General features: G+C 44.2%; 9 protein-coding genes and 1 non-coding gene across 12 annotated transcripts in view; 5 read left to right on the top strand and 5 right to left on the bottom strand.

Annotated features, from left to right (window-relative positions):
* LOC127753401 (probable lysophospholipase BODYGUARD 1) overlaps window positions 1–1,878 on the bottom strand; it is a 4,987-nt gene extending 3,109 nt beyond the window's left edge. The window contains exons 1-2 of the mRNA XM_052278891.1: window positions 700–1,878; window positions 425–624 (exon numbers count right to left, since the gene is read on the bottom strand). Of these exons, the coding sequence (XP_052134851.1) occupies window positions 425–624; window positions 700–1,878 (1,379 nt within the window). The remainder of the gene's footprint in view (window positions 1–424; window positions 625–699) is intronic.
* A 5,439-nt stretch (window positions 1,879–7,317) lies between these two features.
* LOC127786017 (heavy metal-associated isoprenylated plant protein 39-like) lies at window positions 7,318–8,804 on the bottom strand. The gene is made up of 3 exons (XM_052313340.1): window positions 8,604–8,804; window positions 8,262–8,337; window positions 7,318–8,127 (listed from the first exon to the last, which is right to left on the bottom strand). Exons 1-3 carry the CDS (start codon window positions 8,610–8,612, stop codon window positions 7,673–7,675), a joined length of 540 nt encoding a protein of 179 aa, XP_052169300.1. The 5' UTR covers window positions 8,613–8,804; the 3' UTR covers window positions 7,318–7,672.
* Window positions 8,805–19,977: 11,173 nt separating this feature from the next.
* LOC127786214 (transcription repressor OFP8-like) lies at window positions 19,978–21,091 on the top strand. Its single transcript, XM_052313555.1, has one exon. The coding sequence runs from the start codon at window positions 20,094–20,096 to the stop codon at window positions 20,862–20,864; it is 771 nt and encodes a 256-aa protein (XP_052169515.1). The 5' UTR covers window positions 19,978–20,093; the 3' UTR covers window positions 20,865–21,091.
* A 1,985-nt stretch (window positions 21,092–23,076) lies between these two features.
* On the bottom strand, window positions 23,077–26,771 carry LOC127753486 (uncharacterized). Of its 2 annotated transcripts, XR_008012569.1 has the most exons (4): window positions 26,315–26,771; window positions 25,181–25,281; window positions 23,823–24,832; window positions 23,077–23,704 (listed from the first exon to the last, which is right to left on the bottom strand). XR_008012569.1 is itself a non-coding variant. In XM_052278969.1 (3 exons), the coding sequence occupies exons 1-3, from the start codon at window positions 26,388–26,390 to the stop codon at window positions 23,438–23,440; spliced, it is 444 nt and encodes a 147-aa protein (XP_052134929.1). In that variant the 5' UTR covers window positions 26,391–26,771; the 3' UTR covers window positions 23,077–23,437. The 2 variants fall into 2 exon arrangements, 1 of the variants encoding a protein (XP_052134929.1); XM_052278969.1 differs by lacking the exon at window positions 23,823–24,832.
* Window positions 26,772–32,278: 5,507 nt separating this feature from the next.
* Window positions 32,279–36,723, top strand: LOC127786378 (C-terminal binding protein AN-like). Its single transcript, XM_052313774.1, has 7 exons — window positions 32,279–32,936; window positions 33,643–33,811; window positions 33,947–34,077; window positions 34,530–35,324; window positions 35,466–35,513; window positions 35,889–36,005; window positions 36,472–36,723. The coding sequence occupies exons 1-7, from the start codon at window positions 32,319–32,321 to the stop codon at window positions 36,544–36,546; spliced, it is 1,953 nt and encodes a 650-aa protein (XP_052169734.1). The 5' UTR covers window positions 32,279–32,318; the 3' UTR covers window positions 36,547–36,723.
* An 85-nt stretch (window positions 36,724–36,808) lies between these two features.
* LOC127786381 (protein PAM68, chloroplastic-like) lies at window positions 36,809–37,841 on the bottom strand. Its single transcript, XM_052313777.1, has one exon. The coding sequence runs from the start codon at window positions 37,599–37,601 to the stop codon at window positions 36,936–36,938; it is 666 nt and encodes a 221-aa protein (XP_052169737.1). The 5' UTR covers window positions 37,602–37,841; the 3' UTR covers window positions 36,809–36,935.
* A 552-nt stretch (window positions 37,842–38,393) lies between these two features.
* Window positions 38,394–41,367, bottom strand: LOC127786380 (probable serine/threonine-protein kinase At1g01540). Of its 2 annotated transcripts, XM_052313776.1 has the most exons (7): window positions 40,513–41,361; window positions 39,904–40,008; window positions 39,698–39,820; window positions 39,304–39,474; window positions 39,075–39,204; window positions 38,772–38,978; window positions 38,394–38,667 (listed from the first exon to the last, which is right to left on the bottom strand). In XM_052313776.1, the coding sequence occupies exons 1-7, from the start codon at window positions 41,331–41,333 to the stop codon at window positions 38,605–38,607; spliced, it is 1,620 nt and encodes a 539-aa protein (XP_052169736.1). In that variant the 5' UTR covers window positions 41,334–41,361; the 3' UTR covers window positions 38,394–38,604. The 2 variants fall into 2 exon arrangements, with proteins under 2 accessions (XP_052169736.1, XP_052169735.1); XM_052313775.1 differs by having other exon boundaries at window positions 39,075–39,474; window positions 40,513–41,367.
* A 2,837-nt stretch (window positions 41,368–44,204) lies between these two features.
* Window positions 44,205–45,528, top strand: LOC127786072 (protein SAR DEFICIENT 4). Its single transcript, XM_052313398.1, has one exon. The coding sequence runs from the start codon at window positions 44,240–44,242 to the stop codon at window positions 45,248–45,250; it is 1,011 nt and encodes a 336-aa protein (XP_052169358.1). The 5' UTR covers window positions 44,205–44,239; the 3' UTR covers window positions 45,251–45,528.
* A 2,748-nt stretch (window positions 45,529–48,276) lies between these two features.
* TRNAH-GUG (transfer RNA histidin (anticodon GUG)) lies at window positions 48,277–48,348 on the top strand. The gene has a single exon. It is a non-coding gene; the product is annotated as a tRNA-His (tRNA).
* A 3,287-nt stretch (window positions 48,349–51,635) lies between these two features.
* On the top strand, window positions 51,636–53,825 carry LOC127786112 (beta-carotene hydroxylase 2, chloroplastic-like). The gene is made up of 5 exons (XM_052313440.1): window positions 51,636–52,064; window positions 52,131–52,403; window positions 52,805–52,930; window positions 53,122–53,178; window positions 53,440–53,825. Exons 1-5 carry the CDS (start codon window positions 51,732–51,734, stop codon window positions 53,527–53,529), a joined length of 879 nt encoding a protein of 292 aa, XP_052169400.1. The 5' UTR covers window positions 51,636–51,731; the 3' UTR covers window positions 53,530–53,825.
* The last annotated feature ends 4,266 nt before the right edge of the window (window positions 53,826–58,091 follow it).

A 58,091-nucleotide genomic window follows, 5' to 3' on the forward strand; every position in this document is an offset into this window, starting at 1 on the left:
TTTTGCTCGCAGCGAACGCAGATGGACCCGACCGGCATCAGTAAATACCACTCGAATCCTGCATCGCCTCGACGGGAAATCATCCCATTCAATTCATGTATTGAAATTGCTTTTTCATTTCAATTTCATTGGTGTTTACCAACTGCTTATGCAGCTAGATAGCTAGCAGCCCAGTGGAAATGGGAAAACAGCCAGTCCCCAAATCCGCTGGCAGATATAAAATCTGTTCGTTGAGCTGAGCCGGTTGCTTACCTAATTTCACCAAAAAATATTTGACGCTAATTTGTGCTGTTATGACTTCTGCAGGCATTAGTCTGCTGATGTTGGTCTTAATTTGCAGATCAAATTATCTAAAAATCAGTACTAATTAAATACTGGGATTAGCAAAACCAGGGGATTTTTTAGGTGGGGGTTTAGGATTTACCTGTACAAGGTGAAGACGCGGAAGGCGAGCTCCCAGAGGCGGTGGTGCTTGCAGAGCACGATGCTGACGGTGCGGCTGAGGTGCTCGTACCAGCACGCCACCGACGCGCCGAACGCGATCGGCGGCCACACCCGCCGCGGCGCCACCGTCCGTAGCACGTACTGCGTCCCGACCTCCCCTCTCGGCACCGGGAAATATGGCTGCACGCACCACCCCCACACAACGTCAAACACCTACGTACACGAGATGTGGCCAGCGAGGTTAGCTTAGCTTACCGGCGCGACGAGCGTGAGGGAGCGGACGGCGGCGGGGTACTTGACGGCGAGGGCGAGCGCGAGGATGGAGCCGAGGGAGTGGGCGACAATGTGGAACGACTTGACGCCGTGCCGCTTGATGACGGAGCGCTCGATCATCTCCACGTGCTCCCGGAGCGTGTACAGCGAGTCGGCCGGCTTGGGGCTCCGGCCGAAGCCGAGGAGGTCGACGGCGAACAGCCGCCGCCGCGCGCGGGCCTCGGGGCTCACGTTCGGGAGCACCGTCTCCGTCCAGAACCCCGACGACGAGATGAACCCGTGGATGAACAGCACGTCCTCCTCCGTCGCCGCGCCGCCGGGCGGCGCCTCGACGTGGACGAAGAGGCGGCCGGCGTCGGCCGGGTTGCAGTTGGTGCAGTGGCAGTCGGACCACCTCGGCGACGGGTACGGCTTGTGCTGCTTGCCGTCGCCGTCGGCGCCGATCTTGCCACGCAGCATCTGCACGATGGCGGAGTGCACCGTGACCGTGGTGGCTGGCGGCGCCCTGACGCCGCCGCCGCCGCGCCGGGAGGAGGGCGACCGTGTCGTCGCCGACGCGGCGCCGGCGAGCACGGACGGGCGCGTGTAGAGCGTGTCGGAGATGTCCTCCAGGTGCAGCTTGGTCGACGACAGCATGCTGACCACCTTGGACCCGCCGCGCTCCGACACGACGATCTTCCCCGACGCCGCCGCCCCCGCCGCCGTCGACGACGACGAGCAGTAGCACGGCCGCCACGCCCCCTCCAGCATGTAGTCCGCCACCTTGTACACCACGCACAATAGCACCTCCACCACGTCGAGCACCATGAACACCACGAAGCTCACCGCCTCGTTCGCCGCACGGCCGGCCGACGCCAATGCCGACCGCGCCGCCGCGGCCATCTGCGTCGAGCTCGCCGCTCGCCGGCCGGAGGGTGGTGGTGGTGGTCGTCGTAGACTGGTGAACTGAGCTGAACTGACGACGGTAAAGTAGAAGCAGCTGCGAGGCCGGTGAGAATAGGAGAGTGACGAGTGAGAGAGTGAATTGATGGCGGGTCGCATTAAAACGTAGGGGTTGGTGGTTGGTGAACCCCTCGCGGCTAACACCACTGACTGACATGACATGGCCGGCCAACTAGTGCTCTCTCCGGTTGGGCTTCGGACCAAGCAGCCCAAAACCATGCATTGAAACCTTTTCAGGGCAGAATCTGCATGCTGTGTTAGAGCAAGGTACGATAACACCCTATAAGCACATATCTAGAAAATAAAAAAAGAGAGAGATAATCAGCAGGCTACATATTTATAATTAGATGTAGCATAAACTCCAAGATATAATATGTGTATGATAAGTGAGATCATATATTAATAGTGTAATACATGTTTATATGTACTATTATATGAATTAGCTATTAAGCTTGACTATAGCTGATTTGAGTTATTTATTGGCTATACTATTAAACTTGCTCTTAATATAGGAGTACTAAATAATCCATTTGATGGCGACAAGAAAGCATCTGTATTTCTACCTGGAGGCGACATGCCATGTGTATCTACACCGTAATTTAGTACTACCTCCGTCCCAAAATAAGTGCAGCCGTGGATATCCGTATCGAGCGTTTGACCGTCCGTTTTATTTGAAAAATTTATAAAAAAATTAAAAATATTTAATCACACATAAAGTACTATTCATGTTTTATCATCTAATAGTAATAGAAATACTAATCATAAAAAAATTTAAATAAGACGAACAGTTTGAACGTGAATAGTATAAAACTACATTTATTTTGGGACGGAGGGAGTATTTGTACTCTCTCTTTTTTAAACCCAGGAATTAGAGAGCTGGTCCAAGATCGACGGGTTGGTGAAAGCTCAAGCACGTTTGCGTCGTCAAGAACACACTGACACTTGTGCTTCCTAAGCGGCGGTCACAAGGTGCAAGTATCGTGTGTGATTACATTGATTCGTTTTTTTTTTTTTGAAACTATTACATTGATTCGTTTATTCCAGCACTTATTTTTTCAGTGATTACATATCCACATTATCACTTATACGCGGGTTAGCTAGAGATTGTTCAGACTTAAATTTTGCGGTCACCGTACATAAATATTTCAGTGCTGTTCGGTTCGCCCAAGTATGGCTGCTGTTTGTTTCACTTCAAACACCTGAACAAGTGTACAAGAGTGCAATCTCTCTGCAATAACAGAAACTACGTTATGGATCATAATAAATACTCCCTCCGTTTCTAAATATTCGATGCCGTTGTCTTTTTTAAATATGTTTGACTGTTCGTCTTATTCAACAAAATTTAACTAATTATTAATTTTTTTCCTATCATTTGATTTATTATTAAATATACTTATATGTATACATATAGTTTTACATATTTCAAAAAAAAAATTGAATAAGACAAGCGGTCAAACATGTGTTAAAAAGTCAACGGTGTCAAATATTTAGAAACGGATGGAATACTACTCTAGTAGGAGTATAAACTTCTCCGTGAGAGATTCTTTTCCTATCATTGTTAAATATACTTATATGTATACATATAGTTTTACATATTTCAAAAAGAAATTGAATAAGACAAATGGTCAAACATGTGCTAAAAAGTCAACGGTGTCAAATATTTAGAAACGGATGGAATACTACTCTTGTAGGAGTATAAACTTCTCTGTGAGAGATCGGTGTATCGGGTTCAAAATTTTCTGAAGTTGCAAAACATCATATTTTAGATTACAAAAAGAAGCTTATGCCACTTCATTTTATACCATAAACTTCATATTCAGCAAGAATCCAATGACTGCCAAAGCAGACTCATAATAAACTCATCCTACCTGCTTGCTGGTACGGTGAATCTCATCTACCTCTTACTATAAAACCACTCCACGTTTTTATCAGTTACAAGTTACAGCAAGAGCACATGTTTTGTAGATAACTAGCACCTTTAAGATATCTAATATGACTTGACCTTTCTGCATGTCTTTACTTATGACGAGGAGCAGTAGTACTTCTGTTTCTTCCATTATCACGGCGCATGTGTGCCTCACCGGACATGAAGGCGATGCCGACGACGCCGCCGGAGCAGCGGTAAATATTTACTCAGGGCCGGCAAGGAAGGGACCGGAAGTAGTACAAGCTAGGGTGTGTTTTGTTCACGTCAAAATTAAAAGTTTAATTAAAATTGAAACGATGTGATGAAAAAGTTAAAAGTTGATGTGTGTAGGAAAGTTGTGATCTTATAAAAAAGTTGAAAGGTCGAAAAAAAACTTCGTAACTAAGCACGGCGCAAGACGCTTCGTGTGGTGGGGCTCTAGCGAGTTCCTCGTTGCACTAGTCAATGCTGCTGCGTGATCCGAAATCCTTCGATCCATAGTGCAGAATCATCAGCACAGATCGAAGCCATTAATTGTTTGTGAATACTACAGTTACCGTATATCTCTCGACAGCATAATCGTTTTTTTGTTAGTACTTAGTACATGATCAGCTCACCAGAAAGATTACTGTATTTACCGTGGAGAGAGTAGATAAGTACTAGTACTGGATTTGATCTTATCTCGCAGTTTTACTTTCATAAACTGCAGTGACAATTCAGGCGTCAAAAGCTGCAGAGGCAAATTTCAACACGGACAGCCGTTGAGAAGCATGTAAAATATATAGTCTCATCTTTTCGCTTATATTTGTATTTATATTTATCAGCTAAAATTTAAATTTTTAACCTTAAATTTAAAGTTGATTTTAAGGTTTTTCTTATCGTTGTTTATTTTTTAGTCTTTGCTTTTAAATCGCTAAGAACACATATATAAAAATTTTATTCACAAATTACTTTCCGTTTGCAAATATTCGCTTTGTGGCTCCGTGCATTTCCTTGTCCAATTCAGTCATGTAGATGCATGCATAAAAATAACTAAAAATGAGGAGACTGATCAGATAATTAATCACATAAAAAGCTTAAGCAGTAATTAACATCAGTTCATGCCGGGTGAGCAGTATGCAGGTTAGAGGTGCCAACTAGTACGGGAAAGTTTTTTGTTAGTTGTAAACAAAAAGTTTTTTTTGTTTCCTTTTCCTTTTTCTTTGGCAGAAAGTACGCCAAGCTCGTTCTCTCTGGTTGATTTGGTCACTGGCTTAGGTGAGCTAAGCCGAGAGTAAAGCTGAGACAAGGGGCTCGTGTAGTTGAGCAGGTGCCAGAATTCAGAGATCTGAACATTGTTTATTCAGTATACCTGGCAATGCAGAGATCAAATTTCGATCAAACAGTTGCTGAATTTAGGTGTTAGTTGCTTCTTTGGCATGCAAAAGTTGGTACCAGAGTCATTAGCTGAATTGCTGATAGTGATTGTACCGGTGACATGACCGTGAATACTAATATACTATCTGTGTATAGCCTTGTGGTAGTGAGCTATAAGATTTTGGAAAATCTGTGGGAGAAACGATCCTGGAGCTTGCATGTGATTCATGCTGTATTTGTTGCGTGCAAGGAAGCAGTTTTTGTGGCAATTTCAATTTGGCCATTGACACAGTGCAAGTCAACACCAAATGACAACTAGATTTTTCCTCCATGGAAAGAAAATGCATGGTCTTACTAGTTAGTAACAACTTAATACCTGCATGTTATCATTGCATGTTTCTGGAATATGTTTAAAGAAATTGAAAATTCATCCATCTGAACCCTGTCCTGTGAAAACAATGTGCTCCAAACATTGCCTAGCTTTCCTCAAACATGAGTACCCAGATTTTACGTACAGGATTGTAGGACACCATGTTTGATACTACCAATAATCAGAATTTGAGACAGCTGAATTTATCACTGTAATGTAAATAAGTCTGAACCTTGCATTGACAGCTTAATTGCTAGTGATTTAGGTAGAGGCCTTTTCCTAGCCGAAGGGCCAGCTCGTATCACATCCCATGGCTGGACAAGCCCAGTACCATTTGCTGGTGTTAGGTCCAAGGCCCAAGCCCATATATCCTTTCCTGCTGTCTGAACAAGAACCAGAACGAGATTGAGCCCATAGAAAATGTGGACCGTGCTGATCCGACAAGTTATAGCAGCTATCTTAAAGTAAACTGGGCCATGGCATATGGCCATCATAACTTTTTTTTTTTTTGTTGAGATAATGGTCATGATAACCTGTGCAGACTAGCAACACTGACTTTTTTTTTAACTGTTGGAAACAGCGAATTGTTTCAACTAGTGTTACATCAAACAGATGCGATGTGCAGTAGACATTCCAACAGAAGACAGTCTTGATTGCCCCAACAGTGAAATGCCTGAATTCAGAAACCATAAAACAGTGCTAGTTATAGGATCTAAAACAAGAACAGTTGCAACTCTGAAAGTTTTCAGATTGTTACTGCTTGCTGCTAAAATGCATGCCAGCTGCTACAGTTAAATCTTGCATGCAGGCTAGGGATAAATCTAGGATGAACAGGGTGGAAACGTCGTGATCATCCTACTCATCGGAGCACAAGATTTCAGGGCAAGAGGACAAGCGATTTTGGTATTAATAAGCGTTCCAAATGACCGTCATTGCCACGCCTGAACTCCGTTCAGTAGATGCAATTAGCCACATCCGAGAAGGCAAAAGCAGATATCATTTTCGCCTCTTTGCTGTTTCCAAGTTGAGCACTATAAAAATTTCACTCTTTTCTTCAGATATATTCTCCCTGACGTATCAATCTGGGCCTGGTGATCTCATACAATTCTGAATTCCTATCGCTTCCTCTGTTTTAGACTCTGCAGCAGTAAGTTTCGAGTTTATCGTTTTGCCGTTTAATATGTGGTTATGGTGCGTATTTTATAAGAAAGAATGTGAAATCAGCTCAAAGTGCGCTTCTCTGGTTGAAAACTTTGAACAAAGCTTTCCATTGGAATGTGAAATCAGCTAAAGTGCGTGTGCTAACTGAATCATTAGCTTATTAGAAGTGATTTTTTTTCTAATGCAACTTGAAATAAGTGGCTAATACTTTCGATTGATCCTGGCCAGAAGATTTTGGCCGGTGTCATGCTGTCCTATTGATTTTATCAGTATATGATATAGTTGTAGTTTGAGTTCAACATTTTTTTTTGAAAGTTAGTTCAACATTAAGATTATCTTTCCTTATACATGATAGAGAGGTGTCAATAATGTCGGTTTGGCAATTTGTTCCTAGTGGGTTTCTTCTACTAACATTTTCTTTGTGTTTTTTTATTGGGTTTTGATTACTAACTGGCATTCTACTTCCCATGTCATAGACTGAGCTGTCATTCATAAATCTTTCCAGGTTAGCATCATTTGACATTTTCATTACGTGAAATTAATTATGCCAAAATTTAAGATTCGCGCTCCAATCGTGGGGTAATTATTAGCGTCATGACCTAACATGAAAGCACGTCAAAACAGAGCATATACTGACTAGTCGCAGTGATCCTAACCCTGAAGAAAGGCACGCACACTAGGCTTCACATAAGATATGTGTACTCCCTCCGTTGAAAAAAAACCAATCTAATACTCAATGTTATACTACGAATCATGTGTATATAACTATATATTGCGGTGTTTGTGTATCTCTGTGTAATGTTAATCAAATAGTGCTGCTTGAAATGATCTGCTAGTTAATGTATTCCTTTCGTCGCGAGAAAAAAAAACAAAACTGCAGCTATAGATGATTACATTATGATTTTCTTGGATGACAAAGTTCCAAACTATCAAGATTTCCTGCCTGTTGACACGTACTATACGGAGAGTAGTATATACAGACATATGGTGCATACATATCTTCCTTATCACCAAAATTACAGCATTAGAACTAGTTACTACCTCGGTAGTAAGATATAACAACTTTTAACCATGTAACTGGACATGTAGTAGCTAGCATGCTTGCATTCATGCATAGTGATTTGCGTCGTAACTCGTGCGTACACGTAGACGTATACAGTACTACACATGCTGTGTACGTACTCGGCTACTACCTCTAGCCATGGCGGCATCAATCGAGTTCAGCAGATGGCGCAGGAGTTGGGGTTTTCCTCCATGCTCTGCACGACGTAGTGTGGTGGCACGGACATGTAAGGGTTGTAGCCGTACGCCGCCGGCCGGTGGTAGTACTGGTTCATGAGCTCGGCGAAGAGCTGCTGCTCCGTCGGCGCCGCCGGCTTCTTGTCGCCGTCCTCCTTCTTGGCCTCGCCGTCCTTGTCGCCGTCCTTCTTGGCCGCATCGCCGTCCTTCTTGTCCCCGGCCTCGCCTTCCTTCTTGCCGTCGCCGCCGCCGTCCTTCTTGCCGTCGCCGCCGCCGTCCTTCTTCTCCTCCTTCTTCTCCGGCTCCTTCGCCGGCCCGACGGACTCGATGGTCGCCGCCCACGACTTGCGCAGCTTGCTCACCACGTTCACCGGGTCCACCATCCCGATCACCGTCATCTTCTGGCTCGCCATGTCCATGGACAGCTCGTCGATGCCTGAACACCAAACAAATTCAGAGTCAGTCTGCAGTGGCTAGCTTCTCGGATTCGAGAGTTCTTGCAGCAAGGTGATCTGAATTCTGAGCAGCAAATCAAGAGAAATTCATTCAATTCAGTGCTCGTTTCTTTACCGATGAGCGCCGAGACGGCCTTCATGGCCTTCTGCTTCTCCGCCTTGTCGTGCACGTTCAGCTTCACCACGATTTTCTGCAGCAAAATGAACAGTGTGATCACTGATCAGTGGACTTACTTTAATTTGGCTGCTGATAATCAGAAATTCAGAACTCTAGTATAATTAACTAACGGCAGATAAGCAAAAAAGCAAAAGCAGAGTAAGGAAGGAATGATTCTCTTGGATTCTAAAGCAAATATATCCTTAGCTAGAAGAACAACTCAACCCCGTGCTCCTGGAAAAGGTGACCACCTTTCTACACGAGCATAGCAAAAAGAAGAAACAAAGATTTGAATATCACCTTCGACATGTCTGATGCCGCCGGAGCGCGAACACCGGCTAGCCGGCGGCGAAGAAAGAGGAGAAGAATCCGGGATGAACTGCGAGTCAGTGGACAGGAAACAACAATGCCAATGACTGGAATGGCAGGGAGAGCTAGCAGATGAAACGCAAGGAGGAGGAGGAGGAGGAGGAGGAGGTGTAAATAAAGGTGCGGTAGCAGCCGGGTGTGTCACGTAACAGAAGGGGAAAGTGAAGATGGGGCAAAGTTGGTGGTCAGTGCCAAATCTTTGTTCTCTTGCTCCCAAACAAGTGTGCTTGGCACTGTTTCAGCTTAAGCTCTTAGGGTTAAGGTTAGGTGCGATAGTTTGTGTTAATCTTATCTGAAATGTAATTTAACTAGTGGGACTGTTCTTTCAGCAAAAGAACTTATAACTTATCTGAAATAATTCATTTAGAAACACCACCTGAGGTAAGCTTTGGATAATTAGTTTTTGTCATCATTCCCACCATTTTTATCGTGTTTTCCCCTCACAAGTCACAATTATATACTTGCTTATAAACTATTCTATTGAAATATTGAGTACTTAGGAGTAGTACTTAGCAACTTAGTGTAAGATCAACGTGTGTTTTGATTAATATTCTGTGATGAACAATTGGCATATGTGATTATTGGTTTTGATATTTGGAGATTATTGTCGAAGTAGTTTTGGATATAATTGGAACATGGTTTGTTGTTTTGTTGGGACCGGTCAGACCGGGCGGTGGTTGCCGGTCAGACCGGCTTTTGTTGAGCGGTCAGACCGGCCGGCCCGCGGTCTGACCGGCTGACGCTGTGTCGGTTTCGGTTTCGAGTTGTTTCTTTGGAAATCCGTGATTGTTTCATGGTTATGACTTCTAGATGGATACTATACGTATGTAATACTGTTGTTTGCTATTAATGAGTCAAGTTGAAGATAGCTTGGTCTCGGAATATGGTTTCTTTGTTTATTTCATGTGTAGGTGACTCAATGCCTCGGGAGAGTATTTGCGGTGATGGACCGGGAGTTGACTTGGTGGTAAGGCGATGTCCGTGGTGGTCAGATATCATGCGGGATACTAAGGCTAGAGTTGATGCACGTGGTTGGTGAAGATTCCATATGGCATACGATGGAGGTATTGTGTGTGTATGAGATGCGGAATCAAATTTGGAAGGAGTCCAAATTTGATATGATTGGTTATGTAAAGTTTGTTTCTTGTACTAGAGGTTTCCTAGGGTGTTTAGGACTTTTAGTATGAGTTTGATTTGTGGCTTTAGGCTGCCTACCTCGGGTATAAATAGAGGGGGAGCATGAGGCTTCCCGGTATCGCTTTTGAGAGCAATTGAGTTGAGTTTTGAGTTAGGGTTTCGAGTTTAGTTGAAATTTTTGTAAGGAGTGCTGTTGGTGCACTTTGTAAACATAGAGAGAATCAATAAAGTTGTCATCCACTTTAAGAGTTCTTCGATTTGTATTTCACCAGGTTTTGGCGGTCTAACCGACGACTCACCAGCGGTCAGACCGGCGGGAGCAAGGCGGTCAGACCGGCGGCGGCAACAGGCGCGGCAGGCGACTTCGGCGGTCTGACCGGTTGATCTATACCGGTCAGACCGACGGCATTCACACGGTTAGACCGGCAGATCATCTCGGTCAAACCGACTTTCGTCGAATTCGAGGGTAACTTTTATTTCCGCTAAAAGTTTGGGTTTTTGGGTATACCAACCATTCAACCTTCTCTGGTTGGCTTAGTTCTTGTGATTCGATCCTATACTTAGGCCATGTTCAACTTAATCATCGGATAATTTACTCCACGCTTAAAAGTATTTTTCTCTTTAAAACCTTTCTTCCAGTGCATTGCTTAGACAGTTTATTTAAACTATTTATAAAATTTATTTTTATTAAATATCTAATTTACCTCTATAACTAAGTAGATAATCGGTGAGACCGTGATAGTAATCTAAATCTGTTAATCCTATATGTTTTTTTTCCACCTCACTTTACTCGGGACTTATTACACAGGGTTACATCACTCCCTAATAACATTGGATTTATCTCTTCCTATTAGTCATGTTTTAATTTGATGTTTTATGAGGTGATGGATGACATCGTATTCCGTATTAAAATATTTTTTAGAAAAATTATATTAGATGCTATAATGCAATAGTTCGTGAGAGTAATATAAATTTTTTTTATAAGAGAAACCACATCCATCTCTTCATTGTCTGTTTCTAAAAATAAAAAAAATCTTTTTGTTCAAATCTTGACATCATCTATCCTACACGTAGGACCTTGATATTGCACCAGAAATAATAGATGGCTGAGGTGGCTTCTTAAAGAAACCCCAAATCGTAAGACAATGTGTGATTATCTTCTGAGTATTCTGTTATGAGATCCTGAAATAAACCTAACCGATTACAATTAGTATGTCACTGTTGGATGTTCATCACCACAAACCATCTAACCTGTGATATATATGATGCCATTTCTCGACACCAGTAATGCTGATGAGACTGATGACCGTGATGCGTTTTCTGCCTGCTTTCCCAACCTCCTAAATTTCAGCTAGCCCCTCCATCAGTCATCACTCATCACCCTTCTATACCGTCTCTCTCCGACCTTTTTTATTCTAACGTGGCATTGATAATATAAAGGTGACGTGGAGATAAAGTTCGTCAGAGAGAAGGTTGGCTCCACTGGGCTTTGTGTTTGCAACTTGGTGTCTTGTTTCGATCGGGGCCGAGCCCGGAGCGGCAGAGCGCTGCCACCAATCGAGTCCACATCGCAACCGCTGTGTGCAAAACGGAATCGTGCACTACACATTCACCGGTTTTTTCGCAGTGCCGTTTGTATTGTATTGCGACCTTTAGATTCTTGCCCAATACCGTTCCTGCGTGTCCAGTGGTTTAGGTGACACAGTGAATATGAATGTTAACCCTTTTTCTTATCTTATCGAAACTTGTTACATACATGACTCTAACGACAACAGAGGATCGATGTAAATTATCTATTATATACTAAAAGTCAATTAAACTTCCTACAAACGCTCTCAAGCCGTCACTTGGGGCTCTAATAAATTAGAGAAATCCAAAAAATTTTAGGAAAAACACAAAACATCTGACACTCGATTTTCACTTAATATAGCGGGCCCATTATTTTACACCATTAGATCTATATTAAATAAAATAAACCAAAATCCCATCCTCATGGGCCTCCACTCCTCCTCACGTAAAAATCACGTAAGAATCACGTACATGTACGTACATATATACGTTCCTCCCTCAACCTCTCTTTTCTTCATTCCATCCATCTTCTAATTTTTTAAGATAATAAATTTATTATGTAAAAAAATAATTAGACAACTAAATAATTATAATTTTTAAAACATATTCTATTTATCTATATTAGCCATGTGTTTTGATATATAAGAAATACATTGTTTGACAAAAACTCCTACAAATAGCAAAAAAATAATAACATGTGGTCGCAAATAATTTCACGTCCTCTCTCCTTGCTCACTTTGGCCTCCTTAATTTCTAGCTGGCAAATAATAAATATCCATTAAATTAAACATCATGTATCACAATATATCTATTATATACTAAAAATCTATTAAACTTCCTACAAATACTCTCAAGTTGTGGCTTTCTGTGAACACTCATACGTAAATCGCCATGTGACACGATAATAAATTAGAGAATTCTAATAAAAAAGTGAAACATCTAACACTTAAACTGTGATCCGTTATTTTTGGACCATTAAATTATTAGATCCAATTAAATATAATCTCTTACTTCTAATATACCGTTTCTATATGAGAGAACATACATCCGAAAAGAAGATCCATCCAAAAGTGATAAAAAAAAGATCAAAATAAAACAGATAAAAACCAAAAAACAATTACAGATTGAAAAGAAAAATTAACAGCTAACATACGAAACGTCCAATCCGGCAATCTGCTCACCGCTCAAGCATGTATATGCACCATCTATTCTTTTTTTTTAAGTTGTTAAGAGCTAAAGCATAATAAATATTAGAAAGCATTTGATTTATATCTCCAATTAAATATAGACTTCCATGGTTACATCTCTCGATGTCCTCTTCATGGAGGGTCACATGCATGCGTGCATCCTTGCATGTTTTAACTTTTAAAAAATATATGTTAGTTTTATGCTCAGCTTAATTCTTTTTATGTCTTACAATCTACCCATCTATCTATCTATTAATTATATACTGAAAGTCCAATAAACTTCGTATAAACGGTACTAAGCCGCCACATAGCATCTCTATAAACGGTTCTAAGCTGTCACATGGCGCTATAATAAATCACATAAATTCTAAGAAAAAAAACATTTAACCGTTGGTTTTCATTTATTTTGGTAGACCATTGTTTTATCCATTGAATCTATCTTAAAAAACTACCAATTTAATTTATCTCTAAAAGTCCCCACTTCTAGGTGCAAATAAGTATGTACCCGCGCAGGTCCCATGTTCCTCTCTTCCGTTTTGTTTTTTTTTTTTTTTTGTGAAATCCAAAAAGCATAGTTGGGATTTAAAATTAAAATTCAAACCTCCTTTGCATTTTAGGAAAAAAAGTGTGTGATTGGGGCTCCTATTAATTGCATCACTATACCGTCCTTTAATTTACACGAATACATTATAGTAAGTCTGATGAAAAAAAATTCATATCCTACTGATACCATGCAAAAATAAACATAGGAAAGTTTAATTCCATTAAACATATTATGAACACTCTTAAACTTGTACATGATACTATAATAAATTAGAGAAAATAATAGAAATTATCATAAAAAGATAAAATATAACACGTTTAGCAGTCCGGGAAACGTTCTCACTATGAACTAGATGGGTACCCCGCGCATTGTTGCGGGAGAATTGTGTGATAAAATAGTAGATATGAGTAGTAGAAAAAAATATCTTACTTACTATATGATTTTCTTTCATGCGCTTGTATATTTTGTACCTTGATCAATTATTCAAAAGTTACAAATGGTTGAGTTGTATTGTGTGGCTTTTGGGGAGAAGAGATGCAATTTGCACCCTTGGTGAATCATCCAAGGGCTAAAAACAATTGAGGTGATGTGGCTTCATGAGAGAAGAGAGAATTAGCATTAGCTACACTTAGTAGGGATGAACTTTATAGATATATAGGATAAGGGAGTAGCCACTCTGATAAGCTCTTTAGAAAGCTACTAAAATGCTTAATATGTAGTATACAATATACTTGATCAATTATAACTTACGAGGTATATCCACACTACCACTATCTACTAATCCCTAAATCATATTGCTTACGAGGTATCCATGCACGGTGCATGCACCTAACGATTAGCTGATATCCAAAAAGTTGTGGTATATCTCTATAGCAATAAAATTAATAAAAAAGAAATAAGATGCATGCACATGTTTTTTTTCCTTCGCATGGGATCGAGAAAATCAAGCTACTAACGCAAAGGTTGTTTGGTTAACTGCAGTTTATGTATGCAATGAAAGATGATGATTTCATCTATGTGGGATAACAAATTTTAAAATTCATGTTATTTATGTACTATGTACAAAATTTGTTTACTGTCCAAAATTTATTTATTTGCTATTTTACACATGCATTTCTAACCTATTTCCGACCTTTATATTTTTTCAATCATGTGTTATAAAGGAACATTCAAATTCTTTCACCGAGAGACAAAGTCATAATATTCAAAATCCTAATAACAAAATTTAAATAAGATGCCCGCGCAACTGCACGGGTTACCTTCCTAGTTTAGTTAAAAGAATGTAACCATTTTTGTTGTTGAAAAATTAATAAAGGACAGCCGGCTTGCTTGTGAATGAATGGACGATCTATTTCTTAGTGAAGATATAGTTACCTACTAAACCAATGTTGAGTTATTGCATTTTTACTTTATCAAACAGCCGCTTTAATTCAGTGAAGTATTTATTTTATTACAGATGTACATGTACACTGGACCTGTTCGGCAAACCAGCTATGGCTGTAGTTGCGCTGCATGCATACGACACTATTGGTGCCGGCTGTGCTGCAGCCATGAACCAGTAGCTGAACAGGCCCACTGTTAAGTACTTCTGACTTTTGGAGCCGATCATTTTTCTTGACAGGTTTTTGGGCTATGTCGATGTGCAATAGCATACGTACCATTCGGTACCATACTCGAGGTTAGTCTCAAAATGTTACGGAGGGCGTAGAAGAACGTGGGTTTACTGTTTCTACTGTACTGATCTTAGTGATCTGTCAGTTCGCCATGGGCGGCAAAAGGAGTGCTTAGTGCTTACCTCTGTGGCTCTGTGACGTACCAATCCACAAATTCAAACACGTTTTGAATGTGCTGCGTGGAATTCGGGCATTCACATTGAAGACTAGAAGGATCATATATATATATATATATATATATATATATATATATATATATATATATATATATATATATATATATATTCCGATTGTTTTTTTAAAAAAAATCATATATTCGGTTTGATTAAGACTGAAAAAAACAACTTCCAATTGTTGCGTTTTCGTGATGATTAATTAATTGCACGAGGACAACGAATAAGAGTCAAATGCTGCAACGTCGTCAGTTTCTTTTTGCAATCATTTGATTATTTTTGCGGCGTTCAGAAAATGAAGACTGCAAGCATCATGTATTCGGTTTTTGAGTTTTGTCTTTCTCTGTTGCAGCTTTGCAGGTGTATTATATCATGTAGGAGCCGGGGAATTTTGTCCTTGGCGCTTGTATTGTACATACACGCGTGCGCTGCTCTTGCGTCAGATATGGGAAAAAAAGAAGAAAGGAACGCCTAAATCCATCAGGAACTGAGCCATGAAATGGACCTGCAGAATACAACAGGCATGCACAAGTGCACAACTTGTTTCTTTCACAACCTCACAATTGTTTGCGATAAGACTCATACGAATAATTTATTAGTAAACTTTTATATATGTATTCTCAGAATTTAAAAGCCAATACGAAAAATAACCTATGATAAAAAAAATTCCTTAAAATTTACTCTAAAATTAAATTTCAAAATTCAAATTGTATCTCGTGTTCATAAACACCCCCAACTCCCAAACCAAAATGTGTTAGCAGCTTATCTATTTTTGTTTTTTTAAGGTGTACAACTTTTAAGTGCAACTACAGATATCAGTTAGATATAGTTCAACACACAGAAGTCTTAATGTCTTGATTTCTAGAATAGCATAGTCAACACACAGAAAAAGGATTCTGAATATCTTAGGCAGCATACCACCATGTAGTCTCCACTCTCCAAAGCCCAAATCATCTACTAACCTTGTCAAACATTCGAAATTAATTCTGTTCTGCATACATGACAGTGAAGAGGAAAAATCAACTAATTAGGTCGTTCGCTGTGAAGAGACTGCGCATATCCACCAGGCGATATTGAGCGACAAAGACGTTTCCAGTACGGGACAAATTTCATCTAACTTTCTGGAATTGTCCTAAGATTCGCGTTTATCAACCGTGCACACATATCTGCCTTTAGAATTGCACTGTGGCCTTTACATTTACATCATTCATCACCTTCGAGATGTGCTCAACTTTTCCCCAATGTTTCACTAAACTTTCCAGAAATTTCGTCATGCTAAATTGCTAGCCAGCCAGCCAGTGAAGCTTCACTGAGAAACAAGCTAAGGCGGCAGAAAAATGAGCAGAGATCTTCACATTTCTGGCCGCCACTTCATCACAAACATGAACCAGTCACCATCTGAAAGATGCAAATGAAGTTTGCTAATAGTTGCTTAAGTAGTACGCGAGCTGCTCACACTCTCGCATCCAGACATTCAGTCGGTGAACATCTCCAAGTGATTGTCTTGATGGAGAATTAAAGAATGCCACCGCGTACTATACTTAGGTTTTGGGAGGGAATGAGAGCATTGACGAGATGGGGACAGCAATTCTCTTCTAATTTTCTTCTACGTTTGTTCGTGCAAGATAGAGACCGGTACAGCAATGTGTGCTCCAAAATCCTTTGGAGGTAAAAGTGGAGCAATCAGAACCTCAAAATGTGACAGTGGGATCAACACAATTCGGGAATCTACTAGAGATTAATTGGGTGAACGAGCTTATGCTCCTCTCGTCGATCGGCTACTTTCAGCCCCATCGTTTGGCCTAAACAGCCAAAGAATAAGCCAAAATTTGAATTTTTGAACTTAATTTTGAAGTTGATTTTGAAATGTTTTTAACGTAATTTTTGTTAATTTTGGCTTTTAAGTCGCTACGAACAAATCTACAAAAGTTTTACTTATAAATTAATTTTAATTTTCTAATAAGCCAAATAAGCCATTTTAGTTAAAATGGCAACCGATGGGAGCCTTTCATTTCTTAAACCCTCTAAAATTTTGAGTAAAATACACTTAAGATCCTTAAACTTTCACGTGGTTTTTATTCGAGTCCATAAACTTTAGAAGTATATCTTTAAAGCCCTAAACATGCTAAATGTACCATCGCTGATAAAAAAAAATGGCATTGCCATACGAATATTCGGATGCTTACATGGCATCACTACCAATTCAATACCGAGTGACAGATGTGGCCCACTCACTTTTTTTTCTTCCTCTCATTCTCTTTTTTCCCTTCTGCCTATTGTATTCATTTTCTTTTGAAGCTCGAGTTGCCGTTGTCGAGCTTGCCATGTCCACTACCATGCGCTCACGCTAAGGAGCCACCATCAAGCACCCGATGTCCACGGCGCTCCATATCCCCCCACCGTTACCATCGGGTTCGACCCTACTCATTAGCTCTCACCCCCATTCTCGACGGCATGACAATAGTGCATGGATCGTAAAGCTGTGGGCTAGGGTGGTGGGGAGCAGCATTGAGGGTTTGAGGCAAAAGACATGTCCGGGTTAGGGCATCCGCGCTGTAAAGATTGGTGGTAATACCATGTTAGCTTTCATGTGGTATGCCACGTCGAATTTGAATCGACAATAATATATTTGATCAATTTAAAGATCTAAATATGCATATTTCAAGCTAGTTTATAAATCCATCAAAACCCACGAAGACAAAGATTGCTAATGCTTTTTTTTTACTCTAAAATTTATATGTTATACACAGACAACAACAGGACGGGACAGTAACCGAAGAAAACATGTACAGTAAGCGGCTACGATTAAGGTTGTGGACTGTCGAGCTCTGGAAGTGCATGTTTCCGCGGTCCGTTGGAAACGCATAAGGGGCCCAAAGCCTCGAACATCGTAGAAGCCATCATGGCCCACTTCACTACTCCTTGAAATGTGGCCCATTTGATATTACAAGTGCCTCCGTACACCTGCTATCTGGGCCTCGTTCAGCTGTTCCATCTTCCTTCCACTTCGCTTAACATAATGGGCCGGTGCCAACCGGGAGTCAGGCAGAGCGACCGTGCGCCTGGGTTTCCCACCTCCCAACCAACCCTCCCTCCCTTTTCTTTCGCCAGTAACCAATGCACCGTGCACGTCTGCTCCGTCGAATCAGCCATCCTTCCGTTTCTCCGAACTCGATCGAGTACGGCCAGAGTGCGGTTGCCGGCGCGACAAAAAGGCGCCGCCCCTACGCACGCGGAAAGCCGGAAAGGCCTCCCCGCGGCACATGCCTCCCCAACCTCTCGCGAATTCGCGATCCCGCCGTGCATGCTCTGCCGCGTCGTCCTGCCGTTTTTTTTCCGCTCTCGCGCGCCGGCCAAATGGCAGCAGCAGAGATCGAAAAAGAAGACGTCTCGCGCGCCCGCGGACCGTATGATGGTGCGTGTCTGCCGGCCGGCGGCCGTACGCCCGGGTCTCGTCTCGCCAATCATCACGTACGCGCGGACGTCCAGATGGAGGCATATCGCGGGCACGCACACAAGCATAGCACGCAGCTTCAGTGATGTGGTGGCCATGAGAGCGGACGTGCCACCACCCGGCATGCGGATACGTAGAGGCTGAGCAAAACCGGCCGCCCAAACCATATGTAAATATGTTTATGAGCTCTTTTAGGTGACATTTGTAATCATTGTGGCAGCAAAAGCTTCCGTCTTTTGGTTAGATTATTGTGGTTTTTGGGCCAGCTTCATGCTCAATTGATTGGCTACATGCATGGTGGTCGACGGCATGATCATTGTAGTAGCTCCCTTTATTACCCACTGGCATAAAAATATGTACACACTTGGCTAAATGCTTGCTTCCATGCATTGATTAATTAGCTTGGATATAGCTCTCGTCCTGTCGTCCAAATTATAAAATCGTTTATTCGGATATAACAATTAAGTTGATTTGTATATACAAGTACTAGTAGACCCATATAAATTGAATATAGTTCTTTTTGCTGAGTTATTATTAATCGGTGCAAATGTGATGGTGATCGACAATTATTAGGAGATGATGGAAGATGAATAAAAATCCAACGTAGTAGCATTATCTGCCGCATATTTAGGGATATCTGTTCATGCAACGTTAACAGAAATGCATATTTAATGAAGTATTCGTTCTGATTAATGGAAACCTGTCAAATTAAGGGCCTAATGACACCCTACCTAGACCGATGGTAATGTATCAACAACAGATGCTATGGACAAAAACTACTCCAGCCTACTTACATAGTGCGTCCAAACATGTTGTTTTTTTAAAACAGGGTATCTGCCATCATGTTGGTAGGCCCCCGCTGCATGGATCGAATTAAAAACGGGTTGTGTTTGTAGGACTGTCTCAAAGGTAAACTATAGGTTTTCTATAACCATTTGGCTAGTACTATTATTTTTCAGCTTCTCCATTTGACGTACTTATTAAACTATTTATGTTGTATTTTGTAATTTTTAAATTAAAATGCTAGTTTTAGGAAGGTATTTAAGCAATTTGTGCATATGTACGTTGAGTTTTTGATGTTTTAAAATTTTGGAACGTGGAATAAGACCACCCAAGAAAAAATTCTGGAGCCGCCACTGTGTATAAAAGCAAAATCTCTAAATTTCTGAACAACATGTTAGTTCAAAAGATTTTTTTTTTTCGGCAAAAAAATTATGAACAACATTTCCTACAGTGATCTTACGTTGAACATGAGCTTTTCTATTTCAAATGAGTACGGAGCAAACTTACGAATTCCGAGCAAATTCAAGGAAGACACAAACGAGAAATTTCAACATATTACAGTGTTGCCTAATAACAAAACTAGCTCCAAGCCTCCAATTAACTGGATGCTCCAATCAACTTGTGATATAAACTAAAATGACATTTGATGTAGATAACCTTATGGCTCAGTTTTCATAAAAACGTTCCATTATCTAAAAAAAAAATAGCCGTTTGACTTTTGCACTTTTACAGGGGAAGAAGCAACGAACCACAGGGCTGGCTCTTTTTAAAACCTGAGGCTTCCTAACTTTTCTCTTCAATTCGCTCCAGTACATTCACCACCTCTGGTCCATCGCCGGCTTCCCACACCAACACGTACGACGTGAGCACGTCAAGTTCCAATCTTCTCAAGGTTTCGTCCATGAAGGTGATGACACTGCGGCGCGGCGGCGCCGGCGCCGGGATACGCATCAAGAAGAAGGCCCGCGGCTTCATGTGCGGCGGCTGCGGCGGCTCCAAGGCCGTCTCCGTCTCCGACGGCTCCGACAAGCAGTCGCCCATGGCCACGCCGCCGCCGAACACGTCGAGCACTACCACTACCACGACCACGGGGAGCGCCGGGAACAAGACGACGGCGGCGGCGGGGTCGTCCTCGTTCTCTCCCTCCTACGACTACGACTACGTCGACACCGACGCCGACACGAGCGTGGGTAGCACGCCGAGCGTGGCCGCGCTCCTGCGGCAGCTCGGCGAGCTGGAGCGGAGCGTCCGGTCACTGCAAGGCGCGGTGGCAGAAGGCCGCGGCGGCGGGAGGCGGCACAGGCGGACGGTGAGCGACGGAGGCGGCGGCGGGTCGGGGAGGGTGGAGGAGAGCGTGGCGGTGGTGAAGGAGTCGGCCGACCCGCTCTTCGACTTCCGGCGATCCATGCTGCAGATGATCGTGGAGAAGGAGATCGTGGGCGGCGCCGAGCTCCGGGAGCTCCTCCACCGCTTCCTCTCCCTCAACTCGCCGCACCACCACCACGTCATCCTCCGCGCCTTCGCCGAGATCTGGGAGGAGGTCTTCGCCGGCTACGAGCGCACGCCGGACTTCCTCGTCTCCTCCCGCCACCGCAGGCCGACGAAGAAGAAGCTCCCGGCCTCCTACGCCGCCGCCGACGATGATGACGACGACTCGTGGAACGCCGCCTAATTAACAAACGCTCAAGTTTTTCGTCATCGTAGCCGTTGAGAAAATTCAGCACCGGTTCCGTTAGCTTCTCGATGCATTTCTTTCGTCGATTTCAGTTCGTATTTTCGTAGGCGTGTGTACAGAACAGCTGAGTGGTTTTTGCAAACTCCAAAAGCCTTCGTTTCGAAAAAGATGTGTTTTCCCGGATTTTTATTTCTGATAGAAAAATCAGATAGCTTTGATTGTAGCAACAATTCCATGGCCTTTTAGCCGTTTGCATTGGCCAATCGAAACGGGAGGAGTAAAGGTGGCGCCCGTGATTTCCGCGAGTCTTGATGACGGCTCGTCGGTAGTACTAGTGGTTTACCTAGATAGCTTGCGGCCGGGGCGAGAAATGATAGCGTTAGCTTTTGTCGCGCATAGTGGCAAGCGGCTGCGCTGCACTCTGCACGGCTGCACGGCCGTCTCGCTTGGTGAAGCGAAGCAATCCGTCGGTGGAGCCGCGGCGCGTACGCACACGCACACGCACGCTGGGGTGCGACACGGCGATGGCGAAGGGGACATGGTCGACATGGACGGGTCGAGCCGACGCCGGCCGAACGCCGCGCTCGTACGATCCGGGGCAGGTTAATTAGGCGGATCGGCTAGTCGTAATGACTTTTTCGGCTATTCCGGAGAATCGAACACCGGTGTACGAATCGCCCCAATCCGTACAGAAATCCCGGCCTTTTCACGGGATTGACCGGCCTGCGGGGATCATGGGCTCCCAAAGCAAGGCGTAATCCGTTCTGTGCTTGCCAGCCTCTGTGCAGGCTGGTCTTGCTACGGTTAACATGGCCTCTTCAGGCCGAATAGTATCAAAACGAGACCCAGTCCAAATCACCAGCAGCTGCAGCCTGCAGCCAGGCTTCAGCCGAGAGAGCCCAGTGTCTCGGCCCATTCGCCGCTTTGACATGGCCCTTCGAGCTGGAATTGTCGCGAGCATTCGTACTAACGTGCGGAGCGGACCCGCGTGATATTATGGTAAAAAATCCTCGTCCGTTTGTTGGAAGAAGAATGATTAGCGTTAATAACAATGCTTACCATTATTTTTTAATATATATATATATATATATATATATATATATATATATGTTAGTTAAAATTTTAAATTGGTAGCTGAAAGATTTTAAATTTTGAATTGAAATATTTAAATTTGAGTTGAAACTTTTCAAATTTTAGGCTGAAAGTTTTTCAAATTTTACTTGAACGTTTTAAACTTTGACTTGAAAGTTTTTAAAATTTGAGTTGAAAGTTTTAAATTTAAATTATATAAAAAATCTATTGAAAATATCGTCTAATAGAAACTTTGATAACTACTAATATATCCCAAATCAATTATCATGAAAATATTAAAAACTAAAGGAATAAAAGATTATATGCAGGTGAAACACATGCAGTCATGCATGGTGTATAATGCATGTGCAGGTATGGGATCAGTGCAGGCATGTACTCCACCGTTAAAAAAAGACTAACCTAGATAAAGATGGAGTGTTTCATTCTTGGCTAGATTAGCTTTTTTTTTGGGACGGAGGGAGTATGTGTTTGCAGGGGTAGGGCCGATGCATGCATTGCAGCGTACGCGCTACTTACTAATCTCGCGCATATACACTAATTAGCAATCCTGGGAAGATTGGGAGTGAGCACAGCCGAATTTGGACTTGATTCGTCCATAAAATTCATCTTAGGGAGTACTTTATAGAGAGCGAAGGGTCTTGAGAAAGGGGTCAGGATTTTAGTTGATCGGGAACTATTCCACGAGATTGTTGGGTATGCTATGAGTTTGAGAGGAGAGGAAAAGAGAAGATTGAGAAGATACGTAAAACGAGATGAGTTATTAGCATATATTTGATTAATTATTCACTATTTTAAACTTTAAAAATGGATTAATATAATTTTTTAAAGCAAATTTTATATAGAAATTTTTTTGTAAAAAAACACACCGTTTAGCAGTTCAGAAAGCGTGTGCGCGGAAAACGAAACAAACAAACTCCCTTTTCACCTCCCACGAACGCAGTATTGACAAAGGAGAAAGGACAGGAGGGCCGAACAACCTCAACAAGCAATGAAACAAATCCGAAATCCCGAACAAATGGCTCAAAATCTATCTAGGGCTAGAACATTTTCAGGTAACTGGAAAGTCGACCTATGGCCATGCCATTGACTGATGATTTGCAGATTGCATACAACAGAGTATCTGAAAGTTATTTTGACATAACTTATGAACAATATTATTACAAATAGGGTCTGTTCATCTAACATCTACCATGCATGATTGAAGGTTGCAAACTTTTCAGAAAAGATATCATATCCTTTGTCATTACTATTATTTGCTAAGGACTTTTCAGCAGCTCACTTTCTACCTTTGAAAGACGGGATATAATTTCATCAGGAGGCACAACTGGTATCTTCAGTTCCACGGATGAGGGAACCCTTCCAATGATGTACTTTCTGATAGCAACATAAGAACAGTAAGCATCCCAGTATGACTTTGGATAAGATTCTCTCCTAAAAAAATGTAGAATTCTCTCTTTAGCACCAAAATTTTTCCAGCACTATTGATAATCACGGGTTCCAGCGTCTTGTGTGATGCATGCCACCAAGTCCTCAAAACCACGAATTCGGTTGTCCAGTGTAAGGCACTGAAGCGAAGTTGCGTTCTCAAGGATATAAAATATCAGCTCCACTAGTTCCTGCGTGTGGCAAAAACCGGTTACTGTCACATGCTTGATGCTCTGGTGGCAATGTTCCGGTAGCAAATGATTTTTTAGGTATTTAGGATTAATAACCAATGGATAGGGCTCTTTAGCAGACTCCTCCACCTGCACAGTAAAAATGAAAGGAAAAAGATATCATTCATTCTTAATGATAAAATGACAAGGGAAACAGCTGAAGGATGAAAGAAGACAAAATTTTGCTTTGAGAGATAAAATGTCATACGTGCAAGATAAAAGTTTCCAACACAGGAGAAGCTTTGAGGAAAGTAACCAGATAAGTGTACTGATAGCCAAAGCCATAATTCCTTGGTCCAACAATCACAAGCTCCAGATACTTGAGGTGCAGGAATCTTCCATGCGGCTGAAATATGAGTGGATAGAAAATACCAGCCTCATTCGCAGACATCAGGAACAGAGTTTCAACGTTCGGGCAACTGTTGGAAGCTGCTTGCGAGCATATTCAAACAAATTAAACCAAGGGTAGATTGATATGTTTACATGCTTCAGTTGCAGTGAATCTCCAAGTGACAACTGTATTAGGGGCCCTTCATAGTGAAAGGTGGAGAGATTTGGAGCATCACTCACTATTATCTGCAGCATGTTGCATCGTCTGACCCGCAAGAAATTAAGCAGCTGCAGTGTGCAAGGTATTTTAAGGCAAGCTATCTCATGGCAAAACCCAAGTTCCAGATGCTCTAGACTAAGAGAATTATAAAGAAAGATCCATAGTTCTTCTGTGGTGATATGCACCAAGCTAAAGTACACTCTCTTCAAGTTTCTGAAGGAACAAGCTCCTTGATCAGGGTGAAAAGCGCAGGAATAGAGACACAGAGACTGAATTGAGCATCCCTTTTCAAACAAGAGTTTACATGGGAATTTATATTTCATTTTATCATCCCGGGGCAACTCTAGGGTGAGTTCCTCGATCCCAGGGATAGCTGCATCAAGCCAATGGTTGATATGATGGGCAGACAACTCATGAAAAAATTGTAGTTCAAACCTAAACCTCTTCACCCAACCACCAGTGCAGTTTTGCAGAGCAATATCAATCCTCTTGATATATGAATCCATTTGACCTTGTATACAATTGTGTTGTCCATCCATGGCTAGTGTTTTGGCACTGAATTTGAGCTCAGGATAATGTCTACAGGACTGTAAAAGTTCTCGTGAGGCACAGGCAGCACGTGCAGCATCTTGCATTGGCAGGAGAGCAATTATCTGATGCAACACATCCTAAGCAAGAGATACATTACAGACAACTTCAACAACAGGATGGCAAGAGGACGAAGTTGAGTTGGACAAAGTGATAATGCTTACAAGAGAAAAGCAACAGATAGAAAGGCATGTCATAAAGTTAATATTGCTATAGCATTCCTATTCTATTAATCTCATAGCATTATTTGTTTACTTATTTGCTGAAGCAGCTATGCCCTTATTCAGAAGAGCTGAAACAATGCCTGAATGTATACATATCATAATTTTGTTTCAGGTCCATGCACTGGCACTGCTGAATCTTTTGTGCTCTCCAGAATGTTTTGCTAAAATCTGAACTAGATCGCCTCTCGGCATTATGTTATGTACCTGCGGGAGCCTGTCCAGTGTGAGATGTGGTCCCCTCCTCTTGGCACTTCCAGACCTGCTGCGTGAATCCTTTCTTCCCATGTCTAAAGCACTCGATCCATCTACAGCACAGCAAGCTGATGGTGATAGGGAACAAATCTGGTCTGCTTACAGAAAACAAAATGGTGGAGAAGAGAGAGAGGGGGGGGGGGTGTCCAGATTGTTTGGCCGAACCGGACATGTTCGTGTCTTAACACTGGACTTGCTATATAACATAAGGAAGCAAAATCACACAGACATACATAACCATTTGATTTTACTGGTCCAGATTGGTTTGCACTCTCATATAAAATGCACCAACCCCAAGAGCACCAGTCGTAGCTCACTCAACCCAACCTATCGCAGCTCCTTCCTCCTCCGCCACCGCACATCCTCTCTTCCCCTTTCACGGGCTTCTATATTCGCACCTGCTGCCACAACACCCAGCTCAGATTCGGCAATGCTGGTGCCGCCACACATGACCGCCACTGGAGCTAACATTTTCAAAGCCTAAACCCTCTATCAACCATCCATCCTCCTCTGCATGGAGGGAGTGATCCGCCACCTCCCTGTCCCGATCACCACTGCCACCATCGGCCCATCAACCTCCCGACCATCAATTCCTCCCCAAATCCAGAACCCTAACCCTACTGGCTCAAATGTTGATCGTCGCTGCCACCGCCACATCATCGACCTCCACGACCACCAATTTCTCAGTAATTCCTCCCCAGATCCATAACCTCTAGCCGACTAGCCCTACTGGCTCGACTGCTAATCGCTGCTGCCACCGCCGGCCCATCGACCTCTCGGACCACTAATTTCTCCCTAATTCCTCCCCAAATCCAGAACCCTAATTCTACTGGCTTCATTCGCATTATTTTGGCCCCCCGAGAATCATGCGATAGAAATCTAGCGATTCCGAAAATATGCATATTTTCTTATTACACCGTAAACAGATTACAAGCTGATGGAAAAGAGGGCGATAAAAATTTGAGCTTTCTGTGCACAGATCGATGACGATGCCCTTTAACTTGATGATTAGCTATCTAGGTCAATGGATCTGATTATTATAGAACAAGAATTTAAAACAGAGAGCAAGCTGAAAAAGAGGCATACCGGCCTGGATTCGCCGCCGCCGCCGCCGCCGCCGGCGTTTCATCGACATGATCCTCGCCAGACCCAGCATCCCCATGGAGCCCCGTCTTCGATTTCGCGGGTGCTTGCGCTTGCGCCTACCACACCTTCTCCGAAACCAGCATCCCCATGGGGGCCCGTCTTCATCTTGGTTGTAATTCTCAGAGACACGGAGAGGTTTCCGAGTGCTGTACTACTCCTGATGACGCCGGCTTCTCCAAAACCGAGATGAGGTCGCCCGCCCATGCTTCTCCAAGATCGGAAGCGGCAGCCTTGAGGACACGCGCACAGCGGCGGCCAGCGGCAGCAACGGACTGCCGCGACGGTGCCGGGGAAGAAGAAAGACTCGTTCCTCGTCTCTTGGGGCCGACGCGTCTGGAAGCGGCGGCTGGAGTCTGGCTGGGTAGTATCGTGCAGATGGATGGCTAACAGTGTTTGAGGTTTATGGTCGCCATCCCTTCACATATAAACCGCTACTTAAATATGTGCTTAAATTTATTTGATCTCAAACTTGTACTGGCTTATATCTCGAAACAAACGAAATCAGTCAAATCAAGTACTCTCTCCGTCCTATAAAAGACAAATCTAATATGAAATATGACACATTCTAGAAATACGAATTTGAACTCACATTATACATTAGATTTGTTTCGAAGCAGGTTTAATGGTGTAGATAGCCGCTGACGATTAAAAATGTCTAGTCAGCAGTGGAGGTGACCAAAAGACCATATGTCCATATGTATAGCATCAGACTATTCGCACGAACTCCAATTGATTGATACATTTTTTAAAAAATTTAACTTTCACACAAATGCTCTCACGTAGACCCTACAAACCATGTTTCTATCGGTCGATGTTGCCCTATCTCCCTATCTTACCTAGGAGTGTGCTTGGATCCAATGGCAAATTAATCGCCCGCGCTTATATATTTCTCTTCCAACTCATCATTCTTTCTTCATGCATGCATTATCACTGGCTTAAATTGTCTATTATACTTGCTCTTATAGAACGAAGGGAGTAAACATTAGAGCAAGTATCATAGGAGCCGGTACACTGGCGAGATGAAACCATGTGGACGGGAATAATGAGTATGTGGGTCACGGGATTATCGCTTGGCTGCATGCGTGCTTGAAGAAATAGTTTTGCTATTTATTTGTTGATAATATTTTTCTAAAGATTTGTCACATATAAATACAAATAATTATAGTGTAATTATATTATAACTTACATTAACTACAATTTGACTTATACATACTTCCTCCGTTTCACAATGTAAGTTATTCTAACATTTCCCATATTCATATGTCTAGATTTATCATCAATATGAATGTGTGAGAAATGTTAGAATGACTTAAATTATGAAACAGATGGAGTAACTTTTAAATAATTTTGAACCATTAGATTTACTTCAAGATCCATACATACTAGGAAATAAAAAAATCACAGCACACATATGAGTGAGGAGATTTGATCCCCGATTTTCACTTCATGGAATAGCATTTTACGACGAAATTTTCAAAAGTTACATGCAATTTACGTTGTAGATTTATAAAACTTATTATAATTACTAGTATAATGTAATTTATCGATCAATATAGATAGACCCCACCCACATGAGATGGACGCGGATCCTCTGAGTTTGCGTAGCAAAGTTACGAGCGTGCAGTTACATCCTATCCGCCGTCCATTATCATCCGGCGGTTTAAACTCATTCTCCTAATTCCTTTCTTCTTCCTCTATTCCTTACTCGGTTGCTCCCTTCGTTGCACAGCTTCATGGCCGCCTGCCGTCGTCGGATTGCAAGAAACTTCAATCGCATCATTACTTATGCAAAAAACGGAAAGGGGTTCGCTGCAGGTGTGACTGCGTGAACAGAGATGATCTGTCTCATCCTGTCATCCACGGAACGACAACCATTCGCGCTAATAGAGCTTGCTGATGACATGAGGAGACGATACCAAGGGCATCCTCGAAATATCAGCTCGTTAAGTACTGATGAGAGTCCATCAAATGCAATAAATGCCCATACTGGAGAAGCTGATGTTCAAATTCGGTGGTCTTGGACTCTGGGTAAGATCGTGCAAAGGGAGAAGCTTCAACAATAATCGGATGCCATTTTTCTTGTTGCGACAGCAATCTGACTAAGACAGAAGCTGTAGCCTTAAAATAAAATTTTCAACAACATGTGTAGCGCCCGTTCCGTCTTGGCGCCTAGCGGGAAAACTAGCTCTTAAAAATCCTATTTGCGAAATCCGTTTCTTTGCTTGTTGTCTAGTGCCCGTGCCATCTCAGGTCTCAAATCCCCGATCCATCGTCGAGTTCAATCCCGAATCCAAATCCTTCCCAAATCAAATCCCTCCGCAAAAGTCTATTTTGCCTCCCTAGGGTTCGATGGGCCGAATCCCTCTCGGCCCATCTCCCCCTCCCTCCCCGGCTCGCTCTCTCTCTCTCTCTCTCCCTCTCCCCCGCTCTGCCCGAGCGCTGCTCGCGCGAGCGCGGGAGCCGCGCCGAGCCCTCCCTCCTGCCCCGCTGCCATTCCCGCCGACGCCGCCAAATCGTCGCCGTGTGCCGTTGCTTCCCGCGCGCGCGCGCCGTGGTGGCCGACCGCCTGGTCGCCGCCGCCGTCAGCCTCTGCCGCGCCTGCCGCGCCTGCCGCCCGCGCCATTGCCGTCCCTCTCGCCGACCGCCGCCGACGCGTGTGCCGGAGGAGCCGGCACGAGCAAGGACGCGGAAGGGGACTCCGGGCGCGCCCTCTTCTTCCTCTTCCCCGGCCCGAGGCCGGAGAGATCGCTCCCGTGCCGTCGGCCTCTCGTCACCGCGCCCTTCCCCGCACGGTAGTGTCGCCCTCCGTTCTCCCTCCTCGTTCCATCTCCTCCCCTTAGACTCGGGTAGTAGCACAAGTAGCCTCCCCGTAGCTAGCTGGCGCCGCCCCGACCGTTGCCGCCGCCCGCCGTGTGCTCGCCGCCGTCGCCGCCCGAGCTCGGAAGCGCCGCTCGTCGCCGGCCTCGCTCGGCGTAGCTCCGCCCAATCCGACGCTAGCAACGGATTCCCGTAGCCGCGTAAATGCTCTCACCGCCGGGAATCGACCCCTCGTGACCTCATCGCCGTTTCCCCCTTCTCCTGCCGCCGGTTGCCGCCGCCGCAATCCGCCGCCGTCGAGCATCCCCCGGCGAATCCGAGCCGTTGGCTCGTCTCCTCTCGTCCCGTGAAACCTCCCGGTGTGCTCGTTTTCGCCTGTATCGCCGTGGTTCGCTCCGCCGCTCGCCGCCGCCGCCCGCCGTCCGTTTCGGCCGTCGTCGTCGTCTACCTCCCGCCGGCCCGCGTGGCAGCCACGTAGGCGCCACGTCGGCGCCACCTCGGCCGCGACCGGGTCAAGCAGACCCCGGTCCGCCGCTTCCCTCCGCCCCCTCGCGCGCGCGGTCCACCGCGAGCCGTGAGGCTGCGCGTGGGCCCGCCGCACCGCGTCCTCCGCGAACCGCGCGCATGCGCCGCGCCCCCCTCCCCAAACCCTAGCACGCCCGCGTGCACCTCGCTCACGGTGAGCCGAGCCGCCGACAAGCGGGTCCCACTCGGGACCACGCGAGGATGGACCCGGCCCACCGGCTCTCTCTCTCCCCTCCCCGCCCGCGCGCGCCTTGGGCCGCCCTCTTGGGCCGGCCGGTCCATTAAGCTCGGCCGAGCCGCCCCTTTCTCTCGGGCCGCGCCCTAGCCGCCCGAGGGAAGTCTAATTTCCCTCCCTCTTTCTTTTTCTTTTCTTTTCTTTTTCAAAAAGGGTTTAAATAAATCCTTTTCCTTTAGACAAAAATCCAATAATCTTAGAAATTCAATATCTTCCCAACCGTAAGTCCGTTTGACTCCGTTCAACTTCCAAAATTCCTCAAATCTCGAGATCTATCTAATGGCACGCTTAGAGGTCAATAATAGGGCTTTATTTTCGCCGTTTGTTGAGTTGTCCCGTTTCGCGTGTAGTTTCGGAGCCCGAAGACCCGCAGTGCGAGGATTTCGAGGATCAAGCTCAAGATCTCGAGCAAGGCAAGCCACCTTTGAACATCTTGAGCCTATATTTGAACTTAATTAATTTGCTTGCAAAATATTATGCATTGATAGGATTGCACTTGATCTGTTTGCCCCGTCTGCAAGGCAGACCGGTGGGCCTACCCAACTTGTTGCATCTGATCCTTCCACTGTTAATTGTTATACCATGTTCCCTTGTAACCACCTAGTTGCGCCTCGATATTCGTGCACTCTGTGCGAGTATCGACGGTCGCCTTCAAACTTAAAATCTGGGTAAGTTCTTGGGTAAAACTTGGGTTTTTACAAAAGACTCGGAAAACCCGACACCTGGGTCGGTGCTTGCGAACTAAATGAATTTCCAAAACCGCGGACCGGGGGACGTACCGGGAGTACGGTTTCCCGCTCTTGCAATTAAGGACCGTTTCCTTGGAATTTCATCCGAACATAAGACAAGTACGACCACATGGGTGGAATGGGACACCCCTGGCTGAGTAATTAGCTAATCGGGGGAGCCTTGATGCCAAGAGACATGTGGATTCCCGGGGTGGTGTCGGGGAGGACCCCTGGGCTTCCTGGCACAGTATGGTCTGGGACCTAATCTGGTGTTGGTCTAGGACCCCTCTCGTTGGCATATGGCGAACCTGTGTCGGCTTTCGAAATGCCTTGTCATGAAAGCCTTAAGGTCTCTAGTCGTGGCCGTTCTGCACGGGCTGGATGATCCGGGTTAGTAATGTCATGTGGGTAAAGTGTACCCCCTCTGCAGAGGTTATTAAACTGTCCGAACAGCCGTGCCCACGGTCATGGGCGGATGTGAGGTGATTCCTAGCGTAGTTTTGTTTGACTACTGCCTTGTGAAATTTTGCTGTTGTGAAATGGGTTTGATGTTTGGAAAATCTGCGGCTGATGGGACCAGCCAGGCCCGGGTGGCCGTTTGAAAGCTATTGGCCGGGTGCCAATCTTGATCAATTCAAAAGACTGATACATTGCACAAACTCCGACCGGACGAGACGCACTTTCTCATCCGTGTCGTTTGAGAAGCACTCACTTAGTTGTTTCAGGAAAGAGTTCAAATAAAATCAATTGCAAAAACAACAGCCCTTCTTTGAAGCCTGCATTAAACACTTATTTCCCATGGCTTGCTGAGTACTCTCGTACTCACCCTTGCTCCATATAAATAATTTCCCCCCCCCAGTTGCTGAAGAAGATGAAGCGGATCCCGCTGACGAGGAGTTCCTTCAGGAGCAAGCCGGCTACGATGAGTTTTAGGGTTTCGGCCTAGTTCCCAAGTCGCGCCTGTGATGTGTGGTCCAAGTCTTGGCTTCCGCGTTCCTTTTGTAATGCAGTTGTGAGCTCGGGATCTGTCCGCAGCCCAACATGACTGTACCCCTACTCTATAATAAAGAGACCTCTGTTGCTGTGATATTCTGTCTTCCTGTTATACCAGCACTGTTTTCTGGGACTGGTATCAATTAACAGGTTAATTTGGAGCGTCACGAGCTAGTTCCGCTCGGGACTAGTTCGGGGCGTGACAACATGTCTACACCTTTTGAGCGGCAGAAATTGCATGCTTTGTTGGCCAAGACCCAAGAGTGACAGCCATGGCGGCCAGCCATGAAGGTACGCAGAAACAGGAGCAAGGAAATGAAAGAAGAAGAAAGGAGTTGGAAGGACGATTTTGGATCGTCGGATGATAACGAACGGTGGATACAACAGAACTGTACGCATGTGACTTTGCAACCCAAGTCAAAGGATCCGCTTCCACAAGAGATGTATGTGCACCATGGTGGGCCGGTCACGTCCGCTCTCCGGTGCAAAGCGTACCGTTTGACCAATCGTGGTAGTGGCTCCGCGTGGGGCACGGCCGGCTCACTACTGTTCCCCATCAAAAACCAAAACGCCCCGACCGCGCCGCGCCACTCCGCTCCGAATCCCGACCCGAGCCGGGGCCTCTCTTCAGACGAGTGGGCCCAGGATGCTGCACGGCCCGGCCCATTCGCCTCCGCCGGCCGCCGCCGCCGTCGCCGTCGCCGACGGCGGCGGCGGGGAGCCGCTGGTGGTGACGCTCAACTGCCTGGAGGACCCGTCGATGGAGCAGGAGGTGCTCGCGGGGGCGGCGGCGGTGGAGCACGCCCCGCTCTCCGCGCTTTCATCCGGGCGCGTCGAGGCCGCCGCCGCCGTGCTCCTCACCTCGCTCGCGTTCCTCCCGCGCGCCGCGCAGCGGCGGCTCCGCCCCTGGCAGCTGATCCTCTGTCTCGGTTCCCCCGACCGCGCCGCGGACGCCGCCGTGGCCGCGGAGCTCGGGCTCCGCCTGGTCCACGTCGACGCCAACCGCGCCGAGGAGGTAGCCGACACCGTCATGGCGCTCTTCCTCGGCCTCCTCCGCCGCACCCACATGCTGTCCCGCCACGCCTCCTCCTACTCCGCGCCGCCCGCCGGGTGGCTCGGCTCCGTCCAGCCGCTCTGCCGCGGAATGCGGCGCTGCCGTGGGCTAGTGCTTGGTATCGTCGGGGTCAACGCCGCCGCGCGATGCCTCGCCACCCGCAGCCTCGCGTTCAGTATGAGCGTGCTCTACTTCGATCCGCTCCATGAGGTACCTGATCCGCCACTTATTCAGTATTCACCACAAAATCTTCCGATCTAGACTTGCAGGTTCACTGCTGTCACCTGTCAGCACTGTGGTTCTAGCATTTGACAGTCAGTGCATGGCGCGCATTGTTGGCTTATGTGATTTGAAAACTTCATAAGTGGCCTTTGCGCGAGTAGTAGATGATCTGTTTGCTAGTTTTCCTGCGTTGGTTCCATTTATTGGTGATCAGATTTTTGGCATTTAGTGTGTTATGTAGCTTATGTAGCACTACTTGAACTTCAACTCTGTTCATCTGTTGGCTATGATTATATTGTGCTTCACGGGAAAATATAATTTCATCCAAACCAGTCTCTTTTGGGGCTCTACTAACTTCAATTTCAACACAAAGAAACAGGAGAAAGTACAGATATATTTGAAAGATCATGATACTGTTCATTGCTTGTTAGTGTTGACTGATCTCTATTCCAACACTTGTGAATCAAAACACCCAATTCTTTCCTTTCACAATACATTGATTGGTGGAGTTATTAAGTATTCATTTCGGTTATTATATACTTAGATATGCTCATTTCTGGTGCCTAGTACCAGAAATTTTATTGCTCGCTTGGATAAGTTTCCATGTGTTCCTTAATTTAGTCATAGAACACATTTCAACCTTGTAACAAGGTTATCCTGGTTGATTTCTGACTGTTAAATATATTTGGTAAAGGCTAATGGGAAAACAAAGCGGCCTTCTATTTTATTTCCTTCTGCTGCCAGAAGAATGGATACTCTCAATGATTTATTGACAGCAAGTGATCTTGTTTCACTTCACTGTGCGTTAACAAATGATACAACACATATACTCAATGCCGAGCGTCTGCAGCACATAAAACCTGGTAATGTAGATCCTTTCCAGTTTCCTTTTCATGTTTTCCCTTTCTTTTCGGTATTACCATGCTTGCTGTAGTATGAATCTGTTTATCTGTTTTCTCTGTGCATGCTATATCACATTCTGGTTTTGAGCCTTGCAGGAGCTTTCATAGTCAATACCGGTAGCTGTCAACTGATAGATGACTGTGCACTCAAACAACTCTTAATTGATGGCACTATAGCTGGGTGCGCATTGGATGGTGCTGAAGGTCCACAATGGATGGAAGCATGGGTATGGAACTCAGGGCACAATTGAATTTGAGTCAAATGGGATTTGAGATTAAAACAACCAAAATGCTATCTGTGGTCAAGCGACATCATTCTAAAGAATGATGTACCCTTTGTTTTAGTACGCCTAAGGGAGGATTTCATCCATGTAGCATTTTGTCATGGCACATCGTTCATTTTCAAATTCAATCTATTTGATGTGTGCTCTTTGTGTAACATAAATGGAAATAGGAACATGCAAATGAAGTATTGACATGGAAATTTGGCTTTTTAATGAAAGTATTTTGAGTTCATAAGGAGGAACAGAAAATACAACACTAGTCATCCTGTTTATTTGTTCCAAAAGATCAACAACTGATACTCTTCTATTTTCTTGATGTATTCTGTCGTTCAGCATGATGATTAAACTAGAGAATGATCAATGTCATTGATTATACTTTTACTGCTCACTCACAGGTGCGTGAGATGCCGAATGTATTAATTCTTCCTCGAAGTGCAGATTACAGTGAAGAAGTGTGGATTGAAATCAGAGAAAAGGCACTCGCAATATTGCAATCCTTTTTCTATGATGGTGTTGTTCCAAACAATGCTCTTTCTGATGATGATGAAGAAATAACTGAAGCTGGATGTGAGGATGATCAGCTAGCAAAACAGGCAAAAGAACAGGTTTGCGATGGTGGACAGCAGACAGATGAAAGTCAGTTAACTTTAGAATGTGACAAGAGAAGAGCCATTTCCCACTCTGAGGAGCCCCAAGCTTCAGGGCAGTCTCAAAACAGAGAAAATGTTGTGCCCAGATCAGAAGGAAGGCGCAGCCGATCTGGAAAGAAAGGGAAAAAGAGACCTGCTCGCCGCAAATCACAACAGAAAAGGGACGAATTGTTGTCAACTTTAGAAGGTGGAAGTAACTACTCCTCACGTATGGATGATGATACTGTAACGAGTGGCAAGGATCAAGTGTTAAGTTCCAGTTCACGATTTGCTTCCCCTGAGGATTGTAAAACCAAGCTGAGATCTTCTGCCGAATTTCCAATGGAAATAATTTCTGAAAATAAACTGACTGAAGGGCTTAGTATAAAACCTCTTGAGAGATTGAAAGATGGCTTCGTTGTTGCCCTAAGGACCAGGGATAATTCAGGGTTTCATGTTGCAAGAGAAAGAGTTGCAGGAGGTGGGTGGTATCTTGATGTTGTGTCAAAAGCTACAAAGAGGGATCCTGCTGCTCAGTTTCTAATTACTTTTAGAAACAAGGTGATCGTTTCCCCCCTTTGTCATTCTTTTGTTTCATTTTTGCTTTGTTGTTCCTTAACCTATTAAGTAGATTTGTTTGCATATTGTATACAACATTACAACTACACCATACAGCTACTAAATAATGGATTGCACTTCCAGGATACTATGGGCTTGCGATCTTTTGTTGCTGGTGGCAAGTTATTGCAGGTATCATCCTTTTAAGTTTGTACTCATTCACTGAAGACATAATGAAAGCTTGATACTATAGTAGTAAAAGTAAAGATAATACTAGGTGAATTTCTGCGCAAGAACTGTTAGTTAACTGATACTGGGCATCTGTATTGCCATCAATCTTAATGCTGTAGTAATTGGTTCATTGATTGTTCAGTGTTCATAGTTGCCTACTTGATGCCATGCTATGCTACATATAACATGTAAGACTATCATCAGATAGTTTTTGTCTATCATTGCATGCCTGCTTCCATGGTAGCAAGTTCGAATGGTTTTTGGAACAGAATCACATATGATGTTTTGTCTAGATTGCTGATTTTGTATGTTCAACTTTCTTTTATATGTCACCAGGTTAATAAGACTATGGAGCTTGTATTTGCGAGCTATTCTTTTGATGTTTGGGAGAGCTGGACGCTGGAGGGGTCTTTACTGGATTGTTGCAAGTTGGTCAACCGCAAAATTCCTTCGGTATGCCCTGTTATCATCATTTATAGTACTTAACATCAAGGTTTGAGAATTAAGATGCACCCGATCAATGATACTAATATCCAGCGATATCATGGAAAGAAGAGGCTCCACTCGTATACTCCCTCCGTTTTTTAATAGATGACGCTATTGACTTTTTCTCATATGTTTGACCATTCGTCTTATTCAAAAATTTTATGCAAATGTATATGATATAAATCACACTTAAAGTACTATGAGTGATAAAACAACCCATAACAAAATAAATTATAATTACGTAAATTTTTTGAATAAGACGAATGGTCAAACATGTGAGAAAAAGTCAACGGCGTCATCTATTAAAAAACGGAGGTAGTATTATTAGAAGTTCCACACTTCCATTGTTAGTTGTTAGGACTAGCTGGAGATCATCCACTTGCACTGTACTGAGCTGTTAATAATATTAGCTTCCTAACTGTTTTTTTTGTAGGTTGTATTGGAGGTCTATATTGAGATCCTCGCAGCTGTGAGTGAAGAAGATGGTGTCACTAGATGGCTAGATTGATCCATCTACCCCAGGAGCCTAGGACAATCAAAACAACTGACTCAGTATTGTCTTCTGGTTTGATTTCCTCTCAATTTTTCAATTTTAGCTATTCTTACGCGGGGCACCTCGCAGAGCCACTGCGTATTCAATATTGTCTAGCTATCTACTCTATTGTATCAGTATTCAGTATCTCATTGCTTAATAACATTATTCAGCATCTCAAAGACAACTAGTGTTACTTGCTGTGAAAATTTATAGCATATCTACATGCAATTGCGGATTAACCAAGAACTAATCAATCCCCTCATTACGAAATGTAGTATATACCACACTGAACTGGCAAGGTACACATATTTTCAGTGCTCTACTGTACTTTCTACTAGTAGCAATTTAGCATCAATGTACAGTCATTTCTTCTTCTTGGCCTTCTCGATTTCTTCCTCCCACAGCACGGGCCAGTTGGCTCGGGCCTCTTCCAGCCCGAGCAGCGACCCTTCCTTCTCCGGGTCCCAGCTCGCCGACAGCGTCCCGAAGGCGATCCCCAGCGCCGACGTGCCGAAGGCGACGAGGATGGTCAGCAGCGGCAGCCACGACGGCACGGCGACGCCCCGGCCGCGCTCCAGCGCGCCGTACAGGTTGAGCAGCCCGACGCCGGACGCCATCGGGACGCCGACCATGAACATGATCCGGCGGAGGATGCGGTCGAACACCGGCTGCGGCAGCTCGTCGTCGTCCTCGTCCACCTCGCCGCCGCTCTTGACGTCCAGCGCTTCCAGCACCATCTGCCGCTGCTCCTGCTCCTTCTCCTGCCGCCGCATCCGCTGCTTCTCCTTGCGGCTCTTCTTCTTGGAAGGCGATTTGGCTGTGGTGGTGCTCTCGGTGTCCGTGACGGCGGAGGAGCCGATGGCGCCGCCGCTGCCGGCGGCTTGTAGCCGACGGAGTGGGGCTCGCCGTCGCTGGGGGAGTGCCACGTGAGGCGGCGAGAGGTTGGTTGTGGAGGTGTGCGTCCATGGGTGCGGTCTCGTGGTGGTTTGAGGTGGCTGGAGTGGTGTCTGGTGGAGCAAGGCTGCCATTGCCGGCGGATGGTGGTTTCGCTGGTTTGGTCGATCGGAGACGACGAGACGAGCGCACTCTGCTATGATGTTTGAGAGTTTCAGTGTGATTTAAGAGCCTTGTCGCCTAGAGCGAGTGGTGGCGCGTGAATGCGCTTTAGATATGCTTTTGGATATGGACCGGCCACACGAGAAATATCTTTCCCAACCGGATGGTCACCGGGGCCCACTGTACAGTAGCGAGAATACACTTTCCACTCTGTCAGCAAGGGTGAACCCTCATGTCAGTGGTGTAGAAGCACTCCTAGCTGGCACTTCTGATCTCTCGCTTGGTATCACCCAGAATGCCAGAGGAAGAAATTGCTTTGGTGTGGCCATGACAATCCTACAACATATATATAGATATACCAATCCACAAAATTTTAGATCCAAACTCAACTTACACATTGAGATATAAAAAGTATTATTCATATATGAATTTATCTTTTTTTTTTGTTTCTCAATGTGTATGTCAAATTTGGATTTGATTTTTAGTGAAGTACATGTCACTATATTCTACGTTGTTAATTTTTTTCAAAATTTTTTTACAGCAGTTTGTATTAGAATCCACTCCCCAATGAAGTACCATTTTAACAGAAGAGGCTTGATGCTTAGAGGTTAGAGCAATGGACATGTACGACACAGCACCGTGCGATCGTTCGTGTGCTGTAGCAGGCTAGCAGCAGCAGCTGGTTTAGATCCAACAAGCTAGGAAGCACGGAAAGCAGCAAAACAGCGATGTACTTACCGTTAGGTTAATCACATAAACGAAGCTGAAGCTGGCAACCATCACCGCCGTATACCTTCTGTGTGCGATTAACCATTTCCGTCGCCGTTTTAATACAAACGTAAAAGATAAGAGATCGACTTGTACAAGAACATCTGGTTGTGAGCCTGAATGCGAAAATCTAGTAATCTCCAACGACCAGAGAATTCTAAGCCCCATACAAACTCTGCCTCGCAACGACACATTCCTCCGCCAAGCTCACAGCTCGTACTCGTAACTGTCGGATGCGTGAGGCGACAGATCCCGCGCAAGCTGCAGTTCCTGCAGATGATTGAGACCAAAAACGTCAGCATGCAGCAACCTAAAGAGTAGCAGTACTGAGTACCAGCTGCAGGTTAATGCTGTCGGCGACAACGACGACGTACATCTCTGAATTTGAGGTCGTCTTCGAGCATATGGACGACGTGCCCCATGGTTGGTCTCTGGCCGCCGTCGGGGTCGACGCACCGGAGCGCGGCGAGGACGGCGCGCTTCAGCACCTTGGGCGGCGGCGTCTCCGGCAGCCTGGGGTCCACCACCTCCTCCACCCTCCTCTCGGCGACCATGCGCTTCAGCCACTCAACCAAGTTCACCTGTGGAGAGAGCACAAGCCTGAATAATTCTGTCCCCATTGCCTTGAAAGGGTTCAGTTCAGTACATTGTCAGTTAAGTGGTGGCTATCGGCTAACCTCTGGTGCTGGCCTAGTGTAATCCACAGGAGTTCTGCCTGATATGATCTCCATGATGAGCACCCCGAAGCTATAGACGTCGCTCCTCTCGTTTAGCATCCCAGTTCTTGCGTACTCAGGCGCAACGTACCTGCATGCAACAGGGGAGAAGGGAGAGTTTGTAAGTGAATGCCGATCAATGAATAGTATAGTACTCTCTCTTAGAGAAGACATGGAAAATGGAACTGACCCAAATGTTCCCATGACACGAGTTGTAACGTAGGACCTCTCCGAGCACAGGAGCTTGGCCAGCCCGAAATCTGATACTCTGGCGTTCCAGTGCCGGTCGAGAAGAATGTTGCTGGATTTGACGTCTCGGTGAACAATCTTGGGCTCCAGGCCTTCGTGAAGGTAAGCCAACCTGAACAGGCAGAAGTTTCACATGACCATTTCAGTACTCTCGGCAGATGGATTGTTCAAGAAAAACCACTGGCAAATGGCTTGCCTAATCATACCAACCAGCAGTGGTTTTTATACTGAAAATGTGTCAACTAGCATTGATAAATCTTAGAAGTTTTAATGGCTGCAAATCAAGTTTTTCCTCTATGCTAGTTAGTATGGATAACAAAAAGGCAAAAATTTACCCTCTGGCTGTTCCAAGAAGTATATGCATTCTCATATCCCAGGTGAGTGGACTGATTTCATCGTCACCATGGTGCAACCACTTATCAAGATTGCTGTTCTCCATATACTCATAAACAAGCAACCTGTCCAACAACAACTTTGCTTTCAGTTCACAGTGGACAGAGAGAAGAAATGTGTCGTCGGATTAAAACTGCACCATGCGCACCTGCAAGCTCCCTCGCTGCAATACCCCAGTAAGCTGACCAGATTCTTGTGCCGAACACGCCCGATCGTCGCGACCTCCACCTTGAAATCCTTCTCTGCCTGTCCCCTAATTAAGCACAGAACAAATGGAATTCAATTGATTTTTTGGTTCAATTCTACTTCTACTAAGTAATAAGGTGAAATTTTATACATGAGCAACCTAATTTGGTAAAAGTACCATCTGCCACTAAAGATTGAGCGGGACTCTGTTTGAAACATTGGTCCAGGATGCCATGAGAAGCAATTACTGCTTTCGCCATCCGAAATTCAAATCTCAAATCTAACAACTGCCTATGTTTGTTGCGCTCAACTAACGGAAATAATGCTCTTCCTGATCAACAGGGACGTTAGGATTGAGAGATTTTTCTGGCGAGCTAATAGCGGAACTAGGAACAGACAAGGTTGATCGGGAGATCATGGGAAGCTTTGCATATCAAAATCAATCCAAAACTTCTGATTCAAAACACAAATCGGAACGATCTCGGATGAAATATTTTGCTTCGCGTTTTCAAACCCATCGACATTTTTGAAATTTGAATCGGCCAAACAGAAGTACTAGTCGAGTTTTAACCTGTTGTTGTGGAGATTCTTAATGGCGACGGCGGTGTTGTCGCGGAGGATGCCCTTGTAGACCACGCCGTAGCCGCCCTCGCCGAGCACGTTCTCGGCGGCGAACCTGTTCGTGGCCTCCTCCAGCTCCCGGCGCGTGTACCGCCGTCCCCACCCTCGCCGCGACGCCTCGGGCTCCGCCGCGTCGCTGCCGCCGCTCTCGGTGCTCCACCCGCGCGTGCTCCCGCCGCTGCTCGTCGCCGTCTCGCCGCTCGTCCTCGCGGCCTCCACCATGATCAGGGGCGCCGTCTGCTCCGCCTTGATGACCTCTATCGGCGGCTGGAACGACGGCGGCGGGGGCCAGCGGGCGGCCTCCTCGATGTCCTTGTCCGACGCCATCGACTGCTGCTGCTTGAGAGACCGGTTGCTCCTCCCGTGGTGCGGCGGAGCCGGGGCCAGGCGGGAGCATCTCCGGCGGCGGCAGCGCCGGCAGAGGCAGACGACGATGAGGAGCGCGAGGACGACGGCCGCCGCGGCGCCGGCGGCGACGAGGACCCAGAGGCGGAGGCCGAGCACGGGGGTGCGCTGCGACAGCCTGGCGTTGATGAACCCCACGCTCCACACGGACTTCGTCGCCTCCCCCTCCCGCTCGTGCTGCCGATGGAGCGCGTGGCGCGGCAGCGGCGGCGGCGGCGGCGGCGGCGGGTGCGGCTGGCGGCGCGGGGGGCTCTTGGCGACGACGGGGCGCGACGGCGGCGGCGGCGGCGGCTTCACACGGGTCGCCATGGCCGCGCGCGGAGGCGGAGCCGTGGAAGCTTCTCGTGGTCGGTTTGGTTGGCTCATCTGATGATCTACGCATGCATCGCATGCAGAGGAAACAGAGGAAGTGGGATTAATTAGAGTGGTTTGAGATAGTGATAGTGTGCTGGTTTGGTTGGCTTTCTTCGGGGTGTCTCCTACGGTTTGTTTGGCTAGGGCTTAGGGTGAGAATTAACGGTAAGATTACCATGAGATTTAAAACTTTATTTTTCTTTTTTTTTTAAAAAAAAATGTGATGGGAATTGCTTAGAGGTTCATATAGAGACTAGATTTGAATTTTGACTTGAGGTTATGTATAGTGGAATTATTTATCAGTTCCCTTTGTCAGGGGTTCTTCTCTCAATTCCCACTCGTCTCACAAAACTCACGTATAAAGAATAGCATTCCATACTTTGTTTCGAGGTAGTCCTTTTTTCTTTATAAAATAACATAATGCATTAACGGATGAAGATAATGTGCGGCATGCTTCCCAAGCTCCCAGACAGAGTCATTTTTTGGAAATCATTTATATATGTAAGTTTCTTGTAGTACGTTTTAAAACGGCTTTTCAACTTTCTAATAGTCAATTCATTTGTTTGTACTCTCAAACATTATCACATAATCATATAACACATCATCTATTCAGATTAAAAAAACTATGCCTAAATGGAATATTGAAGATTTTAGTCCTTTGTTTGTACCCTCAAACATTACCACAAAATCATAGGCACGTTATTACTACGGTGCGGTGGTGATCCCAACCCTTAGGGGCAAGGAGAGATGAAGCACCCCTACGGTAGTTCAATCTTACTCCCTCCGTCCCATATAAAATGAATCTAGAACCGGATGTGGCATATACTAATATTACGAATCTGGGCATATGTCACATCCAGTACTAGGTTGATTTTTTTATGGGACGGAGGGAGTAGACATGCTCATGTTTGCTAGATAGAAGTAAAAGTCCAATGGTTAAAAGATAAGTTTATCCTATTTTCTTTCATATACATGCGATATACTCTCTCCGTCCCATAATATAAGTGATTTTAGAGGGATGTGATACTTTATGGGATTACGAATCTAGACAGGGAGTATGTATGTATGTATTTTTTTGTTTGTCTTGTTTTTAGGTTAGATCATATTAGTTCGTTTCATTCAATCAACATCCCCTGAAATTTAGTCGTGCATTCGTCACTGCTAAGGTGCGATGTGAGATGCGTGGTAGTTTAATGTGCAAAACAGAGTCGAGGTTCTTAAGGCATTTACAAGAGGCCAAAAGCTTATGTTGGGCTAAAATATAAAAGGAAATGTAAGAGTCCATCTTACAATACCTGGGGTAAACAACCCGGGTATCCCTAGCATTTCATTCCCACGCTTAAGTTGTGTCGTTAAGTACAGAAAGAAAACTAAAGAAAGAAAAGCTAAAACAGATGACGTTGAAGTAAATCTCTTGGCACCAACCTCCTGGGAAGCTTTTCGGCCGGTGTTAATGATGTGTTAACGATCCATAATTGCTTCCAAAAGCATGCCTTTGTTACGCCAAATTTTTTAAACATAATATTAGTAGATAAAACATAGAAATAAAAAATGCCATGCACTGTGCTTGATGAATCCTGCATATAGTTGAGCATCCTAAAAGCACAGAAACTCATGACATAGATGAAAACGTGAGGTGAGAATTATGCTTATTTTCTTTCAAGATTTATCCAGAATACCCCTTTCAGAGGAATTTGCAGGGATCAATATTGTGTTACAAAGGATTCTATAGAAATTATTCATAGGATCAATATTGTGTTCGAAAGGATTATATAGAAATTATTCATGAAAACACCACGAACAATTTGATATCGAGGGGTACGTCACCTACTATTAAAAAAACAGGTAGCCAGAAGTACAAGCATCCATGTTAAATCTAGAAGTTGAACTCGAATAGATTGATTTCATCACAAATAACCTACCCTCGCTACGGCTCATCTTGTTTTGTTTTGGTTGACCTTCACTTTCCATTTGCGACGATTGCGAGCCGTGCAGCCCGTGCTACTCCATCTGCTGTTGCTGTTGCTGTTGCCCATCGTCTGGTACAGAACAGAGGACAGAGCTGCAGAGAAACGATCACCGAAAAAGGGCTCGATTTTATTGTTTTCCTTTAAATTGATTGCATAGTTTGGTCCGACCAAAGTGACATAAATCCAATGTTGAGAATTTAATGGGGCCTTTTTGACGATCAAAAAGCAACCGACGTACTATATTTTTAGGCTTTATGTAGAGGTTGTAAGATAACAGTGTCCTTACTGTTTAATCTGGTCATCACACACTAATTCAAAACACTGATACGAGACAGGACACCCAGCTTAGCATTTGGTTGCACTAGGTGATCACGCTAATAACGCAGAGGCTGCACTTTCTGTTTAATCTGGCCATTACACGCTAGTTCAAACGCTGATGCGAGACGGGACACCGGGTTAGCTTTTGGTTGCACGAGATGATTACGAGTGTGTTAGTCCCGTACTGCAGTATGATAAAAGCAGAGGCTAGAGGCTCCATTTTTCTGAACCCTGAAGACGAGTGGATCTGAATTCTGAAGAACGAGAAATGCATAGCTGGAGAAATCTACAAGCTCCGTTAAAATGCTCTGCTAACCTGGAACGCTCTATCTGTCTGTCCAGTCCGATATTCATCGTTGCGGAATTACAGGCTCAAACAGGTTTTGATTCTTAATTCAATGGTCTAAGCTGCAAACTACATGAAGAACAAAATTGTGCAAAAGTGTGAAGTTTCTATGTAGGTTTCAGCATGAATAAAAATTATGCAAGTTTGAATCGACGACTTGAATCATGCAAGTTCCTGTAAATTCAGAACAAGTCAACGCCGGTCAACCCTATCCCCCTTCTTGACTAGCCTTCCGTTCCGCTCCTCTACCGCCGCGTCAAGATTCCCGAACGCCACGGAGCAGCATGGCCGCGCCGCCGCCGCCGGCGAACCAGTTCGTCTACATCGACGCGGCGGCGCTCCACTCCGTCCTCCCCTTCCCGTCCCTGATCTCCCACCTCGGCGCCGGCCTCCCCGCCTTCGCCGCCGGCATCCACTGCCCGCACCGCGTCTCCTTCCCGCTCCCCACCGCGCCATCCGCCTCCCTCCTCCTCATGCCATCCTGGAGCGCGCACCCCTCGCTCCCCTACCTCGCGCTCAAGGCCGTCACCTCGTTTCCGGCCAACTCCCCGCGCCTCCCCTCCGTCCACGCCGCCGTCTCCCTCTTCGACTCCGCCTCCGGCGTCCCCCTCGCCTCCCTCGACGGCTCCGCGCTCACCCTCCTCCGCACCGCCGCCGTGTCCGCGCTCGCCGCGTCCCTCCTGGCATCCCCCACCCGCCCGCCCTCCACCCTCGCGCTCGCCGGCGCCGGCGCCCTCGCGCCCTACCTCGCCGAAGCCCACCTCTCCGCCCTCCCGTCCATCTCCCGAATCCTCATCTGGAACCGCACCAAGGCCAAATCCGCCGCGCTCGCCGCCAGGCTCCGTGACGCGCACCCGGGGGTCGCCGTCGAGGAGGCGGACAGCATGGACGAGGCGGTGTCCGCGGCGGACGTCGTGAGCTGCGCGACGGGGTCGCAGGAGCCGATCGTGCGCGGGGAGCTACTGAAGCCCGGGGCGCACCTGGACCTCGTGGGCTCGTTCACGCCGGCGATGAGGGAGTGCGACGACGAGGCGCTGCGGCGGGGGAGGGTGTTCATCGACTTCGAGGCGGCGATGCAGGAGGCCGGAGAGCTGGTGGGCGCGCTCCAGCGCGGCGTGCTCCGGAGGGAGGACGTGGCCGGGACGCTCGCGGAGCTTGCCGCCGGGAGCGTGGCTGGGCGGCGCTGCGACGACGAGATCACGGTGTTCAAGTCCGTCGGGACGGCGGTGGTCGATCTTTTGGCGGCGCAGCTCGCCTACGAGACTTACATTGCTACAACCACCAAGAAGACATGAACTCGATGCATCATGGATGGGTTAGTTTCAGAGACTGCAAGAAGGGTGTTTCGTTTCAGAGATTCGTCATAGAAGTACAAATAAATTGGTGAGAATGGTTATGATCATTCTCCATAGCATGTTTACTCGCCACTGATTAAAATAAAAATTTAGTATGGCCTTGCAATTCTCTGTTCTTTGTACCTGATGATAAGATGTTTTCTGCAAGGAGTACTGTAATTCGATTGTTCGCTTTTGTAACCTATGAACTGGAGTATCATATCTGTTTTATGGATGAATTGATACAAAGCGGCCAAGCCAGAACTCCCATGGTTCTGAACTTTGCTGGACATGTCCATCTGGTTCAGAAGTAAAAGATTGGCAGGCTGAAATCTAATTGCTTGTCTCTCATGTAACAAAACTAGCTTGGTGGGCCGCGCAATTGCGTGTCTAGTACCCAAACAAAAACATATATTTTTCAGTATAATTTTACTTAAAATTTATTAAATAGCTATCCCCGTATCATCCTCGTATTTCTAATTATATAGTTTTTAAAGAGTAAAATACACCAGCGGTTCTTAAACTTGTTAGGAGGTTTCACTTAGGTCCACGAACTTGCAAAGCGCACATCAAGGTCCCTAAATTTAGTTTATTGTATCATCCCGGTCCAAAGCCGCGTTTGACTGTGGTCTTGCCTACGTGACACGTCACGTGGACAATGACATGGATTTTTTTTTATTTTTTTCTCCCTTCTTCCTTCTTTTTTCTCTTTCTTCCTTCTTTTTTCTCGGTGGTGAGAGGCGGCACGAGGGGAGGGGTTGTCGCAGTGGTGAAAAAAGAAGGAAGAAGGGAGAAAATAAATAAAAAATCCATGTCATCGCTCATGTGGCGTGCCACGTAGGCAAGACCACGGTCAAACGCAGCTTTGCACCGGGATGATACAATAAACCAATTTTAGGGACCTCAATGTGCGCTTTGCAAGTTTGTGGACCTAAGTGAAACCTCCCGACAAGTTTAAAGACCGCTAGTGCATTTTACTCGTTTTTAAAAGTCACACCAGCTGCTACCCCTTACTTCTGTCATATCCTTCTTTATTTGCTTGCTCGGTCTACCACTATTTCTATTCATTTTTCCTGAAACCTTTAAAAATTGGATTTTATAGTATTTTGAGTTTATTATCTTGTTGGGTTTCGTTTTTATAATTTCTAGAAGTCGCGCCAAACACTGCCATTATACTCCTCTATGGTCCGTCCACTGTCTTTTCTATTTGTTGTCATTGGGATTTTATAAATCGAACATAATTATTGTTTGATTTCATTTTTTACTTTTTATAAGTCCCGCCAAACCATCAATGGCTTTGCCATTGTACTTCTTTATAGCTCGCCCGCTGTCTCCCTTCTTTATTGTCATTGAGATTTTAAAATCGAACATGATTATCATTGGGTTTTTTTTTACTTTTTAAAAGTTCCGAACCTTTAAAAATTGGACCTTGTAGTTTTTAGAATTTATTGTCTTGTTGGGTTTCATTTTTTATAATTTTTAGAAGTCACGTCAAACGATGCCACTCTACTCCTCTACGACCCATCCGCCACCTAATCTTTATTGTCATTGGGATTCTAAAAATCGAACATAACTATCGTTGGAATTTATTTTTTATTTTCTAGAAGTCCCATCAACCGTCGGCGGTTCTGCAACTATATTTCTATACACCCCGCCCGCTACTTCTCCTTTTTATTGTCATTGAGATTTTAAAAAATCGAATATAATTATCAATGGGGTTTATTTTTTTACTTTCTAAAAGTCCCGGCCACCGCCTTACCCGTTTGCTTCACGGCCTGCCTGTCGTCCCTCCTTTTAATCATCATTAGGATTCTATTTGGTGTTTTACTAACAGTTTTTATATATCGTATCAACCGCCACCACTCTACTCTTTTATATACTTGTTACTTAAGTTATCTCATCGTGTGTTTTAGATGGTCTTTTTTTCAATAGTCTTTATTTTTATCACCAATTTTAGTTATTTATAAATTATATCCCTAATTGAAATCTTTGTTCTTTTTCTAATTTCATAATTTATGTTTTAAAAATTTTATTTAATACCGTATAGTGTTCTTTTAATATTTTTATTTTTATTTTTGAATTTCAGTTGTTTTAAAATTGTATTTCTACTTGAACTCTCTTTTAGTTTTTCTAATTTTGGATATTATTTTATTTTATTAGTTTGAATTTTAATTAATCTCGTATTGGGTTCTAATATAGATTCTTCTTTCAATATTGCTTATTTTTAATTCCGAATTTCAGTTAATTTTGAATTTTATTCCTACTTGAACTCTTCTTTTCTTTTTGCTAATTTTGGATTTTATTTTATTTTTATTCCGAATATTAACTAATCTCGTATTGGGTTCTTATATGGACTCTTCTCCTAATATTTATTATTTTTAATTCTGAATTTTAGTTATTTTTAAATTATATTCCTATACATGGACTCTCATTTTATTTTCTAATTTTGGATTTTATTTTATTTTAATTCCGAATTTTGATTAATCTCGTATTGGGTTCTTATATAGACACTTCTTTCAATATTACTTATTTTTAATTCCGAATTTCAGCTATTTTTGAATTGTATTTTTACTTGGACTCTCCTTTTCTTTTTCTCCGATTAATGTGGGAATTTCTAGCCTCCACAGCGAACATGGTGCCTTTTTTCAAAGCTGTTTTATAATAATATAATAGATAGATAGATAGACTAGAATACAATCCTGAATTGTATACTGAACATGGTGATTACTGACGAATCCAATTGATCCATCGGAGGATCAGCAGATTTATAAGTCTTGAACATGGTGATTACTGACGAATCCAATTGATCCATAAGAGGATCAGCAGATTTATAAAAGTCCCACACCCTCATCACATTCAATATTTGCTGATTGGTTTTTAGCTTCGGTGGCAAGAGTAGTACCATACAACAACAGGATTACATATATGTTTGTAGAAGTAGGAAGTTATTTAGTTATAGCATTTAGTATCCAACCTGTACCAACAAAGTGGCTGTAGTTTAGTGGTGAGAATTCCACGTTGTGGCCGTGGAGACCTGGGCTCGAATCCCAGCAGCCACAAATTATTTTTGATTTTTTTCCCACATTCACTTATTCTAGTTCAAATGTCCACCAAATGACATTCACTTATTCAAGTCCAAATGTTTTAAATGTCCACCAAGTGACTTATTCAAGTTCAAGTTCATTTTTTTTCTCACATTCACTTATTCAAGTTCAAATGTCCACCAAAGAATCCCAGCAGCCACAAATTATTTTTGTTTTTTTTCTCACATTCACTTATTCAAGTTCAAATGTCCACCAAATGACATTCACTTATTCAAGTCCAAATGTTTTAAATGTCCACCAAGTGACTTATTCAAGTTCAAGTTCATTTTTTTCTCACATTCACTTATTCAAGTTCAAATGTCCACCAAATGGGTTCCTGGGAACTCACCATAGTTTTTTTATTTTTTACGATGACATATTCACTTATTAAGAAGTTCAAAAGGCCGCGAGATACATCTTTTTTTAGGGTTCATATTCACTTATTCAAAAGTTGAAATGTCCACCAAATGGGTTCATTGGAACTCACCATTTTTCCTTTTGTTTCTTACGCCCTCATATTCACTTATTCGAATGTTCAAAAGTCCACGAAATGGGTTCATCGGAACTCACCGTACTGTTTCTGTTTGCAGGTTCGATGAATTAAGCATGGTGTTTGTGTTTGCAGGTTCGATGAACTGACCATGGTATTTCCGCAGCTTGGAATAACTTGTCGATGCAATGTATATATTGGTTGACGAATCTGCATATTCTTGTTTTCAATCCACCTTCCACGCCAAAAATACGATACACGCAATAAGCCAATAATGCAAGGTGGGCAAGCCGGCTTTGCATCCCATCGAGAATTATTCTGCCATAGAGTCATCTTCGAGGGAAAATCATCTTACTCTTCCCTTTAGAGTAAAGTTCATCACCGGTCCCTAAACTTTTACCGCTGTGTCATCCCGGTCCCTAAACTCGCAAATCGACTGTTCAGGTCCTCAAACTTGTTCGATTGTGTCATCTCGGTCTCTAAACTTGCAGATCACTCGTTTAGGTCCTCCAACTTGTTCAGTTGTGTCACCCCGGTCCCTAAACAGGACGGTCTAAAAACTTTATATCAAAAAATAATTCATAACTTTTTCATATGAACTCTAATGAAGACAAACTTTATATCAAAATTGTAGCCCTAAACGCGACCTACAACTTTGTAGTTGAAAAGTTTTTGAATTAAAATTTTTTAGGGCCCCAAAATATTATTGCATGTTTATAGATTTTGAAATTTTAATTTTAAAATTACATTTTGGGACAAAAAATGACTTAAAATAAAAAAAATCAACTAGAAAGTTGTAGATCGCGTCGAGGGCTACAAGTTTGATATAAAGTTTATCTTCATTAGAGTTCACATGAAAAAGTTATGAATTATTTTTAAATATAAAGTCTTTAGACCGTTCTATTTAACCTAGATGATATTCAAATCCAAGTTTAGAGACCGGGGTGACACAACTGAACAAGTTGGAGGACCTAAACGAGTGATCTGCAAGTTTAGGGAACGGGATGACACATTCGAACAAGTTTGAGTACCTAAACGGTCGATTTGCGAGTTTAGAGACCAGATGACACAGCGGTACAAGTTTAGGGACCGGTGATGGACTTTACTCTTCCGTTTATACACGTCGATTCCTTCCGTTTGCTCTTCGGTCGATCAACGAAAGAGGAAAAAAAATCTGATAACCTTATCGGCTAGCCTAATAAGTCAAAACAAAAATTTAAATTTAAATTTTCAATGTATATTTTTTAACATTGGTTTTTAAGACGCTACTAACTAATATATAAAAGTTTTATATATAAAGTAATTTTTATTTTCTATTAAGGAATATGGGTAAGACACTGGCAAACATTCCCTTTCCCAATTTCCAATCTCCCATCCACGTCACGACATCACCACTTCACCAGGTGTCCCATGTCAATTCCTCGAGCTACTTCTTCCGTCCAAAAAAAGACAAACCTTAAGTTTCCGTATCTAACGTTTAACTGTCCGTCTTATATGAAATTTTTTATAATTAGTATTTTCATTGTTGTTAGATGATAAAATATGATTAATATTTATACGTGACTTGTTTTTTTAATTTTTTTAATATTTTTTTAAATAAGACGGATGGTCAATATTAGACACGGAAATCTATGTTTGCCGGACGGAGGGAGTAGCTAGTACTACTAGTACGCGGCTGCGGTGGCAGGCACAGGCAGACACCAATCCATCGCACTGTTCACCACGAAGATTTTCAAGCACAGAATGACAGAAAGTACAGGACACGGAGATATTTGGGATCGCTGTGGCCGGAATGCTGCATTTGGTTGGCATGCGCTGAGAGCAGGAACAATAGCATGCTATAAACCAGGTACAAACATATTTTAAGAAGATAAATAAAAAGAGAGAAGAGTAGCGGACTACATATTTGTAGCCAGCTGTAGCACGGACTCTAAAACATAGTATGTATATGACAGGTGAGACCAGATATTAATAGTGTAGTATATAACTATTGTATGAATAAACTATTAGATTGGCTATAGATTAATTGAAGTTAGCAGTTGACTATACTATTAAACTTGCTCTGATGCGCCCACACGGGGACACGGCGCGCGGCGGAGTGAAGTGCAACGAGGAAACATGAGGGCGTGGGCGGCATATGGGAGATCGTGGGACGGCGACGGCAGTGCCCCGCCGGCGGCAACACGTGGACCCTCGCGCGCTTGGGACTTGCACGGCAGAACTCGACCGGAGCATGGCGAGATTGTACTACTACCTTTCTCACTACACGCCATTCCGCTCGCGTCCAATTGTTCCCGAGACGTATCTTTGCACGACGGGACAGTGGAAAGGTCTGAGAGTGGACACGCTTAACCGGAAAAGCGTGCATAAATTAACCAAGTGTGACACGTGAGCCATGAACTTACGAACGAAAAAACTAGACTTGTACTTTCTCCGTCTCATAATATAGGAATATGTTACATCTCTTAAATCATAGTAGGATAGAGGGAGTGTAAGTTAAATCATAATAGGACAGAGGGAGTATAAAACTTACGTGAAATATGCGCTGTGCGGTGTGACATGTGTGCTGATCGAATTTGCACAACGCCAGGTTACTCAGGTCGGTGAAGTTTCGGGCCGTGTACAGAGCCACATTTTTACTGTCACGATGGGCAAACCACCTGGCCGAGGTGGCACGCGCTGACACGGGCGACCCACGCCGCGGGGCCACGCTTCGTTACGCCCGCTCATATAACGGGGACCATGACGAGCGGAGCCAAGGCTCACTCGCCGCCCGCGTCGTCCCCGGCTCGCGTCTGTCCACTGGTCAACAACTCGCGATTCGCACGGCCGCGCGCGCGCGCGCGCACCGCGCGTTCCGCATTCGTACATGGCCGTCGCGAGGCTGGTGGTCATCACCCCCGCCGTCCTCCTCGGCCGCACCGCCCGCGTCTCGCCGTCGGCGGTGCCGCGGCTGCGGCCCATCGTCGCCGGCCGCCGCGCCGTGGCGGCGCCCACACGCGCCGTCCTGGGAGACGGGGCGGGTGTCGGCGGCGAGGAGGATGCGGTGGTGGCGGTGGTGGAGGAGGACGCGGTCGCCCGGCGCGCGGCGAGGAAGCGGTCGGAGCGGCGCACGTACCTGGTGGCGGCGGTGATGTCCAGCCTCGGGTTCACGTCCATGGCCGCCGCCGCCGTCTACTACCGCTTCGCCTGGCAAATGGAGGTTCGTACTCTCGGCCTAGCTCGCCGCCGTCATCTAAGGTGACACGCGCATTGTTTCTTGGTGCAGGCCGGCGGCGGCGACGTTCCGGCGACGGAGATGGTCGGCACGTTCGCGTTGTCGGTGGGGGCGGCGGTGGGGATGGAGTTCTGGGCGCGGTGGGCGCACCGGGCGCTGTGGCACGCGTCGCTGTGGCACATGCACGAGTCGCACCACCGCCCGCGCGACGGCCCGTTCGAGCTCAACGACGTCTTCGCCATCGCCAACGCCGCCCCGGCCATCTCCCTCCTCGTCTACGGCCTCCTCAACCGCGGCCTCCTCCCCGGCCTCTGCTTCGGCGCGGTAAATAACTCTCCTCCTCACAGTAACATACTACTTCCTCCGTAGTTTTATAATGTTTATATTCAACATTCGAATGTTTATCTTAATTGAAAATTTCTTATAATTAATAATAATAATATTATTAGCTGATAAAATATGAAAATCATTTTATATGCGATTAATTTTTTATAAAAAAATAGATGGTTAAAAGTTAGACACAGATACTTCTTATTATACTTATTTGAAGAGGGAGGTAGCAGTAACATTACTTAACTGGAAAGTACCAGGAGTTAAAAAGAAAAAAAAAAAGCCTTCTCTGGCTGTCACGTCGTGGTCGGGGGCGTATCCGTTTTGAGGCTCTTCTTTATCGTCTGATGGGTGACGTGTCATGTGGTTGGCGCTGACGTGGCCGCGCGCAACAGGGGCTTGGGATTACGCTTTTCGGGATGGCGTACATGTTCGTCCACGACGGCCTGGTCCACCGGCGCTTCCCCGTGGGGCCCATCGAGAACGTGCCCTACTTCCGCCGAGTTGCTGCCGCCCACCAGGTAAAAATACTCCCAGCCACACGTACAACGACGCCTCGTCAGCTGCCACTTGGGCAGGTGACATGTCGTCGCTCCGAGGACCTGTTGTTTGATGACGCCTACTGCCACTTGGAAGTGGCAGGTGACATGTCGTCGCTCCGATAACCTGTTGTTTGATGATGCCTACTATGTCTGGTTTCTTTCTTGTGTAGATACATCACACGGACAAGTTCGAAGGCGTGCCCTACGGCCTGTTCCTCGGACCCAAGGTTAGTTATTCTCTTTGCATTGTGTTTGGAAGTTGTTTCTGTAGCAGTAGTAGCAGCTACAACAGTTTAAAATTGCTATAGCTTGCAACCACTTCGAACTGTCGTAGCCGCAGCAGTTGTGGCAGCTATGGCTGTGGAATAGAGGCATCTTTAAAATGCAGTGAATTGTAAAATGGGTTTGATTTTTCGATTGCTCACGGCGCAAATTTGTTAGCGAATTTGATTGTTTGTGCTGAAATTCGTGATGATTTTGGATTTTAGGAGTTGGAGGAGGTGGGTGGGACTGAGGAGCTGGAGAAGGAGATCAAGAAGAGGATCAAGAGGAAGGAGGCCATGGACGCCATCAGATGAGAGCGAGAGTACTGCACATGCCATGAGAGCTACTACTAGCCTGCTGCTACCATTTTCGATCGCTTTTGTTTTGGCTTTTCCTGATTTTATGTTTATTTTGATGTAGATAGCTGTCGGTGTATGTACTGTGTAGAGTGCCGATACTTAATCTGTCCTTTTGTTAATAGAAGAGGAATAATCCATTAGTTTAAGAGAGGCATGGAGTAATCTGGACCAGACGATACGTGTTCATGTAGTATAATACTAGTATATTTGTATCTTGCCGTATTGGCAGGTCAATGACGGTGGTTGCGGCAGTTGGAGTGTGAGATTCCTGACAGTTATTACGGTTGGGAAGAGAAAAGGTATCAATGATCCGAGAATGCATGTGAGTGTGATCTGCCGCTGTCCTGATCACAATTGGAACAAAGGATTAGAGCAGGTTTAATAATAGCGCAAGCTGCTGGCGATAATTTTTCCCACGTCAGTTAGAATCAAACTAACAGCTAACATGCATAATAAATAGGCTGTAACATATCTGCTCATCAGTCCACAGGATACTATTTTATTCTTTAATCATCATACCCTCTCTCTTCCTTTACTTTTCTAGGCCAATGACTGTGATTATCAGCCCTTGCAGTGCACAACAGCGGGCCCACTTCTCTCGGATTGTGTGTGCAACCCGGCGATTGTTTAGTTGCCGGCTTATTCTCTTTTCGCTCTTCTCTTTGCGCTAGCTCAGCGTCCAAGCCAACGTGGCATTTTTATCGCCGGCTTTCGTAGCTTATTGTACCTGCTCTTAGTTGGGTGACTGACTGTTTCTTTTATCAGAGTTAACTTTTTTTTTTTTGGAATGTGCATCATGTTATCTTTCTCCTTTGGTTCAGATACATGTGACGGCGATATGTATCTGCCAGTTTCAGCGCTGATCATGGTAGGCAGGAAGGATATCAAATTATCAAAACCATTGGTATCTTCCTTCACTAGGGTAAAAATACAACGATGCCTGCAGGTCATCAGAGCACATGATCTAATGACCCAAAGTCCAAAAAAAAGGACAAGAAAAAAAAAACGGCTTTGCTAAAATTATGTCGACATATTTCTAGGCTAAATACAGTCAGTTTGACGATCTGCCATCTAATCTTCTTTATGATTCGTGCAAAGTACATCTGATAAGCTGATCGAACAACTTGCTCATAAGTTCGCGACTCCTTTTTCTTTGCATGACACGTGTTGGTCATCAGCGAATGTAATTACTCTATTTACACAATAATTACACATGTATAATTTAGGACTTACATATGTAATTTTGGTACTTACATTGTAAATACACTAAAATTAATACTTACACATGTAATTTCAAGACTTACATTGTAAATACACTAAAATTACATATGTAATTTAGGAACTTACAAGGTAAATGCATGCAGACTATTTTTTGGTGAAAAATATGGCGCCATAAATATAGCTACTCCTAAAAAAAAACAACTGCTCTCTAATTTTTTTCTTGTAATATGCTTCCTTGTTTCCATATGTAACGACTAACGAGATTGCCATAGAGTAGTTTGTCCTGCAAAAGTCCATGCGTTTATGGGCCTTAATGGGCTTCCTTGTAATTTAGCTAATCCCACAGTTGGATTAAGTTTGATTTTGTTCAAAATAATGCCCACGCGTGTTACGGAGCACCGAAGACACGGGTGGCGTTTTTTTCTCATGAAAATAAAGATATAGATAAAAATTAAGTGTTTTACATAAAATAAGGTGATATTAACATATAATTAATTAAGTCGCCGTCGCTGATCCCGCATCTCCTCTGCCCCGTTCTTGCCGATCCCCCGCCTCCGTCGCGCCGTCATGTCGCCGATTCTCTCTCGTCGTCGGGAGCGCCGCGGGGTTCAGTCGGCGCCGATCCCTAATTTGTTGTCGCCGCATCCTTCTCCCCTGATTGAAGTGTTGTCAAGTTTCTCCGAGGTGTTTGTTTTTCTGATGGTTAAAATGTAGTACAAACTGTGCAAATAAAATCAATGTTTTCATCCCGTTCATTTGGTATCCATGACTAAAAATTATTAGGACTTGATCTAGCCTGAGATAGCAACGATCGATTCATTTTTTTTCTTTTCAAGTTGTGCTAATGTATGTATGTTCAGAATTACATGCCATTTGGGTTCACATGTCATTAGAGTAGCTGGACTGTCATTCATTTATAGTTACAATAATTCCTGTTATCAATTCTCCAGTGGTATATTTGCTGAAAATATATGAAACTTATGAAACTTGACACAAATCTCACATCTTAATAGATCAAAATATATGTAATACTACTCAAATAAACTTTTCCTGAAGGTTTTCTATTGTGCTTTATGTATTATATTTTCAGATATTCACAACCTATTTTATACTGTTGATTACTGATAATATGGAAGCATTGGTAAGATGTACAGGAATGATGATTATAGATATATGGTACAGCAAATTTGTCTATCACCAATACCATGCAATTTAATGATTTCGTGCAGTCCTTGATTAATGACATCTTGAAGTACATGTACAGTTAGGACAATGTCAGATTAAAATCTAAATCCATGCTTACAGTTACTTCACATCTGAAGTAAGATAAATTATCCTAGGAATTAAATCCAAGATTTTATTGGTATTTTGGTTCTTAGGATTAGGATTTTTGCATGAAAAGAGTACTACTAGATTGCAGCTAGGTCAAGGCTCTCCCTGAAACAGCCTTTTACATGGACACTGCATAGTAAGGTCCAGTGAGTTTTATCATTTCAGACGTGTGCAACTCTCTGTTCTTTATTCCTTGCCCAAATAAATTTCTCTATATAAGATATCCAGTTATAAGCTCTAGAATTTTGAATTTGATTTTTTTTTGCTTATTTTTGCCTACTGCACGTGGAATGGATATCCTGCTTAATGAATACTATCATGCTGCAGGATATCCTGCTTGATGAATACTATCATGCTGCAGTTTTCCCTTTTGTTTTGGTGAATTTAGTACTATGCAGTTGGCCTTGATCAGTTCATGCTACTTTTGTTTGCAGTTAGTGAAACTGAGTTTGGTTCTTTCTATTCAGATACATTGTTTCCTGCATGATCAATGACTCAAATCTCAATGAAGATAGGCATATTGCTATTCCAGGTTGGTTATCTGAATGTGCGCAGGTTTGCTATATGGTTGATAACTTGATATGGGAGTAATTGGGAAATCTGTGATAAGGTATGAACCTTCCCTTTTGAAGCATTTCTACAGCACTATTCAAGTACCACATAGTTTTTTTGGCCATATTTATTTATAACCATGCAAGGAATAATAACTCTTCCTGATTAGGGCTAATCTTTTGTACAAAATCTATGATTAACAGAATTGTTCTAATTTGAAACAGAGCCCTCTGGTTTAGAGCTTGATCAGTGAGTTAAAAAAATTGTAGAATATGTGAGTACCGAACATGTTATAATTTGAAGCGCACTCCTCTGATTGAAAACTTTAACCAGTCAGGTTTGAACTTTGAATTATATCTCATCTTTATGCATATACTTTCTTTCATTTCAGGTGAGGGTCATTTTATTTAGAGATTGATTTGAAAAAATTGTAGTAATAACTCTTTCTAATTAGGGCTAAATTTTGTATAAAATATTTGAGTAGAAGAATTGTTCTAACCTAAAATGGAGTCCTAACATGATATCAGTGAGAGTTACAAAATGGTTGTAATATCTGTGAGTACGACTTCTAATTTGGAACTCAACTCCTCTGATGACAACTTTAATCAGGCAGTGTAAATTATGCATTTCTTGTTCTCATGAACAATATTTGTTTGAAAAGTGAAAGATCGGAGGTATGTTTTGCCACGGTGGATGAACAGAAAGCCCGGTGAGGATGGCAAACATGGAGTGAAGAGGGTATGATGTATGCTGTGGCCAGAAGAAGTTGCTCCTATGATGGAAATTGTGAGCAAGACAGGCCCTCGAATCCTTTTTTTTTTCCCTGATGAATCTGTAATTTGGATATGCTGCTGGAATCGGTTGAAATCTATTTGTAACTCCACTTTCTTATTTCCCATCATATATGTATGCATTGCTGAAAGTGATGTGAAGAGGGGAATAGATAGCGTGTAGCCTGGCAGACTATGGATCATTGGATTGCATCTATGTTTCCGATGGTCTTGCGGGTTTGAGACTTTGAGCTTGAGAATGTATTTCTATTTTTAGATTTGTCTTTCTGTCACCTCGATGGATGGATATTGCGGTTTTTTAGTTAACTTTTACCTAACTCATTTTATTTATGAATGAAAATGTAAGTTTAATAACTTATTATTTATTCAAATGTTATGGGATAAAAATCCTTATTTGCCTCTGAAGGTTGACATTTACCGAATGTTACCGTAGCGTTAGCACGGTAAGTTACTAGTTAATTAAGTTTTAATTATTACAAACTTGAAAAATATATTAATTTTATATTTTAGAGCAACTTTCGTATATAAAGTTTTCGCACGAAATGCACCGTCTAATAGTTTGAAAAGCGTGCCACGAGTATCCAAAATTTTATCCAATTTTTGTTGAAGAAAAGGACAAGA

Source organism: Oryza glaberrima, chromosome 10, assembly GCF_000147395.1.
Source record: "Oryza glaberrima chromosome 10, OglaRS2, whole genome shotgun sequence".
Classification (NCBI taxonomy): Eukaryota; Viridiplantae; Streptophyta; class Magnoliopsida; order Poales; family Poaceae; genus Oryza; species Oryza glaberrima.

What these genes read in the sequence shown, in the direction of transcription:
- LOC127786072 (XM_052313398.1), top strand. Translation starts at nt 44,240, where the DNA reads ATGGCCGCGCCGCCGCCGCCGGCGAACCAGTTCGTCTACATCGACGCG.
- LOC127786112 (XM_052313440.1), top strand. Translation starts at nt 51,732, where the DNA reads ATGGCCGTCGCGAGGCTGGTGGTCATCACCCCCGCCGTCCTCCTCGGC. An exon ending in GCTTCGCCTGGCAAATGGAG is followed by an intron (nt 52,065 to 52,130) that starts GTTCGTACTCTC and finishes TTCTTGGTGCAG; the next exon opens with GCCGGCGGCGGCGACGTTCC. An exon ending in CCGGCCTCTGCTTCGGCGCG is followed by an intron (nt 52,404 to 52,804) that starts GTAAATAACTCT and finishes CGCGCGCAACAG; the next exon opens with GGGCTTGGGATTACGCTTTT.
- LOC127786017 (XM_052313340.1), bottom strand. An exon ending in GGCCGTCTCGGCGCTCATCG is followed by an intron (nt 8,128 to 8,261) that starts GTAAAGAAACGA and finishes TTTGGTGTTCAG; the next exon opens with GCATCGACGAGCTGTCCATG.
- LOC127786378 (XM_052313774.1), top strand. Translation starts at nt 32,319, where the DNA reads ATGCTGCACGGCCCGGCCCATTCGCCTCCGCCGGCCGCCGCCGCCGTC. An exon ending in ACTTCGATCCGCTCCATGAG is followed by an intron (nt 32,937 to 33,642) that starts GTACCTGATCCG and finishes TATTTGGTAAAG; the next exon opens with GCTAATGGGAAAACAAAGCG. An exon ending in CACAATGGATGGAAGCATGG is followed by an intron (nt 34,078 to 34,529) that starts GTATGGAACTCA and finishes GCTCACTCACAG; the next exon opens with GTGCGTGAGATGCCGAATGT.
- LOC127753486 (XM_052278969.1), bottom strand. Translation starts at nt 26,390, where the DNA reads ATGGGGATGCTGGGTCTGGCGAGGATCATGTCGATGAAACGCCGGCGG. An exon ending in GCGGCGGCGAATCCAGGCCG is followed by an intron (nt 25,282 to 26,314) that starts GTATGCCTCTTT and finishes GCTGTGCTGTAG; the next exon opens with ATGGATCGAGTGCTTTAGAC. An exon ending in CACTGGACAGGCTCCCGCAG is followed by an intron (nt 23,705 to 25,180) that starts GTACATAACATA and finishes TTTACTGTGCAG; the next exon opens with GTGGAGGAGTCTGCTAAAGA.
- LOC127786381 (XM_052313777.1), bottom strand. Translation starts at nt 37,601, where the DNA reads ATGGCAGCCTTGCTCCACCAGACACCACTCCAGCCACCTCAAACCACC.
- LOC127786380 (XM_052313775.1), bottom strand. Translation starts at nt 41,333, where the DNA reads ATGAGCCAACCAAACCGACCACGAGAAGCTTCCACGGCTCCGCCTCCG. An exon ending in CTTCTTGGAACAGCCAGAGG is followed by an intron (nt 39,475 to 39,697) that starts GTAAATTTTTGC and finishes CTGCCTGTTCAG; the next exon opens with GTTGGCTTACCTTCACGAAG. An exon ending in ACGACCTCAAATTCAGAGAT is followed by an intron (nt 38,668 to 38,771) that starts GTACGTCGTCGT and finishes AATCATCTGCAG; the next exon opens with GAACTGCAGCTTGCGCGGGA.
- LOC127786214 (XM_052313555.1), top strand. Translation starts at nt 20,094, where the DNA reads ATGAAGGTGATGACACTGCGGCGCGGCGGCGCCGGCGCCGGGATACGC.